General features: G+C 52.9%; 3 protein-coding genes and 1 pseudogene across 5 annotated transcripts; 1 reads left to right on the forward strand and 3 right to left on the reverse strand.

Moving 5' to 3' along the window:
- The first annotated feature begins 38,834 nt into the window (after positions 1–38,834).
- On the forward strand, positions 38,835–44,450 carry LOC131479459 (zinc finger protein 641-like). 2 transcript variants are annotated; one of them, XM_058659960.1, is made up of 5 exons: positions 38,835–39,018; positions 39,937–40,028; positions 41,002–41,131; positions 41,687–41,800; positions 43,705–44,450. In XM_058659960.1, the coding sequence occupies exons 1-5, from the start codon at positions 38,835–38,837 to the stop codon at positions 44,448–44,450; spliced, it is 1,266 nt and encodes a 421-aa protein (XP_058515943.1). The 2 variants fall into 2 exon arrangements, with proteins under 2 accessions (XP_058515943.1, XP_058515944.1); XM_058659961.1 differs by having other exon boundaries at positions 41,044–41,131.
- A 6,574-nt stretch (positions 44,451–51,024) lies between these two features.
- Positions 51,025–51,948, reverse strand: LOC101523086 (testis-specific H1 histone). The gene has a single exon (XM_004597870.4). The coding sequence runs from the start codon at positions 51,874–51,876 to the stop codon at positions 51,106–51,108; it is 771 nt and encodes a 256-aa protein (XP_004597927.2). The 5' UTR covers positions 51,877–51,948; the 3' UTR covers positions 51,025–51,105.
- An 860-nt stretch (positions 51,949–52,808) lies between these two features.
- On the reverse strand, positions 52,809–52,924 carry LOC131479460 (U2 spliceosomal RNA; annotated as a pseudogene).
- Positions 52,925–63,852: 10,928 nt separating this feature from the next.
- LOC131479458 (coiled-coil domain-containing protein 184-like) lies at positions 63,853–65,819 on the reverse strand. 2 transcript variants are annotated; one of them, XM_058659958.1, is made up of 2 exons: positions 64,560–65,819; positions 63,853–64,463 (listed from the first exon to the last, which is right to left on the reverse strand). In XM_058659958.1, the coding sequence occupies exon 1, from the start codon at positions 65,399–65,401 to the stop codon at positions 64,862–64,864; it is 540 nt and encodes a 179-aa protein (XP_058515941.1). In that variant the 5' UTR covers positions 65,402–65,819; the 3' UTR covers positions 63,853–64,463; positions 64,560–64,861. The 2 variants fall into 2 exon arrangements, with proteins under 2 accessions (XP_058515941.1, XP_058515940.1); XM_058659957.1 differs by having other exon boundaries at positions 64,546–65,819.
- Between the last annotated feature and the right edge of the window lie 4,276 nt (positions 65,820–70,095).

Raw genomic sequence — 70,095 nt, forward strand, 5'->3', positions numbered from 1 at the left:
ACAGGGGGACAGGGGAAAGTTGCACAGGGGTACAGGGGCACAGGGAGACAGCAGAGAGGTGACAGGGGGATGGGACAGCGGGACAGGGGACACATGGTTAGGGGGACAAGGGAGAGGGGACAGTGGACAGGGAAAAAGGGAACAGGGTCACAGGGGGACAGGAAACAGGGTGCAGGGGACAGGGGCACAGGGGGACTTGGGACAGGGAAAAGGGGGACTTGGGACAGGGGAAAGGGGGACTTGGGACAGGGGGACAGGAGAGAGGAGACATAGGGGGACAGGGGGACAGGAAACGGGGACAGGGGGACAGAAAACATGGGGACAGAGGACAGGAGATCAGGGTACAGGGTGTCAGGGGGACAAGGGCACAGGAGGACAGGGCACAGGGGACACAGGGCACAGGGGGAAAAGGGGGGAGGGGGAGAGGGGCCAGGGGGATGGAGGACAGGGGAAAGGGGACAGGGGCACAGGGTCACAGTGAGACAGGGGTCAGGGGCACAGTGGGACAGGGGACAGGGCACAGGGGCACATGGGAACAGGGAGACAGGTGGTGAGAGGGAGAGGGGGACAGAGGGATGGGGGACAGGGGACCGGGCACACGGTAACAGTGGGACAGGGAGACGTGGACAGTGAGACAGGGAGACGGGGACAGGGGACAGTGGACAAGGGGACCGGTCACAGGGGGACATGGGCACAGGGTTCAGGGCGAAAGGAGGTAAGAGGGACAGGGGGACAGAGTGACAGGAGGACAGGGACACAGGGGGACTGAAGACAGGGGACAGCGGGCAGGGGGACAGGGGGTCAGAGGGACAGGGGCACAGAGGGACAGTTAACAGAGAGTCAGGGGCACAGGAGCACAGGGGGACAGGGGCACAGCGGGTTAGAGGGACAGTGGGAAAGGTGACGGGGACAGGGGAACAGGGGCTCAGGGGGACGGGGGACTGGGGGACAGGGGCAGAGGGGGACAGGGGGTCTGGGGGACAGGGTACAGATGGACAGGGCACAGGGGCACATGGGAACAGGGAGACAGTTGGTCAGGGGGATGGGGGACAGGGGACCGGGCACAGGGTCACAGTGGGACAGGGAGATTGGGACATTGAGACAGGGAGACGGGGACAGTGGACAGGGGACAGAGCACAGGGTAACAAGAGACAGGGGCGCAGGGGGACGTGGGGATGTAGGTAAGAGGGACAAGGAGACAGGGTGACGGGGACGGGGGCATAGGGTGACAGAAGACAGGAGACAGCGAGACAGGGGGACAGGGGGACAGAGGGACAGGGGGTCAGGGGGTCAGAGGGACAGGGGACAGGGGCACAGGGGGACAGGAGGTGAGGGGGAGATGGCACAGGGGGACAGAGACACAGGGGAAAGGGGACAGGGGTACAGGGCGACAGGGTACTGGGGACAGGGGGACAGAAGGACAGTGGGAGAGAGGACAGGGGCACAGGGGGACAGGGGTACTGGGGGTCAGGAGGACAGGGGGACGGGGGATGGGGGACAGGGTATCAGGGCACAATGGCACAGGCGGACATGGGCACAGGGGCACAGGAAAATAGGGGGACAGGGAGACGGGGACAAGGGGACAGTGGACAAGGGGACCGGTCACAGGGGGACATGGGCACAGGGTTCAGAGGGAAAGGAGGTAAGAGGGACAGGGGGACAGAGTGACAGGAGGACAGGAATACGGGGGACTGAAGACAGGGGACAGCGGGCAGGGGGACAGGGGGTCAGAGGGACAGAGGCACAGAGGGAGAGTTTACAGAGAGTCAGGGGCACAGGAGCACAGGGGGACAGGGGCGCAGCGGGTCAGAGGGACAGTGGGACAGGGTGACGGGGACAGGGGAACAGGGGCTCAGGGGGACGGGGGACTGGAAGACAGGGGCAGAGGGGGACAGGGGGTCTGGGGGACAGGGTACAGATGGACAGGGGCACAGGGGCACAGGGGATGGGGACAGGGGACCAGGGCAATAGGGTGACAGGGCGATAGAGTGACGGGGTACAGGGGACGGGGGCAGGGGGACAGGGACAAGGGGACAGGGGACAGGGAGATAGGGGGACAGGGGCAAAGGGGGACAGGGGACAGGGGGACAGAGCACAGGGGGACAGAGTGACAGGGGGACATGAGCACAGGTTGACAGGGGGACAGGGCGATAGGGGACAGGCACAGGGGACAAGGCACGGGGCACAGGGAAATAGGGGGACAGGGGGACAGGGGGACAGGGTAAAGTTGCACAGGGGTACAGGGGCACAGGGAGACAGCAGAGAGGTGACAGGGGGATGGGACAGCGGGACAGGGGACACATGGTTAGGGGGACAAGGGAAAGGGAACAGTGGACAGGGAAAAAGCGAACAGGGTCACAGGGGGACAGGAAACAGGGTCACAGGGGGACAGAAAACAGGGAGACAGGGGACAGGGACACAGGGGGACAGGGGTACTGGGGGTCAGGAGGACAGGGGGACAGGGGGACAGGGGGACATGGGCACTGGGGCACAGTGGACAAGGGGACAGGGAGACGGGGACAAGGGGACAGTGGACAAGGGGACCGGTCACAGGGGGACATGGGCACAGGCTTCATGGGGAAAGGAGGTAAGAGGGACAGGGGGACCTTCCTCCAGATCTCCCACAGGGGCACAGGGGCACAGGCGCACAAGCCTCTAACCAAGACCAGAACCCCTAACCCTAACCAAGACCCTAAACAAGACCCAGACATATTACCAAGCTCTAAATCCTATACTAAAATTTAACCAATAAAATGCTTAGCTAAACCCTAACCCCTAAATAGCGCACACCCACCCGCCATCCCAGAACCCACTTACCTTGTCATGTGCCCGGGTCTCCAGCCATTTGCACCAGCGAGTCGGCCAATGTGGGGCTTGAACTTGCGGAGGTCCTTGCAGGCAGGGTGACTTCATGCTGACGTGGCAACGCCCCTGGGCGTGCCCAGCACAGACACACACAAACACTGACACCACCCGTGACCTGTCACACCGCCCTTTGCCCACATCCGGCCTGAGCCTCCCCCAATCACAGAGGACAGGGCCGACAGCAACGCCCCGAAGGGGGACGGGGTTTGCACAACACCCATCGAGCTCACACAGCTCTGGCTACAGGATTTTCATGTGATGCGTAAAAATCAACCAACACTGAGGACACAGCCCTGCACGAGACAGTCAAGACCATCTGGCCACAGTGCGATGTCAGGAACAGGCACCTGGGCCCGGCGCCATAGCCTAGCGGCTAAAGTCCTTGCCTTGAACGCACCAGGATCCCATATGGGCACCGGTTCTAATCCTGGCGGCTCCACTTCTCATCCAGCCCCCTGCTTGTGGCCTGGGAAAGCAGTAGAGGACGGCCCAAAGCTTTGGGACCCTGCACCCTCGTGGGAGACCTGGAAGAGGTTCCAGGTTCCCGGCTTTGGATCGGCACGCACCAGCCGTTGCGGCTCGGTTGGAAAGTGAATCATCGGATGGAAGATCTTCCTCTCTGTCTCTTCTCCTCTCTGTATATCTGACTTTGGAATAAAATAAATAAATCTGTTAAAAAAAAAAAAAAAAGGCAGCTTTGCGCGCCCTCTCGTGGCCACCAGCACTCACTGCAGGACGCTCATCCAAGGCTCTTTCAAAATCAAGGGAAGCAGCCCACCAGCTCAGAGAGGCATTCTCTCTCAAGGACACTCTTTTTAGAGCTTGCACATGAGACCCAGGACGGAAGCCCTACGCACGCCCTGGGGCTCTGCATTGACAGACAAAAGCAGTCTAGAGCCACAGCACAGCACACAGCACACAGCACACAGCAGGCTCCCTCGCAGGAGGCCGGCAGCTTTCCGTCTTTTCCTTCCTCCCTCCTGCCTCCCTCTGCCCTCTTTACTTGGAAGCACACAGGAACAGAGAGGGAGAGACAGCAAGCTTTCTGGCATCTGCTGGCTCACTTCCCCAAGGACCACCACCAGAGCCAGCCGAGGCTGGGTCAGGACAAGCCCAGGAACCAGGAGCTTCCTCCAGATCTCCCACAGGGCCACAGGGGCACAAGCCCTGGCAGCATCCTCCGCTGCTCTCCCAGGAGGATCGGCAGGGAGCTGGACTGCAGGGGAAGCAGCCAGGATTTCAAGCAGCACCCATACAGGCCATCCGCCTGGCAGGCTGAGGCTTGACCCACTGGGACAATACCCCTCACCAACACTCCACACCACACACCACAACAACGCCCCGATAGTGGGATGGGGTTTGAACAACACCCATCGAGCTCACACAGCTCCAGCTACGGGGTTTTCACGTGATGTGTAAAAATCAACCAACACTGAGGACACAGCCCTGCACGAGACAGTCAAGACCTTCTGGCCACAGTGCGATGTCAGGAACAGGCACCTGTGCCCGGTGCCGTAGCCTAGCGGCTAAAGTCCTTGCCTTGAATGCACCAGGATCCCATATGGGCACCGGTTCTAATCCCCGCGGGTCCACTTCCCATCCAGCTCCCTGCTTGTGGCCTGGGAAAGCAGTCGAGGACGGCCCAAAACCTTGGGACCCTGCACCCACGTGGGAGACCTGAAGGAGGTTCCTGGTTCTTGGCTTCGGATCAGCTCAGCTCCAGCCGTTGCGGCTCAGTTGGGGAGTGAATCATCGGATGGAAGTTCTTCCTCGCTGTCTCTCCTTGTCTCTGTATATCTGACTTTGTAATAAAAATAAATAAATCTTTAAAAAATAAAAGAAAAACAGGAACGTGGCATGAAGGTTCAGCCCAAGCCATAAGTCAATCACAAAACACAAGAAAATGAACTGGAAAAAGATGGCTGAGTCAGAAATGAGGAGGCCAAAAGCGGGACAAGGCGTAGGGGGACAGGAGGCTCCCCAACCCCCGTCACAGGCCCCGCAGGCTCCCCCGTCTCCCTCACAGGCCTAGAGGCTCCCCGGGGCCTGTGACAGGAGTTGGGGAGCCTCTAAGGCCTGTTCTCACCACCCTGGGCTAAAGGAGCCTCCCCCGCCCCTCATCTGGTGCCCCTCTGCCTGAGGAGGGGATGCAGGTTTGGGGTGCTGCAAAGAGGCCATCGCTGCTGTTTCCAACCCAGCTTTCTTGGGGAGCAAAATCCTTAAAGAAAGGGGGAAAAAACCAAGATGAATTCTACAGAGGGTCGTGGGAGAGGGCAGGAGGGAGCAAGCTAGCAATCTCAAAAGGTCGAGGGGAGAAAAAAAAACATAAAAAGCACACATAGAAACACAGTAACTGCAGCTCGGGCTGGGGCGTGGCATTCCAGGTCTGCTACTCACCTTGCAACTTCTCTCTAGGTTCTAAATGCTCTCCCAAGCCAAGAGCCTCAGCCCATGTGGCTGTGCACACGTGTAATTTGTTCAGGCACCCTTGAAAGGCCAGACACGGGATCCAGGAGGCGAGCCTTGCAAACCCAGGCCCTGAGCTGGGGTAAGCAGGTGAAGCAGAAGCAACAACGCACACAGGCCCGGACTCAGAGCAGCCAGGCAGAGTCTGCGGGGGTGAAGAGGACAACTGGAAGGCCAGGAGAGCAACCCTGACCTCCACAATCCCGCCAATTCAAGGGACCTGCGACCCCAGGCCTAGAGGCTCCCCGACCCCCATCACAGGCCTAGAGGCTCCCCGGCGCCCCCATCACAGGCCTAGAGGCTCCCCGACCCCCGTCACGGGCCTACAGGCTCCCCGACCCCCATCACGGGCCTCAGAGGCTCCCCAACCCCCGTCACGGGCCTCAGAGGCTCTCCGGCCCCCGTCACGGGCCGCAGAGGCTCCCCAAACCCCGTCACGGGCCTCAGAGGCTCCCCGACCCCCGTCAAGGGCCTCAGAGGCTCCCCGACCCCCGTCAAGGGCCTCAGAGGCTCCCCGACCCCCGTCACGGGCCTCAGAGGCTCCCCGACCCCCGTCACGGGCCTCAGAGGCTCCCCGAACCCCGTCACGGGCCTCAGAGGCTCCCCGGCCCCCGTCAAGTGCCTCAGAGGCTCCCCGGCCCCCGTCACGGGCCTCAGAGGCTCCCCAAACCCCGTCAAGGGCCTCAGAGGCTCCCCGGCCCCCGTCACGGGACTCAGAGGCTCCCCGGCCCCCGTCACGGGCCTCAGAGGCTCCCCGGCCCCCGTCACGGGCCTCAGAGGCTCCCCGACCCCCGTCAAGGGCCTCAGAGGCTCCCCAAACCCCGTCAAGGGCCTCAGAGGCTCCCCAAACCCCGTCACGGGCCTCAGAGGCTCCCCAAACCCCGTCACGGGCCTCAGAGGCTCCCCAACCCCCGTCACGGGCCTCAGAGGCTCCCCAAACCCCGTCAAGGGCCTCAGAGGCTCCCCCGCCCCCGTCACGGGCCTCAGAGGCTCCCCAAACCCCGTCACGGGCCTCAGAGGCTCCCCAACCCCCGTCACGGGCCTCAGAGGCTCCCCAAACCCCGTCACGGGCCTCAGAGGCTCCCCAACCCCCGTCACGGGCCTCAGAGGCTCCCCAAACCCCGTCAAGGGCCTCAGAGGCTCCCCAAACCCCGTCAAGGGCCTCAGAGGCTCCCCCGCCCCCGTCACGGGCCTCAGAGGCTCCCCGGCCCCCGTCACGGGCCTCAGAGGCTCCCCGGCCCCCGTCACGGGCCTCAGAGGCTCCCCGGCCCCTGTCACGGGCCTCAGAGGCTCCCCAAACCCCGTCACGGGCCTCAGAGGCTCCCCGGCGCCCGTCACGGGCCTCAGAGGCTCCCCAAACCCCGTCACGGGCCTCAGAGGCTCCCCCGCCCCCGTCACGGGCCTCAGAGGCTCCCCAAACCCCGTCAAGGGCCTCAGAGGCTCCCCAACCCCCGTCACGGGCCTCAGAGGCTCCCCAACCCCCGTCACAGGCCTCAGAGGCTCCCCCGCCCCCGTCACGGGCCTCAGAGGCTCCCCGGCCCCCGTCACGGGCCTCAGAGGCTCCCCAAACCCCGTCACGGGCCTCAGAGGCTCCCCCGCCCCCGTCACGGGCCTCAGAGGCTCCCCAACCCCCATCAAGGGCCTCAGAGGCTCCCCGGCCCCCGTCACAGACCTCAGAGGCTCCCCAGCCTCTGTCTTACCTGCTCATGACTTCTGCCTCCTGCAGTACAATGTCCCAAGTTCCCAAGTGTGCTCCAAAAGCCGGACCATCTCCTCGTACTGCAACACGGATATAGCACTGCCAGCCGGCTCAGCTGTGCCTGCTTATCTCTGCTTGTCTCTGCTCAGCTGTGCCTGCTTATCTCTGCTTGTCTCTGCTCAGCTGTGCTCGGCTGTACTCGTCTCTGCTCGGCTGTACTCGTCTCTGCTCGGCTGTACTCGTCTCTGCTCGGCCCTGCTGGGTCTCTGCTTGTCTCTGCTCGTCTCTGCTCGGCTGTACTAGTCTCTGCTCGGCACTGCCCGGTCTCTGCTTGTGTCTGCTTGTCTCTGCTCAGCTGTGCTTGTCTCTGCTCGTCTCTGCTCGGCCGTGCTCGGCAGTGCTCGGCCCTGCAGGTCTCTGCTCATCTCTGCTCGGCTCTCCTCGGCTGTGCGTACTTGCCCAGACGCCTCTCACGACGGCAGAGGAAGGCCGAGTGCTGTATCACCCTAACTGCCACCCCACACATGCAGAAATACATGGAGGCCTCTCCACTGGGTGAGCTGTTCCACTGGGTAAACAAAGCCCAGGCCCTGCCCCTCAGGTGCTCTGTGAGGAACGGGGGTAGTGGAAAGGTTTCCGGAGACCTCATCTGCAGAATATCAGTGCTAGTCATCCGGTGTGTAACTCCAGCTCCCAGAGGGCCTATGGGGATATTGACTTGGGACTTAAACTCCCAGGGTTCTTTCGGTTCCCTGACATTGTGCCCTGCTCTTAAAGGCACCCTGACAATTCCTATCACAGAAGCCCAGGCCGATGCTCGGTCCCAAGGGTCCTCCTTCCCTCCCGGGCCTTGGTATGCGGCCGTCCGGCCTTGGAGCCCTGATCTTCCAACCACACGTGTCCAGGATCACTGACAGGGACACCCCTTTGACGCTAGGACGGCTCAGGCTGGGCTGCCTCGAGCTCAAAGGCCTGAGCCATCAAAGGTGGCGCCGTCTTGTGGCCACCAGCACTCACTGCAGGACGCTCAACCAGACTCTTTCAAAATCAAGGGAAGCAGCCAGGCCCAGAGAGGCATTCTCTCTCAAGAACTCACTTTTTTGAGCTTGCACACGAGTCCCATTACGGAAACCCTACCCACGCCCTGGCGGTCTGCATGGGCAGACAAAGCAGTCCAGAGCCACAGCACAGCACACAGCACACAGCACGCTCCCTCGCAGGAGGCCGGCAGCTTTCTCTTTCTTTCTTTCTCATCCTACCTGCCTGCCTGTCTCTGTCCTATTTGCTTGGAAGCACAGAGGAACAGAGAGGGAGAGACAGCAATTTTTCTGGCATCTGCTGGCTCACTTCCCCAAGGACCACCACCAGAGCCAGCTGAGGCTGGGCCAGGACAAGCCTAGGAACCAGGACCTTCCTCCAGATCTCCCACAGGGGCACAGGGGCACAGGCGCACAAGCCTCTAACCAAGACCAGAACCCCTAACCCTAACCAAGACCCTAAACAAGACCCAGACATATTACCAAACTCTAAATCCTATACTAAAATTTAACCAATAAAATGCTTAGCTAAACCCTAACCCCTAAATAGCGCACACCCACCCGCCATCCCAGAACCCACTTACCTTGTCATGTGCCCGGGTCTCCAGCCATTTGCACCAGCGAGTCGGCCAATGTGGGGCTTGAACTTGCGGAGGTCCTTGCAGGCAGGGTGACTTCATGCTGACGTGGCAACGCCCCTGGGCGTGCCCAGCACAGACACACACAAACACTGACACCACCCGTGACCTGTCACACCGCCCTTTGCCCACATCCGGCCTGAGCCTCCCCCAATCACAGAGGACAGGGCCGACAGCAACGCCCCGAAGGGGGACGGGGTTTGCACAACACCCATCGAGCTCACACAGCTCTGGCTACAGGATTTTCATGTGATGCGTAAAAATCAACCAACACTGAGGACACAGCCCTGCACGAGACAGTCAAGACCATCTGGCCACAGTGCGATGTCAGGAACAGGCACCTGGGCCCGGCGCCATAGCCTAGCGGCTAAAGTCCTTGCCTTGAACGCACCAGGATCCCATATGGGCACCGGTTCTAATCCTGGCGGCTCCACTTCTCATCCAGCCCCCTGCTTGTGGCCTGGGAAAGCAGTAGAGGACGGCCCAAAGCTTTGGGACCCTGCACCCTCGTGGGAGACCTGGAAGAGGTTCCAGGTTCCCGGCTTTGGATCGGCACGCACCAGCCGTTGCGGCTCGGTTGGAAAGTGAATCATCGGATGGAAGATCTTCCTCTCTGTCTCTTCTCCTCTCTGTATATCTGACTTTGGAATAAAATAAATAAATCTGTTAAAAAAAAAAAAAAAAGGCAGCTTTGCGCGCCCTCTCGTGGCCACCGGCACTCACTGCAGAACGCTCATCCAAGGCTCTGCTGCCAAACCAAGGGAAGCAGCCCAGCTCAGAGAGGCATTCTCTCTCAAGGACACTCTTTTTAGAGCTTGCACACAAGACCCATGACGGAAGCCCTACGCACACCCTGGGGCTCTGCATTGACAGACAAAAGCAGTCTAGAGCCACAGCACAGCACACAGCACACAGCACACAGCATGCTCCCTCGCAGGAGGCCGGCAGCTTTCTGTCTTTTCCTTCCTCCCTCCTGCCTCCCTCTGCCCTCTTTACTTGGAAGCACACAGGAACAGAGAGGGAGAGACAGCAAGCTTTCTGGCATCTGCTGGCTCACTTCCCCAAGGACCACCACCAGAGCCAGCTGTGGCTGGGTCAGGACAAGCCCAGGAACCAGGAGCTTCCTCCAGATCTCCCACAGGGCCACAGGGGCACAAGCCCTGGCAGCATCCTCCGCTGCTCTCCCAGGAGGATCGGCAGGGAGCTGGACTGCAGGGGAAGCAGCCAGGATTCGAAGCAGCACCCATACAGGCCATCCACCTGGCAGGCTGAGTCTTGACCCACTCGGACAATACCCCGCACCAACACCACACCACACCACACCACACCACACCAACCCTCGCTGGACCCTTCAGCAGCTCCTTCACCAGGCTGCTGAAGGTGCCTGTCCCCCTGGCTTGCACAACTTATGACGTTGCATGCTGTGAGAGTGGCCGCTACAGACGAGGGATCCAGGCATGTTGCAACTCTACCTGTCCTGGGGAGAAGGACCTCTGTGAAAAACAGACGTCAGCTGTTGGGATGTCTTGTGGAAGGTGGCACATCAGCGGCAGCCGACGGTCCACAGCTGACCAGCAGGAGAAAGAGTCTTGAATCCAGAAGGATCCCTGGAGGAGGGTGAAGTACTCCCTGGTGAACAAGAGGGCAGCAGCATCTGGCTGGAGGCTGTGAGGCCAAATTCCTGCCTCCAAAGCACATGACAGGGATGGCTGACCCCTCAAGTGCTAGCTGCAGGTAGAAAGGGCAGCTTTGTGCACCCTGTCGTGTGCAGGCAGCACAGGCCCTGAAAGCCCTCCCTTGTGCGGGCCTTGGTGGCTCCGGGGCCATCATCAGATGTGCTGGGCAGCAGGGCTGCATGTTGCAGGGTGCTCTCCGCAGCAGCTGGGGCCTGGGACTTCCTATTGCAGATGGCTGCTGACCTCTGGTGCCTACTTCTCCATCCACCTGCTCCTGGCTTAGGAGCCCACATGCCCAGACACCACCCAGCTAGGCCGAGGAAGGCCAGTAGTGTATCACATCACCCTAACCGCCACCCCACACATGCAAAAATACATGGAGCCGGGGCCCATCAGCGTGGCCTAGCGGCTGTTCGGCCTTGGAGCCCTGATCTTCCAACAACACGTGCCCCGGAATACTGTCCGGGACCCCCACACGACGCTAGCATGGCTCGGGTTGGGCTGTCTAGAGCTCAGAAGGCCTGAACCGACCAAGGGTAGAAAGGGCAGCTTGGGGCCCGGCGCCATAGCCTAGCGGCTAAAGTCCTCGCCTTGAACGCGCCGGGATCCCATATGGGCACCGGTTCTAATCCCAGCGGCTCCACTTCCCATCCAGCTCCCTGCTTGTGGCCTGGGAAAGCAGTCGAGGATGGCCCAAAGCTTTGGGACCCTGCACCCTCGTGGCAGACCCAGAAGAAGTTCCAGGTTCCCGGCTTTGGATCGGCACGCACCGGCCGTTGCGGCTCCGTTGGGGAGTGAATCATCAGATGGAAGATCTTCCTCTCTGTCTCTTCTCCTCTCTGTATATCTGACTTTGTAATGAAATAAATAAATCTGCTAAAAAAAAATAAAATAAAAAAATAAAAAATTCAGCTTTGCGCGCCCTCTCGTGGCCACCAGCACTCACTGCAGGACGCTCATCCCAGGCTCTCCTGCCAAATCAAGGGAAGCAGCCCAGCTCCAGCTCAGAGTTGCATTCGCTCTCAAGGACACTCTTCTTAGAGCTTGCACACAAGACCCATGACCGGAAGCCCTACGCACGCCCTGGCGGTCTGCATTGACAGACAAAAGCAGTCTAGAGCCACAGCACAGCACACAGCACACAGCATGCTCCCTCGCAGGAGGCCGGCAGCTTTCTGTCTTTTCCTTCCTCCCTCCTGCCTCCCTCTGCCCCCTTTGCTTGGAAGCGCACAGGAACAGAGAGGGAGAGACAGCAAGCTTTCTGGCATCTGCTGGCTCACTTCCCCAAGGACCACCACCAGAGACAGCTGTGGCTGGGTCAGGACAAGCCCAGGAACCAGGAGCTTCCTCCAGATCTCCCACAGGGCCACAGGGCCACAGGGCCACAGGGGTACAGCGGCAAAGGGGCACAAGCCCTGGCAGCATCCTCCGCTGCTCTCCCAGGAGGATCGGCAGGGAGCTGGACTGCAGGGGAAGCACCCAGGATTCGAAGCAGTACCCATACGGGCCATCCGCCTGGCAGGCTGAGGCTTGACCCATTCGGACAATACCCCGCACCAACACTCCACACCACACCACACCACACCAACCCTTGCTGGACCCTTCAGCAGCTCCTTCACCAGGCTGCTGAAGGTGCCTGTCCCCCTGGCTTGCACAACTTATGCCGTTGCGTGCTGTGAGAGTGGCCGCTACAGATGAGGGATCCAGGCATGTTGCTACTCTACCTGTCCTGGGGAGAAGGGCCTCTGTGGAGAACAGATGTCAGCTGTTGGGATGTCTTGTGGAAGGTGGCACATCAGCGGCAGCCGACGGTCCACAGCTGACCAGCAGGAGAAAGAGTCTTGAATCCAGAAGGATCCCTGGAGGAGGGTGAAGCACTCCCTGGTGAACAAGAGGGCAGCAGCATCTGGCTGGAGGCTGTGAGGCCAAATTCCTGCCTCCAAAGCACATGACAGGGATGGCTGACCCCTCAAGTGCTAGCTGCAGGTAGAAAGGGCAGCTTTGTGCACCCTGTCGTGTGCAGGCAGCACAGGCCCTGAAAGCCCTCCCTTGTGCGGGCCTTGGTGGCTCCGGGGCCATCATCAGATGTGCTGGGCAGCAGGGCTGCATGTTGCAGGGTGCTCTCCGCAGCAGCTGGGGCCTGGGACTTCCTATTGCAGATGGCTGCTGACCTCTGGTGCCTACTTCTCCATCCACCTGCTCCTGGCTTAGGAGCCCACATGCCCAGACACCACCCAGCTAGGCCGAGGAAGGCCGAGTAGTGTATCACATCACCCTAACCGCCACCCCACACATGCAAAAATACATGGAGCCGGGGCCCATCAGCGTGGCCTAGCGGCTGTTCGGCCTTGGAGCCCTGATCTTCTAACAACACGTGCCCCGGAATACTGTCCGGGACCCCCACACGACGCTAGGATGGCTCAGGTTGGGCTGTCTAGAGCTCAGAAGGCCTGAGCCGACCAGGGGTAGAAAGGGCAGCTTGGGACCCGACGCCGTAGCCTAGCGGCTAAAGTCCTCACCTTGAACGCACTGGGATCCCATATGGGCACCGGTTCTAATCCCGGCGGCGGCTCCACTTCCCATCCAGCTCCCTGCTTGTGGCCTGGGAAAGCAGTCGAGGACGGCCCAAAGCTTTGGGACCCTGCACCCTCGTGGCAGACCCAGAAGAAGTTCCAGGTTCCCGGCTTTGGATCAGCACGCATCGGCCGTTGCAGCTCCGTTGCGGAGTGAATCATCAGATGGAAGATCTTCCTCTCTGTCTCTCCTCCTCTCTGTATATCTGACTTTGAAATAAAAAAAAAAATCCATGAAGCCCTCTTGGCAGCCCATCGGGGAGCTGCTCCACTTGCCAAAGAACTCCCGGAGCCTGCATCTCAGGGTGTTCTTCGAGGAATGGGGGTGGCGGTAAGGTTTCCCGGGACCTGATCTGGCAAAGTACAACCCCAGTCGGCTTGTGTAACACCAGCTCCCAGAGGGCCTCTGGGGACGCAGGCGTGGGACTCCAACTCCCAGAGGGCCTCTGGGTACGTTGACGTAGGACTCCAACTCCCAGAGGGCCTCTGGGGACGCTGACGTAGGACTCCAGCTCCCAGAGGGCCTGTGGGCACGCTGACGTGGTATTCCACCTCCCAGGCTTCTTTAAGTACCCTGCTATTAAAGGCACCCTGACACTTCCTATCTCACAGGCCCACACTGATGCTAGGCCCCAATCTACCTCCTCCCCTCCCAGGCCTTGGTATGTGGGCTGTTCAGCATTGGAGCCCTGATCTTCCAACTACACGTGCCCCGGAATACTGTCCGGGACCCCCACACGACGCTAGGATGGCTCGGGTTGGGCTGTCTAGAGCTCAGAAGGCCTGAGCCGACCAGGGGTAGAAAGGGCAGCTTGGGGCCCGGCACCGTAGCCTAGCGGCTAAAGTCCTCAACTTGAACGCGCCGGGATCCCATATGGGCACCGGTTCTAATCCCGGCGGCGGCTCCACTTCCCATCCAGCTCCCTGCTTGTGGCCTGGGAAAGCAGTCGAGGATGGCCCAAAGCTTTGGGACCCTGCACCCTCGTGGCAGACCCAGAAGAAGTTCCAGGTTCCCGGCTTTGGATCGGCACGCACCGGCCGTTGCGGCTCCGTTGGGGAGTGAATCATCAGATGGAAGATCTTCCTCTCTGTCTCTTCTCCTCTCTGTATATCTGACTTTGTAATGAAATAAATAAATCTGCTAAAAAAAAAAAAAAAAAAAAAAAGGCAGCTTTGTGCGCCCTCTCGTGGCCACCAGCACTCACTGCAGGACGCTCATCCCAGGCTCTCCTGCCAAATCAAGGGAAGCAGCCCAGCTCCAGCTCAGAGAGGCATTCGCTCTCAAGGACACTCTTTTTAGAGCTTGCACACAAGACCCATGACCGGAAGCCCTACGCACGCCCTGGCGGTCTGCATTGACAGACAAAAGCAGTCTAGAGCCACAGCACAGCACACAGCACACAGCACACAGCATGCTCCCTCACAGGAGGCCGGCAGCTTTCTGTCTTTTCCTTCCTCCCTCCTGCCTCCCTCTGCCCCCTTTGCTTGGAAGAGCACAGGAACAGAGAGGGAGAGACAGCAAGCTTTCTGGCATCTGCTGGCTCACTTCCCCAAGGACCACCACCAGAGACAGCTGTGGCTGGGTCAGGACAAGCCCAGGAACCAGGAGCTTCCTCCAGATCTCCCACAGGGCCACAGGGCCACAGGGGTACAGCGGCAAAGGGGCACAAGCCCTGGCAGCATCCTCCGCTGCTCTCCCAGGAGGATCGGCAGGGAGCTGGACTGCAGGGGAAGCACCCAGGATTCGAAGCAGTACCCATACGGGCCATCCGCCTCTCAGGCTGAGGCTTGACCCATTCGGACAATACCCCGCACCAACACACCACACCACACCACACCACACCACACCACACCAACCCTTGCTGGACCCTTCAGCAGCTCCTTCACCAGGCTGCTGAAGGTGCCTGTCCCCCTGGCTTGCACAACTTATGCCGTTGCGTGCTGTGAGAGCAGCCGCTACAGACGAGAGATCCAGGCATGTTGCTACTCTACCTGTCCTGGGGAGAAGGACCTCTGTGAAAAACAGACGTCAGCTGTTGGGATGTCTTGTGGAAGGTGGCACATCAGCGGCAGCCGACGGTCCACAGCTGACCAGCAGGAGAAAGAGTCTTGAATCCAGAAGGATCCCTGGAGGAGGGTGAAGTACTCCCTGGTGAACAAGAGGGCAGCAGCATCTGGCTGGAGGCTGTGAGGCCAAATTCCTGCCTCCAAAGCACATGACAGGGATGGCTGACCCCTCAAGTGCTAGCTGCAGGTAGAAAGGGCAGCTTTGTGCACCCTGTCGTGTGCAGGCAGCACAGGCCCTGAAAGCCCTCCCTTGTGCGGGCCTTGGTGGCTCGCCGGCCATCATCAGATGTGCTGGGCAGCAGGGCTGCATGTTGCAGGGTGCTCTCCGCAGCAGCTGGGGCCTGGGACTTCCTATTGCAGATGGCTGCTGACCTCTGGTGCCTACTTCTCCATCCACCTGCTCCTGGCTTAGGAGCCCACATGCCCAAACACCACCCAGCTAGGCCGAGGAAGGCCGAGTAGTGTATCACATCACCCTAACCGCCACCCCACACATGCAAAAATACATGGAGCCGGGGCCCATCAGCGTGGCCTAGCGGCTGTTCGGCCTTGGAGCCCTGATCTTCCAACAACACGTGCCCCGGAATACTGTCCGGGACCCCCACACGACGCTAGGATGGCTCGGGTTGGGCTGTCTAGAGCTCAGAAGGCCTGAGCCGACCAGGGGTAGAAAGGGCAGCTTGGGACCTGACGCCGTAGCCTAGCGGCTAAAGTCCTCACCTTGAATGCACTGGGATCCCATATGGGCACCGGTTCTAATCCCGGCGGCGGCTCCACTTCCCATCCAGCTCCCTGCTTGTGGCCTGGGAAAGCAGTCGAGGACGGCCCAAAGCTTTGGGACCCTGCACCCTCGTGGCAGACCCAGAAGAGGTTCCGGGTTCCCGGCTTTGGATCGGCGCGCACCGGCCTTTGCAGCTCCGTTGGGGAGTGAATCATCAGATGGAAGATCTTCCTCTCTGTCTCTCCTCCTCTCTGTATATCTGACTTTGAAATAAAAAAAAAAATCCATGAAGCCCTCTTGGCAGCCCATCGGGGAGCTGCTCCACTTGCCAAAGAACTCCCGGAGCCTGCATCTCAGGGTGTTCTTCGAGGAATGGGGGTGGCGGTAAGGTTTCCCGGGACCTGATCTGGCAAAGTACAACCCCAGTCGGCTTGTGTAACACAAGCTCCCAGAGGGCCTCTGGGGACGCAGGCGTGGGACTCCAACTCCCAGAGGGCCTCTGGGTACGTTGACGTAGGACTCCAACTCCCAGAGGGCCTCTGGGGACGCTGACGTAGGACTCCAACTCCCAGAGGGCCTCTGGGGCACGCTGACGTAGGAAGCCAGAGCCCAGAGGGCCTGTGGGCACGCTGACTTAGGACTCCAGCTCCCAGAGGGCCTGTGGGCATGCTGACGTGGTATTCCACCTCCCAGGCTTCTTTAAGTACCCTGCTATTAAAGGCACCCTGACACTTCCTATCTCACAGGCCCACGCTGATGCTAGGCCCCAATCTACCTCCTCCCCTCCCAGGCCTTGGTATGTGGGCTGTTCAGCATTGGAGCCCTGATCTTCCAACAACACGTGCCCCGGAATACTGTCCGGGACCCCCACACGACGCTAGGATGGCTCGGGTTGGGCTGTCTAGAGCTCAGAAGGCCTGAGCCGACCAGGGGTAGAAAGGGCAGCTTGGGGCCCGGCACCGTAGCCTAGCGGCTAAAGTCCTCACCTTGAACGCACTGGGATCCCATATGGGCACCAGTTCTAATCCCGGCGGCGGCTCCACTTCCCATCCAGCTCCCTGCTTGTGGCCTGGGAAAGCAGTCGAGGACGGCCCAAAGCTTTGGGACCCTGCACCCTCGTGGCAGACCCAGAAGAAGTTCCAGGTTCCCGGCTTTGGATCGGCACGCACCGGCCGTTGCAGCTCCGTTGGGGAGTGAATCATCAGATGGAAGATCTTCCTCTCTGTCTCTCCTCCTCTCTGTATATCTGACTTTGAAATAAAAAAAAAAATCCATGAAGCCCTCTTGGCAGCCCATCGGGGAGCTGCTCCACTTGCCAAAGAACTCCCGGAGCCTGCATCTCAGGGTGTTCTTCGAGGAATGGGGGTGGCGGTAAGGTTTCCCGGGACCTGATCTGGCAAAGTACAACCCCAGTCGGCTTGTGTAACACCAGCTCCCAGAGGGCCTCTGGGGACGCAGGCGTGGGACTCCAACTCCCAGAGGGCCTCTGGGTACGTTGACGTAGGACTCCAACTCCCAGAGGGCCTCTGGGGCACGCTGACGTAGGAAGCCAGAGCCCAGAGGGCCTGTGGGCACGCTGACTTAGGACTCCAGCTCCCAGAGGGCCTGTGGGCACGCTGACGTGGTATTCCACCTCCCAGGCTTCTTTAAGTACCCTGCTATTAAAGGCACCCTGACACTTCCTATCTCACAGGCCCACGCTGATGCTAGGCCCCAATCTACCTCCTCCCCTCCCAGGCCTTGGTATGTGGGCTGTTCAGCATTGGAGCCCTGATCTTCCAACAACACGTGCCCCGGAATACTGTCCGGGACCCCCACACGACGCTAGGATGGCTCGGGTTGGGCTGTCTAGAGCTCAGAAGGCCTGAGCCGACCAGGGGTAGAAAGGGCAGCTTGGGGCCCGGCAACGTAGCCTAGCGGCTAAAGTCCTCAACTTGAACGCACTGGGATCCCATATGGGCACCGGTTCTAATCCCGGCGGCGGCTCCACTTCCCATCCAGCTCCCTGCTTGTGGCCTGGGAAAGCAGTCGAGGACGGCCCAAAGCTTTGGGACCCTGCACCCTCGTGGGAGACCCAGAAGAAGTTCCAGGTTCCCGGCTTTGGATCGGCACGCACCGGCCGTTGCGGCTCCGTTGGGGAGTGAATCATCAGATGGAAGATCTTCCTCTCTGTCTCTTCTCCTCTCTGTATATCTGACTTTGTAATGAAATAAATAAATCTGCTAAAAACAAAAAAAAAAAAAAAAGGGCAGCTTTGTGCGCCCTCTCGTGGCCACCAGCACTCACTGCAGGACGCTCATCCCAGGCTCTCCTGCCAAATCAAGGGAAGCAGCCCAGCTCCAGCTCAGAGAGGCATTCGCTCTCAAGGACACTCTTTTTAGAGCTTGCACACAAGACCCATGACCGGAAGCCCTACGCACGCCCTGGCGGTCTGCATTGACAGACAAAAGCAGTCTAGAGCCACAGCACAGCACACAGCACACAGCACACAGCATGCTCCCTCGCAGGAGGCCGGCAGCTTTCTGTCTTTTCCTTCCTCCCTCCTGCCTCCCTCTGCCCTCTTTACTTGGAAGCACACAGGAACAGAGAGGGAGAGACAGCAAGCTTTCTGGCATCTGCTGGCTCACTTCCCCAAGGACCACCACCAGAGACAGCTGTGGCTGGGTCAGGACAAGCCCAGGAACCAGGAGCTTCCTCCAGATCTCCCACAGGGCCACAGGGCCACAGGGGTGCAGCGGCAAAGGGGCACAAGCCCTGGCAGCATCCTCCGCTGCTCTCCCAGGAGGATCGGCAGGGAGCTGGACTGCAGGGGAAGCACCCAGGATTCGAAGCAGTACCCATACGGGCCATCCGCCTCTCAGGCTGAGGCTTGACCCATTCGGACAATACCCCGCACCAACACACCACACAACACCACACCACACCACACCACACCACACCACACCAACCCTTGCTGGACCCTTCAGCAGCTCCTTCACCAGGCTGCTGAAGGTGCCTGTCCCCCTGGCTTGCACAACTTATGCCGTTGCGTGCTGTGAGAGCAGCCGCTACAGACGAGAGATCCAGGCATGTTGCTACTCTACCTGTCCTGGGGAGAAGGACCTCTGTGAAAAACAGACGTCAGCTGTTGGGATGTCTTGTGGAAGGTGGCACATCAGCGGCAGCCGATGGTCCACAGCTGACCAGCAGGAGAAAGAGTCTTGAATCCAGAAGGATCCCTGGAGGAGGGTGAAGTACTCCCTGGTGAACAAGAGGGCAGCAGCATCTGGCTGGAGGCTGTGAGGCCAAATTCCTGCCTCCAAAGCACATGACAGGGATGGCTGACCCCTCAAGTGCTAGCTGCAGGTAGAAAGGGCAGCTTTGTGCACCCTGTCGTGTGCAGGCAGCACAGGCCCTGAAAGCCCTCCCTTGTGCGGGCCTTGGTGGCTCGCCGGCCATCATCAGATGTGCTGGGCAGCAGGGCTGCATGTTGCAGGGTGCTCTCCGCAGCAGCTGGGGCCTGGGACTTCCTATTGCAGATGGCTGCTGACCTCTGGTGCCTACTTCTCCATCCACCTGCTCCTGGCTTAGGAGCCCACATGCCCAGACACCACCCAGCTAGGCCGAGGAAGGCCGAGTAGTGTATCACATCACCCTAACCGCCACCCCACACATGCAAAAATACATGGAGCCGGGGCCCATCAGCGTGGCCTAGCGGCTGTTCGGCCTTGGAGCCCTGATCTTCCAACAACACGTGCCCCGGAATACTGTCCGGGACCCCCACACGACGCTAGGATGGCTCGGGTTGGGCTGTCTAGAGCTCAGAAGGCCTGAGCCGACCAGGGGTAGAAAGGGCAGCTTGGGACCCGACGCCGTAGCCTAGCGGCTAAAGTCCTCACCTTGAACGCACTGGGATCCCATATGGGCACCAGTTCTAATCCCGGCGGCGGCTCCACTTCCCATCCAGCTCCCTGCTTGTGGCCTGGGAAAGCAGTCGAGGATGGCCCAAAGCTTTGGGACCCTGCACCCTCGTGGCAGACCCAGAAGAAGTTCCAGGTTCCCGGCTTTGGATCGTCACGCACCGGCCGATGCGGCTCCGTTGGGGAGTGAATCATCAGATGGAAGATCTTCCTCTCTGTCTCTCCTCCTCTCTGTATATCTGACTTTGAAATAAAAAAAAAAATTCATGAAGCCCTCTTGGCAGCCCATCGGGGAGCTGCTCCACTTGCCAAAGAACTCCCGGAGCCTGCATCTCAGGGTGTTCTTCGAGGAATGGGGGTGGCGGTAAGGTTTCCCGGGACCTGATCTGGCAAAGTACAACCCCAGTCGGCTTGTGTAACACCAGCTCCCAGAGGGCCTCTGGGGACGCAGGCGTGGGACTCCAACTCCCAGAGGGCCTCTGGGTACGTTGACGTAGGACTCCAACTCCCAGAGGGCCTCTGGGGACGTTGACGTAGGACTCCAACTCCCAGAGGGCCTCTGGGGACGCTGACGTAGGACTCCAACTCCCAGAGGGCCTCTGGGGCACGCTGACATAGGAAGCCAGAGCCCAGAGGGCCTGTGGGCACGCTGACTTAGGACTCCAGCTCCCAGAGGGCCTGTGGGCACGCTGACGTGGTATTCCACCTCCCAGGCTTCTTTAAGTACCCTGCTATTTAAGGCACCCTGACACTTCCTATCTCACAGGCCCGCGCTGATGCTAGGCCCCAATCTACCTCCTCCCCTCCCAGGCCTTGGTATGTGGGCTGTTCAGCATTGGAGCCCTGATCTTCCAACAACACGTGCCCCGGAATACTGTCCGGGACCCCCACACGACGCTAGGATGGCTCAGGTTGGGCTGTCTAGAGCTCAGAGGGCCTGAGCCGACCAGGGGTAGAAAGGGCAGCTTGGGGCCCGACGCCGTAGCCTAGCGGCTAAAGTCCTCAACTTGAACGCACTGGGATCCCATATGGGCACCGGTTCTAATCCCGGCGGCGGCTCCACTTCCCATCCAGCTCCCTGCTTGTGGCCTGGGAAAGCAGTCGAGGACGGCCCAAAGCTTTGGGACCCTGCACCCTCGTGGCAGACCCAGAAGAAGTTCCAGGTTCCCGGCTTTGGATCGGCACGCACCGGCCGTTGCGGCTCCGTTGGGGAGTGAATCATCAGATGGAAGATCTTCCTCTCTGTCTCTTCTCCTCTCTGTATATCTGACTTTGTAATGAAATAAATAAATCTGCTAAAAAAAAATAAAATAAAAAAATAAAAAATTCAGCTTTGCGCGCCCTCTCGTGGCCACCAGCACTCACTGCAGGACGCTCATCCCAGGCTCTCCTGCCAAATCAAGGGAAGCAGCCCAGCTCCAGCTCAGAGTTGCATTCGCTCTCAAGGACACTCTTTTTAGAGCTTGCACACAAGACCCATGACCGGAAGCCCTACGCACGCCCTGGCGGTCTGCATTGACAGACAAAAGCAGTCTAGAGCCACAGCACAGCACACAGCACACAGCACACAGCATGCTCCCTTGCAGGAGGCCGGCAGCTTTCTGTCTTTTCCTTCCTCCCTCCTGCCTCCCTCTGCCCCCTTTGCTTGGAAGCGCACAGGAACAGAGAGGGAGAGACAGCAAGCTTTCTGGCATCTGCTGGCTCACTTCCCCAAGGACCACCACCAGAGACAGCTGTGGCTGGGTCAGGACAAGCCCAGGAACCAGGAGCTTCCTCCAGATCTCCCACAGGGCCACAGGGCCACAGGGCCACAGGGGTACAGCGGCAAAGGGGCACAAGCCCTGGCAGCATCCTCCGCTGCTCTCCCAGGAGGATCGGCAGGGAGCTGGACTGCAGGGGAAGCACCTAGGATTCGAAGCAGTACCCATACGGGCCATCCGCCTCTCAGGCTGAGGCTTGACCCATTCGGACAATACCCCGCACCAACACTCCACACCACACCACACCACACCAACCCTTGCTGGACCCTTCAGCAGCTCCTTCACCAGGCTGCTGAAGGTGCCTGTCCCCCTGGCTTGCACAACTTATGCCGTTGCGTGCTGTGAGAGTGGCCGCTACAGATGAGGGATCCAGGCATGTTGCTACTCTACCTGTCCTGGGGAGAAGGGCCTCTGTGGAGAACAGATGTCAGCTGTTGGGATGTCTTGTGGAAGGTGGCACATCAGCGGCAGCCGACGGTCCACAGCTGACCAGCAGGAGAAAGAGTCTTGAATCCAGAAGGATCCCTGGAGGAGGGTGAAGCACTCCCTGGTGAACAAGAGGGCAGCAGCATCTGGCTGGAGGCTGTGAGGCAAAATTCCTGCCTCCAAAGCACATGACAGGGATGGCTGACCCCTCAAGTGCTAGCTGGAGGTAGAAAGGGCAGCTTTGTGCACCCTGTCGTGTGCAGGCAGCACAGGCCCTGAAAGCCCTCCCTTGTGCGGGCCTTGGTGGCTCGCCGGCCATCATCAGATGTGCTGGGCAGCAGGGCTGCATGTTGCAGGGTGCTCTCCGCAGCAGCTGGGGCCTGGGACTTCCTATTGCAGATGGCTGCTGACCTCTGGTGCCTACTTCTCCATCCACCTGCTCCTGGCTTAGGAGCCCACATGCCCAGACACCACCCAGCTAGGCCGAGGAAGGCCAAGTAGTGTATCACATCACCCTAACCGCCACCCCACACATGCAAAAATACATGGAGCCGGGGCCCATCAGCGTGGCCTAGCGGCTGTTCGGCCTTGGAGCCCTGATCTTCCAACAACACGTGCCCCGGAATACTGTCCGGGACCCCCACACGACGCTAGGATGGCTCAGGTTGGGCTGTCTAGAGCTCAGAAGGCCTGAGCCGACCAGGGGTAGAAAGGGCAGCTTGGGACCCGACGCCGTAGCCTAGCGGCTAAAGTCCTCACCTTGAACGCACTGGGATCCCATATGGGCACCGGTTCTAATCCCGGCGGCGGCTCCACTTCCCATCCAGCTCCCTGCTTGTGGCCTGGGAAAGCAGTCGAGGATGGCCCAAAGCTTTGGGACCCTGCACCCTCGTGGGAGACCTGGAAGAGGTTCCAGGTTCCCGGCTTTGGATCGGCACGCACCGGCCATTGCGGCTCGGTTGGGGAGTGAATCATCGGATGGAAAATCTTCCTCTCTGTCTCTTCTCCTCTCTGTATATCTGACTTTGTAATAAAATAAATAAATCTGTTAAAAAAAAAAAAAGGGCAGCTTTGTGCGCCCTCTCGTGGCCACCAGCACTCACTGCAGGACGCTCATCCAAGGCTCTCCTGCCAAATCAAGGGAAACAGCCCAGCTCCAGCTCAGAGAGGCATTCTCTCTCAAGGACACTCTTTTTAGAGCTTGCACACGAGACCCAGGACGGAAGCCCTACGCACGCCCTGGGGCTCTGCATTGACAGACAAAAGCAGTCTAGAGCCACAGCACAGCACACAGCACACAGCATGCTCCCTCGCAGGAGGCCGGCAGCTTTCTGTCTTTTCCTTCCTCCCTCCTGCCTCCCTCTGCCCTCTTTTCTTGGAAGCACACAGGAACAGAGAGGGAGAGACAGCAAGCTTTCTTGCATCTGCTGGCTCACTTCCCCAAGGACCACCACCAGAGCCAGCTGAGGCTGGGCCAAGACCAGCCCTGGAACCAGGAGCTTCCTCCAGATCTCCCACAGGGCCACAGGGCCACAGGGGCAAAAGCCCCTGCACCATGCTCTCCCAGGAGGATCGGCAGGGAGCTGGACTGCAGGGGAAGCAGCCAGGGTTTGAAACAGCACCCATACAGGCAAGCTGCAGCTTGATCCACAGGGACACCACCCCGCACCACCAAACACCACCTCATACCACACACTCAGAGCAGTTGTCAGGGCCTCTCGGAGGGGATGGGGTGCACGGCCAAGGCAGGGGCAGTCAGGGAAGTGGTGACGGGTACCTGAGCAGAGGGCAGGGATGCCGGGGAGCACCTCCCCAAAAGAACATTTCAGGGCAGAATGCAGGAAAGGCTGCGGGGAATCAGTCCAGGGATCCAGGCCTGTGCTGCCAGGAGCACAGGCCCTGAAAGCGTTCCCTTGTCCAGGCCCAGGTGGCTCCCCGGCCAACATCATACCTGCTCATGACTTCTGTCACCTACAGTACAAGTTCCCAAATGTGCTCCAAAAAGCCTGATCATCTCCTTGCACTGTAACACGGACACAGCACTGCATGCCTGCTAGGCTGTGCTCAGCTGTGCTCGGCTTGGCCTCGGCTTGGCCTCGGCTCAGCGGGAAAAGAGGTGCTGGGAATATACGTCCCACAATGCACATCGAGAGACCAGGGGATGGTGTCTCTTGTCCCAGGGCGCCCCTTCAAAGGCTACCAAGTGGAACATCTTTTCCTAAAATGCCTCACGACTCCAGTGGCTAGAGTACTTAGGTGCTCTGTGGTGGGACTGCAGCTCCCACAGTGCGCTTGCCCACGCTGAAGTGGGACTCCAACTCCCAGACACCCATGAGCACGCTGAAGTGGCACTGCAGCTCCCAGAACAACCGTGCACACGCTGATGTGGGACTGCAATCTCACAGTGCCATCGGGCACACTGACGTGGGACTCCAGCTCACAGAGCGCCCTTGGGCACGCTGATGTTGGACTTCAGCTCCCACAGTGCCTGTGGTCACAGTGACGTGGGACTCCAGCTCCTAGAGCGCCTGTGGGTACCCTGCCATGGGACTCTATCTCCCAGGGTTCTTTGGGTGCTGTGACATAGCACCTTGCTGGTCAAGGCACCGTGCCACTTTTACCAGGGAGGCCTGAGCTGATGCAAGGCTCCAAGCATCCTCCACCCCCTCCTGGGCCTTGGCATGCGAGCCGTTCGGCCTTGGACCCCTGATCTTCCAAGCACACGTGTCCGGGAACACTGTCCAGGACCCCCACCTGATGCTAGGGCGGCTCAGGCTGGGCTGTCTAGAGCTCAGAAGGCCTGAGCCCACCAGGGGTAGAAAGGGAAGCTCCGCTCGCCCTCTCGTGGCCAGCAGCACTCACTGCAGCACGCTCCTCCAGGCCATCCGGCCAGAGAGGCACTGTTTTTTTTTTTGCAGTTGCACAGGAGTGCCATGACAGAATTTCTACGCACGTCCTCGGGGTCTGCATTGGCAGACAAAAGCAGTCTTAGCCACAGCACAGCACACAGCACACAGCACACAGCACGCTCCCTCCCAGGAATCCAAGAGCTTTCTGTCTTCTCCTTCCTGCCTGCCTGCCTCCCTCTGCCCTCTTTTCTTGGAAGCACAGAGGAACAGAGAGGGAGAGACAGCAAGCTTTCTTGCATCTGCTGGCTCACTTCCCCAAGGACCACCACCAGAGCCAGCTGTGGCTGGGTCAGGACAAGCCCAGGAACCAGGAGCTTCCTCCAGATCACCCACAGAGGCACAGAGGCACAAGCCCCTGCACCATCCTCCACTGCTCTCGCAAGAGGATCGACAGGGAGCTGGACTGCAGGGGAAGCAGCCAGGATTTCAAGCAGCACCCATACAGGCCATGTGCCTGGCAGGCTGAGGTTTGACCCCGTCCCACCAAACACCACACCACACCACACCTTGCTGGTTTCATCAGCAGCACATTCACGATACCAGTGAAGGTGCCTGTCCCCCTGGCTTGCACAACTTATGCTGTTGGGTGCTGTGAGAGCGGCTGGTACAGACGAGGGATCCAGGCATGTTGCTACTCTACCTGTCCTGGTGAGAAGGACTTCTGTGGAGAACACAGGTCAGCTGTTAGGTGTCTTGTGGCAGGTGGCACATCAGCCATGGGTGGCCTGTAGGAGAAAGTGTCTTGAATTTAGGATGCCCCTGGAGGAGCATGAGGCATCCCTGGTGAACGAGAGGTCATTGGCACTTGTCCGGGTCTGTGGGGCCAAATACCTGCCTCAAATGCACATGACAGGGATGGCTGACCCCTCAAGTGTTTCCTAGGAGATCCTGACAAAGGGAAAGTGGTCCTCTTGAGCCCATGCCTGGAGATGGCATGGGAGGCTGTTGCTGTCCCGCATTTATCAATTGGTACAGGGAGCCTAGAATAACAAGGGTGGACTAATGACTGATGGTCAGTATCCTAAATTTATTAGCAGCACCAAACTTTTTTTTGTTTTTGTTGTTACAAAGTCAGATATGCAGAGAGGAGGAGAGATAGAGAGGCAGTGGAGCTGCCGGAATCAGAACCAGCAACCATATGGGATCCCAGCGCATTCAAGGCGAGGACCTTAACCACTAGACCACGCCACCGGGCTTTTTTTTGTTTTGTTTTATTTTGTTTTGTTTTGTTTTGTTTTGTTACAAAGTCAGATATACAGAGAGGAGGAGAGATAGACAGGAAGGCAGCACCAAACTTTTAAAGGAAGGTTGTCAGGTAGGTCTCCATGAAGATGGGGCTAGAGCCATTTGCATCTCAACAGCTAGGTATTGCTCCCCCAAACACAGCTAGTTCCTTTAGCAGGTTCTTTATCTAAATCTGTGAAACAGCAAGTACCCTGCTCATTCATCTCCTCATCAATTGCTCCTGGCTCCTTCAGGGGAGATTCAACTGGCTATTGTCTCCCACAATAGCAAAGATCCTGAATGTCCTTCTACAAATCCCACTTATGTGTTTTTTTTTTAATTAGGCCTGAATGATGTAGCTAGGGAGAACATGTCCTTTGAAGAGCTAAAAATATGGAGAAGCAATACTATATGTTATACAAAAATAACTTCACCAGGGACCACATGCCCTGTCTATTATTTCATCTAACTCCTTTACATCCTGTTTTCCCCACCGAATGGACCCTGGCTGCCTGTCAGGGATGATTGGCCAATGGTAGCTCTGGCTACTTCAAGCTGAGAAAGGAGTGGAGAGAGGAGGCCACAGCAGCCAGGTATTCTCCAGGGAATGCATGTAAGGGTCCTTGGTTGAAGATAGAAAAATAACAGCTATAATTTCTCCCGAGGTAACATGTTTTTGAGTTTAACTTAAATCAGAGTGGCACAAGAACAGTGAAAGGTTCAACATTAACGGGCCCGGCGCCGTAGCCTAGCAGCTAAAGTCCTCTCCTTGAACGCCCCGGGATCCCATATGTGCGTCAGTTCTAATCCCGGCAGCTCCACTTCCCATCCAGTTCCCTGCTTGTGGCCTGGGAAAGCAATGGAGGACAGCCCAAAGCTTTGGGACCCTGCACCCGCTTGGGAGACCTGAAAGAGGTTCCTGGTTCCCGGCAACGGATCGGCGCAGCACCGGCCCATTGGGACTCAGTTGGGGAGTGAATCATCGGAAGGAAGATCTTCCTCTCTATCTCTCCTCCTCTCTCTGTATAGCTGACTTTGTAATGAAAATAAATAAATCTTAAAAAAAAAGGTTCAACATTAACATCCATTATACATAGCAGCTGAGTATAAACTTAACATCAAAGTTTCTATGCAGTTACATCTTGTTTAGCATTAACACTTTTAAATTGGTAAAAGTTTTTCAGGGAGATTCTTAACCCAAAATTTAAACTTTGCAGTTTACAGTATTCCAAGCATGATTTTACAGAACTGTTACTGGGTGCGAGTGAGATCACACCAGACATGTTTAAAGTTTATTAAGGAGTTTTTATTAACCAAGCTTGGTGATAATAGAGCACAATAGCAAATCACAAGTCCATAGGGAAATCCAACCAATCATAATCCAACCAAACATAATCCAAAGGGGAACAAATAGTCATTACCCTTAAGTCCATCCATTAAGCTGAAGACCTATGTCCCAGCTTCCCCAACAATCTAAGTTATCCTTAAGAGACATGCAACGAATAACCTGGACACACTTACAAAGCTGCAAACTTTCACCTTTCCCTGGCTTCTCTGCCCACATTCCATCACTGCTAGGCCTGTTAGAGTCCGGGACAGAGCCCCCCCCTCCACCCCCCCCCCCGGACGTTAGCGTGCGAGCTAGTCAACCCCCAGAAAATGACAAAGAGCCTCGCTGGTAATGCAAAAAGCAAACAGAGTTTATTGTGCCAGCTGGGGTCAGATCGTACTTGGGGCACACAGGCCAGCCAAGCGGATCAGACCCCGACCTAACATAAGGCTGGAGATTATATACGCTGTTTTGGCTGTAACATATATCAAAGTCAACTCAAAAGTAACAAATTTAGACTTATGTGGCTCCTGGGTGCAAGCAGTCTATTCCGTTCTCACACTCATTATTTACATTCCCACACTTATTGTTTATGCTCCCACACTTATTGTTTACAGCTCATCCCATCCTGGCACCCTTATCTTTATGGCTCCTCCAGTCCCTGGGACCGGAGAACTGCATCCCTGCCTTCCTGCACCCAGGTTAGTTGATAGATAAAGTTACAAAGAAACAAAGGAGACAGATTTATCTCTAAAGTGGAGCTTTCCCACAGTTCAGGCACCTCCTGACCTAGCAAAGTAGTGGCTTCTCACCCCAAAGGGCCTAATATCGCCTAATGCTAATATTCTTAACATTTTAACATACTAACATTATACCAACACTCTAACAGGCCTCACCTCTCCTGGAACTCCTGACAGCACACAAACCAGAAACAACATTACTATATCCATTGCCCCATCTAAGCAGTATGCTGAGACCATGCTCAGGGGATTACCTGTCCTGGGTCAGCCAAGAGTCAGGTGCCAGAGTAACAGACGCGTCTGACCAGAAAGAGAGAAAGAGCCTCCCACCCATTTCAGGACCTTTAAAGGGGCTTGTGAGGGGAGTAGTTGCACAACAATGCAATACCCTCCCCTCTCAGTTGATAGGTGAGTCACAGGTGGGCAGGAGTGAATACCTAAGTGGTGGGCGGGGAGTGGCTGAGGATGGAATTTACATTCCATTACTGTTAGGACCCACCTTCAGGACAGAGGGCGGGGGACACAGCCACATTCCATTTGCCCACTGTCAATGGGTGCTATCACTGGCTGCACCCCATAACAGAACTGCATGCATTTGGGGATAATCAAAACAGTTTTATAATTCTATTTTTTTTTTATAATCTATTTTATTGTGTTGTTGACAATCTTTACATAGTTAATTACAGTTAAAGAAAGAAAAAGAAAAGAAAAAAAAAAGGTTCAGGGGGATAGGGAAGTTGGTAATACTATTATGTCCACATTGTTTCCATCTTGTATCTGAGGTAAAGGGGGATATTGAGGGGGAAGCCCCACCCGGTTTCCCGCCCACCCCGAGTCCCGGATGTGGGGCATGCTCTGAGATATGTGCTCGAGTGGTGTTAATAGTTCTCCGGTTATGAATCGCTGCCAGTTTCGCTCGATGAGGTCATCCACTGATTGATATGGTCCATCATAAAGTCTCCGTTTGCCCCATATATCGCTGCCAACATATAGCTGAGATGAATGATTGATCTGCTCTGTCTTCTGTCTTTTCTTGATTAGAGTTCTGAGTCCAGCAGTTCGATTAGGGAGATCTCCAAAGAAACTTTGAGGTATTCCCAGACCTGATTCTTGTATGCTCTAGCAAGCACAGGGCCTGGTACAGTCCATCACCACGATCAGCTGGTGGTTGCAATTGCTGGGTTGGTTCTGTTTTCAGTCCCGAGTTGCACTGGAACCAATGGGTGTTGCAGTCCAGTCTGGTTCTGCCCAGCACGTACTCGGCCCTCACACAAACCAGTGGGAGCTGCAGCCTAGTCGGGGCGACCCACAATAACCCCCACCAGGCCCGCCCCCTACCCTGGTTTGCCAGTATGTGTAGCAGAAGACCAGTCTGTCCCCCATCCCATTTGGCTCTTGTACGTGTTAATGGATATTAAAGCTTAGTTCTATCTAACCAACTCAACCATCCAGCCCTCACGGGTGTTGTTGAGTGCCTCTCTATCTAGCCATCCCAGCCCCCGTCCCAGTCTTCATGCCCTCCCTCGGGAATAGTGACCCAAGAAGGGGGAACCCACTTTTTCCCTCCCAGGTCTCTCTGTCCCGGTTTATGCACTCTTTAGGTGGTTCTGTGATTTGACTTGACAGAATTAGTCCCCAGTGCCAGCTTCTGCGGCTATGCCCAAACATCCCTCACCCACTCTAATTTATGCTTGCACCAGCAGGAATAATCAGCCCAGCCTGGCTTTTCCTTGATCTAGTCCACATGCAGCGCACAGGTGTTGTAGCCTTGCATAGTCTAGTCTGTCTCTATCCCAGCCCACGCTCTCCATTGGGAGTAGCTGTCCGGCGAGGGAACCAGCCCCTTAATCCCCCCACCAGTTCTGCCCCTCCCTTCCTTCCTGGATCTCATGTGTGCTGGTTGGGTGCTGCATTCATATCCAGTACAGGCAACCACGCCCTGGCATTCCATAATGTGTACTGGTTTTGTCGCGACCAAACCCGGCTCATCCCACACTCTGATCTGGTGATCGGATTTGCCAGTGGGTGATACGGACTGATTCAGCCTGGTCTGCTCCTGACCCATGCTGAATGTGTGCCAGTGGGAAACTTTCCATGGCCTATTCTGGACTGTTTCCTATCATGCTTCTTGCGCTTACCTGCAGGGACTGTGTCCTGCCAGAGGAGTTGCCCAGGCTCCTCCATCAGATCCCCTCCCAAAGGCAGGTTTTGCGCATGCCAGGGGGTCCTTGAGCCAACCCAACTCAGTTCACCTCCTGCCCTAGCAGGAACAGTGGCTTTTCCTGGCTGGCTTTCACCCCATTCTGGTTCTTGTTGTTGGATGTTTCAGCCCAGCCATGGCTCGTCCATACCCACATACAGCTCACGCATGGCTCAGTAGGGGGTAGAGACCCAGCCTAGTCAGTCCCACATCTACCCCCTGGTTCTCCATGCCACCAGATGGTGTTGGGGTCTGAACTGGCCTGGTGCATCCAATCCCAGCCCACACTAGTGCCTCGGGTGACTGCAACTGTTTCCTAGATAGAACGCAGCCCCAATTCCAGCACATACGCCCCTTGGTGGGAACCTCAACCTAGTTAGGGTGTCCCGTTACCTCCCCGATTGGGCTTGTTCCTAGCTGTAAATCATGCACCTGCCCGTGGTTGCTCTGGGGACCAGTAGGTGCAAGAGCCTAGCTCGGTATGACCTGTGTTCCATGCTGGTTTCTAGTTTTGCTTGTAAACAAAGGTTTGTTCAGTCCTGCCCAGTACATTACGGTCCATTACCAAGTTACACATTTTGGAGCTACTATGCCCTGCTAGTCTGAACCCCAGATTTGGACGGCATGTTCACCAGTGAGAGCTATGACTCGCCAGGGGAGCTTCCCAAGTACCTCCACTTGATCCACTCCCAAACCCAGTTTACATACATGCCATTGGTTTTTAGGCCAGTGCCCGGTGTACTCTGGCCTCCCATTTGGCCTTGTATGAGCTGGTGAATGTTGCAGCCCGGCCCACCCCACAGCCTATTCAGGATGCGCATTTGGGTGCTGCTGCCTTGCCCAGTCCAGTCTGTGATTGATGGCAGGCTCCTTGGTCACACCTAGCTTAGTCCATAACCACCTAAAATTTAGGTTTACCAGTGGGGCCAAACTTTCTACAGGGTGTGGCCCACACATCCTGCACAGAGTCCACCCCAGTATAAGGTTCTAGAGTGCTAGTTAAAATTATGGACCTGCCTAATGTGACCAGTCTCCTGAACCAACATCATGTCAGGCAAAAATATCCTGCTAGACAATCCGGGGTTTATCTTTTGCATTATAGGTGTTCAAAGCTCAGCATTATTGAGTGATTAGAAGTTCTCCAAAAGAAGAGTTACTGGCGTTGGGAATCTTTAGGATTGACTCAGAACCCAGAAACAATGGGGTCACCCTAGAGCTATCTAAGCAGCAATTCGGACATCCATTACCCCAGAGCTTCCCGGCCGGGAGGCCAGCAGGCAAAGCCTGGCACCACATGGTGCACTGGCCGCCCTGGATGAGGCCGAGGACTCGTTCACTGCCTTGCGGCAGTGTCTTTGGCGTGAGCCCCCAGCATTGGGTCCGACCCGGCAGGGGCACCCCCCACAGCCGCCACACTGTGAGGAGCGGCAGTTGCCCCCGAATCCCAAGGCCCGAACCCCTCCCAAACTCACCTAGCTGCCAGATATTAGCAGCTGGGTGGAGCTAGGAATTTTAAGCCAGTTCCCAAGTTCCCACGTGGTGCACTTACCCTGAGGAATGAGCTCTCTTGGGTCCTGGATGAGGCCGAGGACTCGTTCACTGCCTTGCGGCAGTGTCTTTGGCGTGAGCCCCCAGCATTGGGTCTGACCTGGCAGGGGCACCCCCCACAGCCGCCACACTGTGAGGAGCGGCAGTTGCCCCCGAATCCCAAGGCCCGAACCCCTCCCAAACTCACCTAGCTGCCAGATATTAGCAGCTGGGTGGAGCTAGAAATTTTAAGCCAGTTCCCAAGTTCCCACATGGTGCACTTACCCTGAGGAATGAGCTCTCTTGGGTCCTGGATGAGGCCGAGGACTCGTTCACTGCCTTGTGGCAGTGTCTTTGGCGTGAGCCCCCAGCATTGGGTCCGACCCGGCAGGGGCACCCCCCACAGCCGCCACACTGTGAGGAGCGGCAGTTGCCCCCGAATCCCAAGGCCCGAACCCCTCCCAAACTCTAATTCTATTTTTTTTAAGACTTATTTATTTTCATTACAAAGTCAGATATACAGAGACGAGGAGGGACAGAGAGGAAGATCTTCCGTCCGATGATTCACTCCCCAAGTGAACGCATTGGCTGGTACTGCGCCAGTCCGGGGCCAGGAGCCAGGAACTTCCTCCAGGTCTCCCACAAGGGCGCAAGGTCCCAAAGCACTGGGTCATCCTCGACTGCTTTCCCAGGCCACTAACAGGGAACTGGATGGGAAGTGAGGCCACCATTAACCCTAACCCTAACCCTAACCCTCGGGCCTCCACAGGCCAAAGAGCAGGTGGGTCACTGGGAAAGCTCATGTAGGAGACCTGGAAGAGGCCCCTGGCTCCCAGCTCCCAGCTTAAGATTAGCTCAGCTCTGTCCGTGGAGGCCATCTGGGGAGTAAACCAACAAATGGAAGACCTCTCTGTCTCTCCTTCTCTCTTTGCAAAATCTGGCTTCCAAACAAAAATAGGTAAATCTTTTTTTTTTTAAAGATTCATTTTCATTATAAAGTCAGCTATACAGAGAGAGGAGGAGAGATAGAGAGGAAGATCTTCTGTCCGATGATTCACTCCCCAACTGAGAGCCAACGGGCTGGTGCTGCGCCGATCCATTGCCAGGAACCAGGAACCTCTTCCAGGTCTCCCAAGCGGGTGCAGAGTCCCAAAGCTTTGGGCCGTCCTCCATTGCTTTCCCAGGCCACAAGCAGGGAACTGGATGGGAAGTGGAGCTGCCGGGATTAGAACTGACGCACATATGGGATCCCGGGGCGTTCAAGGAGAGGACTTTAGCTGCTAGGCCACGGTGCCGGGCCCAAAAATAGGTAAATCTTAAAAGATGATTCAAATAAACAAAAAGAGTGCCTGGTGTGATGGCCTAGTGGCTAAATCCTCTCCTTGCATGTGCCAGGATCCCATGTGGGCACTGGTTCCCATTCCAGCTGCCCCACTTCCCATTTAGCTCTTTGCTTGTGGCCTGGGAAAGCAGTTGAGGACAGGCCAAAGCCACATGGGAGGCCCAAAAGAAGCTCCTGGCTCCTGGCTTCAGATTAGCTCAACTCAGGCTACCTGGGGTATGAACCAGCAGAAGGAAGATTTTTCTCTCTGTCTCTCCTTCTCTCTGTAGATGTGACTTTCAATAAAAATAAATAAATCTTTAAAAACAAATAAATAAAATTTTAAAAATAAACTAAAAGAAGACATGGTTAAGACAAGCTGTATCAGAGTACCATGACTCAAACCCTCCAGATAGCAGCTTCCCAATAAGACAGACCCTGGGAGGCAGCAGTCATGGCTCAAGTACCTAGGTCCAATCCAAACAAATGGGAGGCCTTAACTGAGTTCCTTAGGGTTATGGACATGTGGGGAGTAAATCAGTGGATAAGAGCTATGTCTCTTTGTTTCTCTGCCTTCAAAAAATTATTTTTAAAAATCTTCTTCTACCAGGCACACATACTTTACTTTCCAGCTACCTTATAGGTACATAGGACCATGTCACCACACACATGAATTCTGCCACTTGCAGGATGGCTCCTAGTATCATATGAAAACCCACAATGCTCTCTTCCCTTTTCTAGGGCCCACAGAGTAAACTACTTCATAACCACAGAGGATGGTGGAACTATTCAATGGAAGAAGTTTGATTCTTCTATGAGTGCTAAGAGCAAATATTTCATCCACTGGTCCCAGTCAGCCCACCACAGGCCTCGTAAACCTTTATGCTAAGCCTCTGAGGTGCTGATCAACACATACCTTTAGCACCAGAGGCCGACTAAGTGAAAAGATGCCCTGTGGTTCCAGGATCTGCAGTACAAATCTGAACTACTGCCTCCTCACCCTGGAATGTGCCTTCCTCAATGCCTCACTAGTTACTCCTCAGCTCCCTAACCCAGAGCCTCCCTGACTTTCCTATCACACACAGCAACTTCTGCTCGTAGAGCAGAACACATTGCTCTATATCAGTACTGACATGTATGCCCACAAGCCAAGGCTTATCTTGAGTACCAGAATCTAATGACTGGACCTGGCACATGGCAGAAATAATGTATGCATTAAAGCAAGGATGGCCATATATGATCTTAAATGAGTCATTTATTTGTTGGATAAAATTTTTTTACAGATTTGTTTTAATGATATAATACATGTGAATGTGATTAGTAAGTTACAGATTCTTTTTTGTTTATTTAGTTATTATTTGTAATAATGATTACATGGTTGATGAGGGTGGGAAGGATCGGAGTTTAGGGAAAATTGGGTGAATTCACTGCTTCCAAATTTACTGTTTCTTCCTGTTGTTCCCGGGGGAAGGGGAGGAACAAAGAGGAAAACCACTTACGACTTTCCACACAGGGATGAGAAACTGCCTCATCATACAACCCAGAGTCTCAAAGTGGACATATTCTGAGGCTTCTGTCCAGGTGGTTTGGATAGTTTTAAAATGCTGCCGATTTCACCAATCCGAGGATGATGTCACCCTCCCGATGTCCATTGGTTCCATTCACTGAAATTTTTTGCTGCCATCATTTGTTTGGGGGTAGTTGTCTGGTTAGTTCTGTTTTTCTGCTACAGCACCAAATGTGCTGCCATATTCTCCTTTTACAACAGGGCCTGTGTTCACTACTCCACCTTTTCATTAAGTAGGACATGTTCTTACAGGCAAGTCCAAGTACCTGGGTCAGGTGTCCCAAGCATCGCCGGATCCCCCATCCCTGGGGATCTGGAACCTGACATCCACCTAGTCCCCCATCCCTGGGACTCATGTACCAGGCCCCCGTTAGGGCCAGACTGGCATGACTCGCCTCACCTCAGTGTCTGCAGGCCTATTGTGCAGCCTGGCCTAATCTAGTCTGCCCCCTGTTTCAGCTCCTGTTGGTGGGTGCTGCAGCCTATCCCAGCCCAGCCTGATTGCTGTCCTGGTCCTAATGTGAACTGACTGGTGTTGTGGCCCGGTCTGGCTTCTCCTGCTTGCTGCACTGGTTCTCAGATCTGTTAGTGGGTATTATGTGCTAGCCCAGACTGGTCTGTCCCCAGACCTGTCCCACATGTATGCCAGTGGGTACTGTAACCTGGCGTTGTCTGGGCTGCTCCTTGCCTTGCTTCTTGCGCTCACCTGCAGGGGCTGCATCCCAGTGAAGCAGTTCCCCAAGCTCCTCCATTAAGTCTCCTCCCAGGGACAGTGCTCACACACACAAGTGGGTCATTGGTCCAGGATGACTTTGTCCACCTCTTGTCCTGACAAGAATAGTGGCCTTGCTCACTGGCCACACCCATTCTGGTTCTTGTTGGTTCTTGCAGCCCAGCGATACCTGGTCCACGCCCAGACACAGCTTTCACGTAGTTCAGCAAGAGTCAAGACCTAGCCTGACCTGTTCTACACCCAAATTGGTTCTCAGTAGTGCCAATGGGGGCTGGAGGCAAGCCCAATCTGTTGCTCCACCATCCCAGCGCACATTTATGCCGGTGCAGGATTACAGATTTTAACAGCAATGCGTTGATTCTATGTTTTGTAAGCCATTCTAACCCCTTTTTCAGTCAAACCCATCTTAACACTTCAAAGCAATACTATCCAACATAAACACAATGCAGGTCACATTTGTAATTTAAAATTATTAGTAGACATAGTAAAAAAAAAAGTGGGGGGAAGAAGTAGAATGTAAAAGTGGGTAAACATTAATTTCAATTTTAATTTATATTATGATAGCATGTTTTATGCAGAATATCAACAATATTAACCTTTATCTAGCATGTTACATTTTTAAATTAAGTCTCCGGCATGCAGGTTGCACACACTCATCTGCACTCCCGCCAGCTCCCTCAGCTCTCAGGAAATCCCTCCATCCCCACTCCGCAGATACCAAGGGGGGCGTTCCCAGGTAGCCTGCTGCGCCTTGCAGCTGCGCTCCCCAGAGCAGGAGCAGGTGGCTGTGAAGCCCAGGTCAATGGTGGCCCTGGGTGGGAAGAGCCCGGAGCGCGGGGTGCAAGGCCGTACGCTGATCAGCCAAGAAGCCGAGGCACGCAACCCACGTCCACTCAGGGGCGCAGGAGCCTGACCAGCGCCAGACCTCCTGCCTCGCACCACCACTGCAGCCATCGCGGCCGCTGAGCCCCGGAAGCAGGCGGAGATTTCCTGTGGCCGCCCCGCCCGTGGCTGGCTCCGCCGACCACCCACCCGTTCCAGCGCCAGCCGCCAGCGGAGGACGGAGGGCGCAGAGGGCGCCCAGGAGGGAGGCACCGGGCCGACGGCCAGGCCGACCCCGGGGTGAGTGGGGCCGGGCCTAGAGAGGGACGGTAGTCGCGATGGGAGGGTGCTCAGGTCCCTCTGGGGCCCAAGCAGGTGGACGCGGCCTTCCCAAGGATGGCCCGCCCCGCCCCTTGCCCGGTCTCGGTCCACATCGCCCACATCGCGGGCCCACCAGCTCCCTCAGAAGTCACCGCGCACGACGCCCCACGGTGCCCCCTCCTTTCCCTTAAACCTGCCTTCTGGCCTCGCTCAGCCTTGTCCAAAGATCCGCAGTCCGACTCCTCCCGGGTTCTGAGAATGGGCAGGGGGAAGTCTTTACCCTTGAGTAGACTACTAACGCCAATAACCCACCTGCACCGAGGCAGGATTCTCAGCGCACCTGCAGAGTGTTGTAGTCTGTGTGCTCTTGGGTTCCTCATTTTGATGCAACAGCCCTTTATCTGTCCTAGAGCACTCTCTGCAAAAACGTCCTGCTGCAGGACCGATGGTTGAGGGAAAGGGGGAAAACCATAGTCCCAGAACCCACTGAATAGGCACACGACCATCCTGGACCAAAAGCAAGGTTGAGGCTGCAAGTGTCACCAAGTATCCAGGAAGTGCAAGTAGAGTCCCTTTACTTCCAGGGGGTCTATCACACTGGTCCTAACATGTTCACGGCCAGCTCAGTGGGCTCTGTGCACAGAGGCTTCCTGTGGAGGCCTCAGCTAGCTCTGGTGGGACGACAAGTGAAGAGGCAGATGTCCAGACGTATAACTAAAGGGAATGCCCTGTGGAGGGCAAAGCTGTCCAAAAGAACAAGGAAGTCTTAGGGTGGAGAGCAGGCAATTGATGCCCTTTGTGTTAAAAGTGAAGACAATACAGGGATTGAAATTCAGAGACAAGAAATACAATGAAAGTTTCCCTTATTTTTCATTCACATGATGATTGTGTGAAAAGCTGGAATCGGCCCAAGAAGCAACTGTAAGAACCTAAGCTATCTCTGAACTTGTGAGAGGAAAGGAGCCTTCTTTCTTTCTGTGCACTGACTTCAATTATCACCTACCTCCTGTGTCAAATAGGCAAAAAGATTAACAGTTTGTCATCTGTCATTACCTACCCTGGCTCTCGGGGTTCTTGCAAACATAGTGAAGGTGAGTGAGCAGAGCTAATTACCAGGGTGTTGGGAAGTCTTTCACTAGCCCAGAGTGCTTGAATGTGGATTGACAATCACAATATGTAGCCAACAGACTTCTGCCACGGAGCAGCAAGGCCCCTGTTGGAGCACTAATGGGGTCTGTCCTGCTCTCAAGATGTACAAACAACCTGATCTGGCATACAGCAGGAGTATCAAGAAATAATCTCATCTCATTGTGTCAAAAGTCGTTTCTTCTGTGTGTTCTACATTAAGATAGAAAATACCTCCCTTTACTGTTTGGCAATACTCAATAGTGTTCTGTAACCAAGAGAAAGCTAAGATCACTATTTTCCATTGACTGTTGTTCCAATCCCTCTCTTGGTTGTCATTTCTTCTGATAGACACACTGGCTTCTTCATACCCTTCCTGAAAACTGACTGTATTTCTCTAATGAGAGCTGACTGGTTCCTGCTGTACACAAGTCTCCATTCCCAAACCACAGGGCTGTTGGTCTGCCCCAGGGTCATGTTAGCAGCACAGCAGCCCCTCTTCCTACCTGCAGCCCAGACCCTTTCTTCTCTTTAGTACTTTGTGTCAATTAGACATCAGCTCCTCACTCACCAATTGTTTCTTGTATTTATTATGGCTGCTTTGAAGCCTTATACCCATTTTCCAAGTTATTGGTATTTTTACCATATTTATCACTAGTTTCATTTTATACATGATAGTGACAGATCCTTCTCAATGCTTGTTCTAAGACACCATTTAGTTCAGCCTCTGGAGAGCCATGACATCAGTGTATCCCTGGCTGCAGTAATCATCTCATATATGGACTCACCCCATCGGATGCACTTCTGTGCCACCCCTCCTGCGGGTCTCCAGGTGGCCCATTTTCCTGTACTTTCAGTGGTTGGGACTAAAACTTTTGAATTTCCAAGATTGCTCAGTCACCAGGGATAGTGTGTTTCTACCAGGAGGTCCCCCCAGGTAGTAATTAATGACTTTTCCTTATAGTACCAGACAATTCTTCATTCTTCCAAGAAGCTTTCCTCATACTCAGTTACTGAAACACATCAAAATTTTAAAGTTCATTTTCCATAAAGCTCCTCCTATCCAGTTTCAACTTATGCCTGGGACTGTTCACCATAATTTCCTTAGGAGTATTACCACTCTTCCATTTTTTATGGGCATAACTGATACAACTTTGTTCCAGGTCGCAGTTTAGGCTTATGGTCATGATGCTTTCAGAACAGACTGCAGCACTCGGGACAGGATGGGAGTCAACAAATGTACAGCTGGATAGAGCACGGCCCCCTGCAGAAAGGGGAAGCCAGGAAGAGGGGCCACGGAGGACAGCAGCAGGGCCACTGGAGCACTTGTACTGTGGACTGGAAGAGGAACCACAGTCTCTCCAAGAGAAGGGTGAGAGCCCAGGGATCACGTGGGTTCATCTTTCTGCAAAACACAGAGCTGAAACCCCTGAATAGCCATGGGCCAAACAATGTTGCCAACACCAGGACCAGTCCATTAGTCCTGAGCTCTAGGTCCAAGTACATGTAACTGTGCTCCTTCTGTGTCTTGCATAAATACTCCTGCCACGTGGCAATATTTAATTAGTGGCACTGAGTGTGGTAGATGATGGAGTGATACCAACATCGTTCACTGCTGAAGAACACAACATGTAAGGTGCACTTTGAAGAATAAAAATGCAAACCACAGCTAGTCTAAAATCTACCTTTAAAAAAGACCTTTTGGGCCCGGGGCAGCGGTCTAGCGGCTAAAGTCCTTGCCTTGAACGCGCTGGGATCCCATATGGGTGCCTGTTCTAATCCCGGCAGCCCTACTTTCCATCCAGCTCCCTGCTTGTGGCCTGGGAAAGCAGTCGAGGACGGCCCAAAGCCTTAGGACTCTGCACCCACATGGGAGACCTGGAAGAGCTCTTGGCTCCTGGCTTCAGATCAGCACAGCTCTGGTCGTTGTGGTCACTTGGGGAGTGAATCATTGGACTGAAAATCTTCCTCTCGGTCTCTCCTCTCTCTCGCCCCCCCTACATATATATATTACATATATATATATATATATAATATATATATGTATATGACTTTGCAATAAAAAAATAAATAAATCTAAATAAATAAATCTTCCAAAGGACAAAACAGTCATCAGTCTTATATTTAAAAAAAGACAATTTAAGTGAAGTCTATGCATTGAGTTTTACCAATGAGCATAAGTATAGAAGATAATACCCTTAAGCCCCACTAAAAGGGGCCCAGGGTCTTCTTGGAAAAGCATCAATAATCACGACTCATCTCTAATGGTTCCTCTCTCCCCTCCCACCAGCTCAGTCTGCTCCCTGGGTTCCTGCAAGTACCCAGGAAGGGAGCGCCGGAGACTGGGAGATGGCCACTGCACTTCTTGCAGCTGGATCACAGGTGGGCTGTAGTTCCCCTCAGCCTCTGCCCAGGCCTCATCCCTGTTGCTTCTACAGCTTTCACATCATTCCATTGATTTATTTGTCACAGTAACACCAGTGGTGTGATCCTCTTATGACTGAACAGATTCTGTCCCTTCTCAATTAAATGAAGATGTAACAAGAAGAGGGAATGCCTTGAAGTTAGTAGATTTTGATAGACATCTAAGCTATCCATAGACAGAGACAAATTATCGTCTTGAAGAAGTAAATCTACAAAGATTAGGAGAAAGGAGTCTGAAGAAAGTGTAGAGCATAAACAGGAAATGATTAGACAGATAACAGAATTATAAAAAAAGGAGAAGGCCGGTATGAAGAGGTTCAAGGCCAGCTAAGACAGTCCAAGAACACAGCAGTGGTAACAGTGTTGTAACTCTGCTCTCACAGCACTCCTGTGTGATCAGCCATCCCATTTTACAGAGTAAAAATTGAGGCAGAGAGAGATTAAAGCATTTATATAAGGTCATATTGCTAGTAATGGACACAGTTAAGAGGCATGCGGCTCCAGGATCTGGAATTCTAAGCACAGATGACATCAAAGATGAGGAAAGAACATGTGCTGGCAGGAAAGGTCAGGTGAAACATGGAGGCAATAGTCTGGTATGGAATTCCTACAGAGAAGATGGGGCCACTGAGGAGACACAGTAGACAGCAGTGGCTGAAAAAGGAGGGCAGGGTTTGTGGTGCTTCTGGCTTCTCGTGGCCCCACTTGGAACACTCTTCTGGCAACAGAGACCTCTCTCAGTCCTTGGCCATGTGCCTTCATTCCTCTCTTCACCTTACCAAAATAACGTGTCTGACCTAGGGACCCAGGGACCCAGGGACCCTGGGAAATTCTTTTCCTAACCACCCCCCAAACCTTGCCATTTCATCTCACTGAGGTCACATGTTTTAAGAAACAGATACTGACAGAGTATGTTATATTTTTGTTTCAGGGACTGGTAACCATCAAGGATGTGTCTCTGTGCTTTTCTCAGGAGGAGTGGCGGAGCCTGGACCCCTCTCAGACAGAATTCTATGGAGAATACATTATGCAGGAAAACTGTGGGATAGTGGTCTCCCTGCGTAAGCATGCCATTCCCCAGCCACAGATGATTCAGCCACTCAGAACAGAGCCACCTGATTCAGAGTTCTTGGACCTTATCTATCCAGGGATCTGTCTAGGAATTCACCCAAGAAAGAAAAGTAGAGTTAAGCCCCAGAGAACAAAATGAGGTGTTATTTTAAAAACAAACAGCAAGTAATACTGATTTGTGAAGTAAAAAATTTGAGACTCTGCTTGGTTGGGAATTGGAAAGTTCTTACAAAGCATAAACAGGAGCATCTGAAACTGAGTTCTTGGAAATCTGGAACCATCTGGAAGATGGGAAACAGAACATTGATCACTTGTAGTAGAAGTAATGTGCAGAAGGCCCGGGAAGGACAGCTGACCTGCAAGAATCTGAGTGGAAGAGAATAAACATGAGGAAGGCAGCTGTGAACATCTAGGACCAAGAGGGACTGAGCAGAAATAGGGCAGATGAAGAAGCTAGAGTTCCAAGGAATAATCTAGGAAATGGCTTTTTTAGACATATAAATTTCTCAGCTAATTAACATCTCAATTTTCTTTCCCATGAACAGAATTTCCAATTCCCAAACTGGACATGCTTTCTCCAGTAGGAGGAGGGGGACAACCAGGGTTCCCTGACCCCCAGGACACAGAGGAGAGAGACATTGTGAGGGTCACATACACAGGTAAGGACCCAGAACAGACTTGGAGTCACTGCCTTCACCTCTCTTAAGCTGTCATCATTATACGCTGCTCTAATTCCTCCTCTGCTTAGGGAGGTAGAGTCCAAAGGACCAGAAATAGTTTTCTTCAAAAGCAAGGTAGTGGCACAGAATGGTTTGGAGGGAAGGTACTGCAACCTTTGTGCGCCTGACTTCTGAAACATACCCATGGCACCTTGAAAAAGTAATTAACTCTTTTCGGTTTCCTCTTCTTTGAATTATTGTGTGGATTAAATATGTTAACAGATGAGAACAGCAAAACAGGGCTCAGCACCTGCCAAGGTCTCAGTCAGTGTTAGCTGTCGTTTGATCAGTGATGTTGCGGTGGTGGTTCAAACTCCCAGCCATCAGAGACTGCCTTCCACAATGGCTCCGGTATTGCTGATATGGGGGTGGAGGGGCACTCACCAGTGATGACTTAGGCAGGAAGATGATGATTAATAGTAATACATAATAAGTAATGGCAATCAGTGAATATTGATATTAGCACATGCCATTTACCAAGTGCTTACTGTGTGTAAGAATTCTGCTAGCCGTCTCATAGAAATGTTGAAAGAGGGGTGCTGTCACTCCTGTTTATGGCAGTGAAGGCTTAACAAAGCTAAATGGGAAAGCAGGAACCCAAACTGGGGCAATTTTTCTCCTAAGCCTCAATATCTACTGCACTGCTTTTTTTTTTTTTAAGATTTATTTTTATTGGAAAGTCAGATATACAGAGAGGAGGAGAGACAGAGAGGAAGATCTTCTGTCTGATGATTCACTCCCCAAGTGAGCGCAATGGCCAGTGCTGTGCCAATCTGAAGCCAGGAGCCAGGAACCTCCTCCAGGTCTCCCACATGGGTGTAGGGTCCCAAAGCACTGGGCCATCCTCGACTGCTTCCCCAGGCCACAAGCAGGGAGCTGGAGGGGAAGTGGAGCTGCCGGGATTAGAACCGGCGTCCATATGGGATCCCAGCGCGTTCAAGGGGAGGACTTTAGCCGCTAGGCCACGCCGCCGGGCCCAGCACTGCTTTTTTTTTTTTTTACCAGTTCTCCATTTTATTGATTTTTGGGGTATCTTCTTTTGGTTTCATTTTTTTTTATTAATTATTTTGCATTATGTGACAGTTTCATAGGCTCTGGGAATCCCCCCACCCCTCCCCACACCCGGTGGATTCCTCCACCTTGATGCAGTATTACAGTTCAAATTCAATCACGATTCTTTCCTTGCAAACGTATACCAAGCATAGAGTCCAGCTACTTATTGTCCAGATGGGTTGAACAGTTTCTTGGGGAGACCATTTCTGGTCCGAAGTTAGAGCTGGTAGAATATCATCCCAGTCAATTAAGAATCCCAATATAACATCAACAGCAATTTGCAACATTATGGAATTGACATGGTTTTGAGTAACCAGTATGTTAAAAAAAAAAAAAAAAAAAAGCAAGTTCTTAACCACAACTTATGATTAGCTCATTGACATTTCTATTTTAGTTTATATACAGGACCGGCTGCTATATACCTTAAAATGGCTATAAGGTACCATTCAGCTGTCTCGTGTCTATTTCATTTTAGTATTTAGCCATTTGTTGTGTTGAAGTATAATTTTACTGATCTTGGCAGATTTTAGGACAATCTAGACTGGCTTGCAACTCTAACAAGACATTTGTCGACAATTAAGGTGCAGAACATTTTTTTGGAGGGGTGCAGGAAAATCCTCAACACCATGGTGAGGAGTGTGCACTGCTTTTTATGACAGCAAAGAATGTTCTCTTGGCTCCTATGGTAGAGGCCTGTGCCCTGAAAGGCATCACACAACCTCAGCTGTGACTTGGGTCCTGGGGTCCTCTTAGGTCTCCCATTCAGATTTGGTGTTTTCCCTTTTCCACAGGAGATGCAAGTGAACATGAGGCAGATACAGAAGCAGATCCTCCCAGAACGTTCTCCAGTGTATCCGAAGATACTATTCTTTGGAGCCCAAAACAGGATGACAGCTGGGACTCCACTCATAGGAGCTCCAGAAGAATGCTCCTGGGCCCACCTTTCCTTCAGGAAGATAGCTTCTCAAACCTACTGTGTAGCACAGGGGTAGATTCCCTGTTAAGACTTCATACATGCCCCCAGTATGGGAAACAGTTTGTGTGGGGCTCCCATCTTGCTAGGCACCAGCAGACTCACACTGGAGAAAGGCCCTACAGCTGTCTCAAGTGTGAGAAGAGCTTCAGGAGAAGACACCACCTAATAAGGCACCAGAAAACCCACCTCCACGACAAGCCAAGCAGGTACTCTGAGTGTGGCAAGAATTTCAGATGCAATTCCCATCTGGCCAGTCACCAGAGAGTACACACAGAAGGAAACTACTGCAAGGACCAGGAAGCCAGTGAGAGTCCTGGGGCTAGGAAACAGCAGCGCGCTCCACTGGTGCCAAAATGCCATGTGTGCACCGAATGTGGGAAGAGCTTTGGCCGAAGGCACCACCTAGTGAGACACTGGCTCACCCACACTGGGGAGAAGCCCTTCCAGTGTCCACGCTGTGAGAAAAGCTTTGGCCGCAAGCATCACCGGGACAGACACCTACTGACCCACCAGGGACAAGGTCCTAGGAGCTGTTGGGACAGAAGGACATCTGCCTTTTGAAATGTGTTTCTGTTGCAGTTATGGCAAATCTGTGAGCTGGTGCTACTAGGAGTCACTGCCAAGCTTGTCCCTCTGCACCCCAACAGCCAAAACACGAGCCCTGGCAATATCTCTAGAAAGATGAGATTTTAGCATTTGCCACAGAATTTCTCACCTGTTCTGAGATACCACATAAAGAATGCTGGAGAACTTCTGGGAGACAATGCATACTACACAACTGGTTTTCGATCTGAGCTCATTCTCAAAGATACAGGGAGCACCGGTTATGGCTGATTGGATGAAGTCTGTGCCGTAACAGTTGTTAAATATTTTGAGTTTCACCCTTGTATACTAACTATATTCTCTCCATATAGAAAAAAACTACATATCAAAAGCTTGGAGAACTTTTGCAATACAGCAAATGGTTAAGCATCTATTAATGTGCTATTTCCTAAATTTATTGTGCCTCAGTATTCTACTTCACCTCCCACAGAACTGGTGACTGCATGCAACACATGCTGTGGAAGACTGGGTTAGCAAGTAACATGGAAACAGGAGAAAGTGATCAAGTACCCAGAGCCCCCTTTTAACCAGCAGAACCCGTGGTCCAGGACTCCTTCCTGTGTGGCTTCGTCATTCTTACCCTGTCATCCACACACACACCTGCACCTCTCACTTCCATCTGCCAAAATCAGAATAACGTTTGTGCTTATATTCCTCCCCCTCACCCTTTGCATACGCACACACAGAGCTAAGAGATTGTTACAGTGCTATGAGATGCACCGCATATCCCCAAGAAATCTCCCTGAACAGACCCTCTCCTCTTGACTTTTTTTTGTGTTTGTCTACATGTGTGCATGGTCTCTGAAGACAGTATGTTACCCAAAAACTGTACAAGGTAGCTTTTTGTAGGGGCTGTATTCTGGGGATGAAGGTAGAGGGAATTGTGTGGGTGTTCTTTACTTGTTTTCTGTAAAGATTAGAGCCCTGGTACAAAGGGCTAACTGATGTCATGGGAGCTGAGTACTTTCCCAGCATCACTGGGTGAATGTGCAGCTGTGGATGTATCCATCTAGGTCCAGATCACTGGGTCATAGGTGCAGACAACTACACACGCATGTGTCCAGGTCTGAATCACCAGGACACAGACTGCTTCCCCCAGAGAATCGCCTCCTCAGTGGGTCGTTGTTGGCTTCAGGCAAGGTGCATCCAAAAGCTTTGTGCTGAGTGGGGGTTTTGTGCTGTTTTGGCTTGAGTGCTGGGAAATTAGGACAGAATCACACTGTTTGTAAGTTGTTGCTATTACTCCTGTTTGATTTTGATTGCTTCATCAACAGGGAAATTATTCTTGAGGATCTCACTCCCCAAGAACTTCCTGAGGAAACCGCTATGGTTGAACTCTTTAGCTGGCTTAGGTTTTCCCCCAGTGCAGGAAGGTATCCATACTAATAGGCTTAACCTCAGGTGTCCAGACTAGGATTCTAAATATTGTGACATCTCATAGTCAATGGATTGCTGTTTTCATTGGAGATTATATTAATACCAATTTTAAAGATCTGTTTATTGATTTGAGAGGTAGTCAGAGAGAGAGGGGGAGATATAAAGACAGAGAGATCTTTTATCCACTCGTTCAGTCCCCAAATGACTATAACAGGTGAAGCCGGGCCAGGCCAAACTCAGGAGGCAGAGGCTTTTTCCAGGTCTCCCATGGGGAGAGAAGGTACAAGCAGTCATGCTTTCTGCTGCTTTCCCAGGCAAGGAGCACATCAAGAGTGAAGCAACCCAGACTTGAATTGGCACCCATATGAAATGCCTACTATACCACAATGCCAGCTCCAATATTAATCTTACAATTTTACCTTAAATGGGGCCCAGCAAAGTGACATACCAGGCTAATCCTCTTCCTGCAGTGCTGGTTTATGTCCCAGTTGCTCCACTTCTGATGCAGTTTCCTACTTATGGTCTGGAAAAAGAGCAGAGGATGGCTTAAGTCCTTGGGCCCTGTACCCACATGGGAAGCCTGGAAGCAGCTTTGGATAACCCACCTCCAGCCATTGCAGCCATTTGAGGAATGAACCAGCAGATGGAAGATTTCCCTCTCTGTCTCTCCTTCTCTCTGTGTAACTCTACCTTGTAAAAAAAATAAGTCCTTTTTATAAAAAAGTATCTTATATGTTAAGAAAGAGGAACTGAACTGAAACAATTTAATGATTCAATTTTTTAAGGAAAAGCTGAGCAAATAACAGCTCCTCAGAGTTCTGGACCCAAATGGAGTCGAAAACAGGGGCATTTTGCTGACTGGGCTTCTGAAGTATATGTGACTTCCCCCACCCCACCCCATCTGCCTGCAGCCACTCAGAGCATCATTCTTCCTCCGCCTGAAATGCATGTCTCTTGTTTGTAATCCAATAAAGAAAGCAAAGTAGCTTGCTGCTTATAAGGCAAGCCTCACCCCCCAGAGGTCCTCGAAGACAGGATCTGCATCAGGAGATGCCCCAGGGAGTAACAAAGTATTAGGTTCCAGTGGTACAATGCCAATTCTTTATTCTCTCACTTTAATACATATCAGTTCTAAATAAGCTATGATTTAGAACCCATTTTGGATCACAGATCCATCTAATGGAAAACATCCACTTTTGAGAAAAGTTATTTGCAATTTATTCACTTTTATACACATCAGAGCCCACCCATAGAATCAGTAAAATGGGCTCTAACACATTCATTATATGTTTGTGTCAAGAATCACGAGGCAAGGATCACCAAAACATCTTCAGTGCTCAAATACCAGGGCATCAGGGTGTTAGAACAGGATCTGGCCTTCAGGGACTAGAAAGATGATGCTTACATTCTACATTTCAATCAGCCCCTCCTCAAGCCTTGTTGGAAGGACTTGTGGGAAGTGTTCTTCCACACTACCAGATGGCACTTCTAAATGACACATATTAACTGCCAGTCTTTTATCTATTTTAGCAGTCAGAAAGACAGTCCCCAAAGTACTGGGCCCCTTGGGTCTTTCTGGTTTACCACTCTCTACCTTGATCCAACACCAGCTCCCTTGAGCAAAAATAAAAAAGCAACAGCCATCAGATGATTGAACAGAATTCAGTGGTTTGGTTTTTGTGGGTTTTATTTTTTGTTTGCTTTTTTCTACAGTGAATCAGCCTCAAACTTCTAGCCAGCTTCTTTCTGTCACCTGTCCCCGCCCCCGAACACACATACACACACACACACATTCCCTTTTGAGCAGCATATAAAACAGGAAAGCCCATCTTCAGAAGCCTGTCACTTTTGCGCATCTGCAGGTCACCACCCTGTTCCAAGTAGATTCCCCCTTTCCGTTTCAATAGAATTTCTTACACAAGAGTGTTTCCCAAGGCTACATTTTAAGCCTTAGCTCTAATTGTGGGAGAGAAAGTTATTCCCTTGCTAAAGTAGTTATGTCTTTATGGAGAAAGGGGGCTCATTTGGGATTAAATCCTTTCCCTCCAACACTCCTACCATTAAGTCACATTTCTTTTTTTTTTTAAGATTTATTTCTTTTTATTGGAAAGTCAGATATACAGAGAGGAGGAGAGACGGAAAGGAAGATCTTCCTTCTGATGATTCACTCCCCAAGTGGCCGCAATGGCTGGAGCTGCACCAAAGCCAGGAGCCTGGAGCTTTTTCCGGGTCTCCCACATGGGTGCAGTCCCAAGGCTTTAGGTTCACCCACCCTCATGTAATGTCTCTGCTGGAAAGAACCTTCCTTTTAGTCCTCACAGTCTGAGTTATAGGGCTTGCTTTACCCTTGACAGAAATGTGACTTTAGAGCCTGCCACGGTAGCCCAGCAGTTACAGTCCTTGCCTTACATGTGTCAGGATCCCATATGGGTGCCAGTTCAAATCCCGGCAGCTCCACTTCCCCTCCAGCTCCCTGCTTGTGGCCTGGGGAAGCAGTCGAGGATGGCCCAATGCTTTGGGACCCTGCACCCACGTGGGAGACCCGGAGGAGGTTCCAGGTTCCCAGCTTCGGATCGACGCAGCACTGGCCATTGCGGCTCACTTGGGGAGTGAATCAGCAGAGGGAAGATCTTCCTCTCTGTCTCTCCTCCTCTCTGTATATCCAACTTTGTAATAAAAATAAATAAATCTTTAAAAAAAAAAAAAAAACAGGACACTCTATCAGGACTATGGTTCTCAAAGTACAATCTTAAGATCAGCAGTAGTGGGCCCGGTGCTATAGCCCAGCGGCTAAAGTCCTCACCTTGCACATGCCAGGACTCCATATGAGGGCCAGTTCTAATCCCGGTGGCCCCGTTTCCCATCCAGCTCCCTGCTTGTGGCCTTAGAAAGCAGTCGAGGATGGCCCAAAGATTTGGGACCCTGCACCCGCGCGGGAGACCCAGAAGAGGCTCTGGACTCCTGGCTTTGGATCAGTTCGGCTCTAGCTGTTGAAGCCACTTGGGAAGTGATCTCTCTGCCTCTTCTCTCTGTGTATCTGAATTTACAGTAAAAATAAATAAAATAAATAAATCTTAACAAATAAATAACAGCAGAAGCAATGTTACATCAGAACTTGTTAGATATGCACAGCCGCTGGCCCCACTCCATACCTACTAAATCAGAAACTGCACGTGAAGGCGGACAAGCAGGTCCCCAGGATATACAGTGTGCCTGAAGCTTGAGAACCTCTGTGGGAGATCCAAATTCCAATTCAGGCAGTGGTTTTCTGCACCCTCCCACCCCCACACCAGTCCTACTCCCACAGTAAGTTGGATCTTCAAACTCATACTGTCAGGTTTACACCCTCATCTCATTAGGCTTGCCTCAAGTTCTGCTCTTTTGTTCCCAGCTCTTCACTCATCTTTAACCCAATTTTCACCAAGTTCAGAGACTTTGATGAGGCAATGACTAAGTTCCCACTGTTAATTTGGGTTGGGGCTTCCAATACAGTCACTGGAGAATCCCTTCGCTCCCCAGCCAGCCAGAAACTGACAACCTGAAGACTCCAGACTGAGGACATGTGATTAACTCTGTGTTCAGACAGTGTTCTATTTTTTCATTGTTTCTTTTCATCTGCTCCCTATTCTGTTTGATTCACTGTGCCATTCGCAGACATCCAAGCGCCTAACTAAACTACAGCAAAGTGAATTTCAAAATTTAGATCATCTCAGATGAGGCACGTTGCTAGCATTTTCCTACTAGTTGGGTTTGCATAGGATTAAAGCAGTGATGCTCAATTAAGGGTGAGGACAAATATTAATATCACTTAAATTTGTTTTAAATACGCATACTTTCTTCTCCACTATGGAAGACATTAGACCGTTCCAGAGGAAAGCTTGGTCAAGTATGCAACCAGAAAGAGCTTCCAAGCAGTTCTAATACCTGTTCATTTCTACCTTTACCCCTTTGCCGGAGTCTAGCTCCAGAAGAGTGCGTGGAGAAGGCGCAGAAAAGAAATGGAGCACTACAATTTCAGGTGGTCGTAGAGACATCCACCAGGCCTTGCCATGCAGCGGCAAATTCCTTGTGGTCTTGTCTGCAATGAAACAGTTCTCTTCACACCTTCATATCCTCCACACCCACCGTGTGGACCCCAGCACCCCTTCCCAAGAATCTAAAGAACTTTTTGGCTATTCCAGTTTCCTTCATTCCTGTGAATTTGGCTGAAATATCTGGCCCTTTCCAAGTCAGCTACTCAGATGTTCACTTTCCTTGGAACCGCTGCTGTGTCCTACCACAGCCTTGGCATGACAACTACTCCCACACAGTTCTTAACTTCTGCCTTTAGAACTAAACCATTCATATTTGCTCCATACACAATGCCCAACATTCATTGTTGAGAAAAGCAAAGACCTGGACATTTATTATCTGGCCTTTCCCATCTCCTTATATTTTATACGCTCTCTGTAGCCCTAATAGTTTCCTCTTCCCGGTTAATAATGCCATCATTGTTGAATTTTTTCAAGCAATTCGTATGCCATATTTTAGGCCCCTCATCATTTTACCAACACGTAAAGTCAGCTAAAATCATACAAGCCCAGTCCCAACACTGTGAATGTTTAACTTGGTATACGGTCAGTGCAGCAGAACTCTCACTCAAAAATGGTTTCACTAGGTACTGATGCTGTGTGTTTTTCTGCCTCAGCAACTTTTCACACCAGGGTGACTATTAATAGAAATACTTAAGTCTATGCTGGATGTTTTTACACATTAATTTAACTGGGGATTAACATAAAAGGCACAGGCTTTCTAGGTAAAACATATACATTCATTAAAATGAATCCTAAGTGCAGGGACACCGTCCTAAAAGAAGTTTTAGTAAAGAACCCTCTAGATAAGTGGAACACCTCTACATAAAGGGTGGTTGCTCTTCTCCTAACATACCCTCCTCTGTAGAATTCAGTTCGTATTGGCCAATGTTTAACATTCATTCAACACTGCTTTCTAAGCCTGAAAGGCTGTGGTTGTCCTCCACCTGCTTTCTTTCCTCCCAAAATGGCAAGAGAAAAAGAATCTAGGCTTCTCTCCTCACCCTACCTCCCAGGACAGGCTCACAGTAACAACCAGCCTCCTTTCCCCTTCAGGTGCAATAAAGAGCAGACAGACACAAGACGGTGGGAAGGTCTTGCAAATACTTTTCCATTTCAACGAGCATGAGCGCTGAGCATTTGCAGAAGGGTAGTGTACTCCCACACTACGGACTCCCCACCACCTGCCGAGGCCCATCACACTTCAGGGAAGCCTTGGTGCTGGCCTTCCCCTGCCCCCCAGAAACCCGGTCCGTTTTCAACGGGGATGGCTTCTGCGAGGTGCATTTCACCGCCTTCTTCTTGTCCTTCTCTTCATTTTGCCTCACGCTGGACCTCGTTTCCTCCCGTGACCCGAGCCTGGTGTCTTCCTTCGAGGCCCGTCCTCTCCCCTCGTCCATCTTCCTGGCTCTCACGTTTTCCTTGGCTTTTGGCCTCATCCTCCTTGTCCTTCCGTTTACCTTCGTGCTTTGTCTCCATACTGCCCTGGCCTTCTTGGCAGCTTTGCGATTCGTGTGGCGCCTCCGAATGCTTCTGGATCCAGTGGGGGCCCTCCTCGGAGGCAAGCGGCCAGCCTCCTCCAGTCTCGGGCGTCCTGGCTTTCTCTTTGGCTTGGGAATCTTCCAGACCCTGAAGTAGCCGGCGGCTTCGCTGCCACTGACCCGCAGGAGCGTGCCCTTCACCTCGGGCCTGGAAACTTCGCCAGAGTGACGGCGGTTCTTCCTGCGCACCTCGTAGCCTGCGTTTCCGAGCTCCCTCTTGAGAGCAGCCAGGGTCAGCCCTTTGTGGGCAGCAATGGCTCGCAGCAGCAGCTGGGACACTTTCAGCACGGATCGCGGGCTCCGCCTGGATGAGCCCCCGAGCGCTCTCTCTTCAGGCTGCGGGCTTTTTACCTCTGCGCCTTGGGATTCCCCACTGGGCTCAGCCGCTTCAGCCATGGCCCCGCTCCGCCTCCGCGGGGCCACTGGCTTTGGGCCTCTCCAACCAAGCAAGGCCCACGCTGGACCAGCGAGGCCACGTCACAAACGCCGCGCACACAAGGCTGGCAGCCCCACCCAAGTAGGCCTCTGCTTCCAACAACCAACCAGACGCAACCTCCTGCTAGGTCTGAGCCAATCCAAATGTTTAAAGCAGAGAGGCTTGGGATGTGTCTGAGTAAATAAAAAGGACAGCTACTTGAGCTGTTGATGGAGGGCACCAAGTGACTGTGTCCATGTCTCTTTTTCTCACCAAATCCATACACCCTTCCACAGGGGTGGAGGTGGGAGGACAGTAGCAGGAAATGAGATTCAGAAAGGCAGGTTGCAGCCAGGCTGTGAAGGAGAGATACCAACATAATGACACAGTGTTAAATGATCACACACCAGGGGGTGGCATGGTCTAGAATGAAACCTACAGCTACTTAATTCTAAGTCGCAAGTATTCACTACTACAGATATCCTTTTTGCTTAAGGCTGATTCTCTTCCTCTTTTATACTGCTGCTACAGAAGAGACGTTTAATCTCTATAATAAAGTTCAGAGTCACTCAGATTCAAGATCCTTACAAGTACCCACTGTGCCTTTTTCCAGTCTTTAAATTGGGACCAAGTCGATCTAAAGGCAGGAGGCAGGAGCTTCCTCCAGGTTTTCCATGTGGGTACAGGGGCCCAAGGACTTGGGTCATCCTCTACTGCTTCCCAGGCCATTATCAGGGAACTGGATTGGAAGTGGAGTAACCAGAACACAAACTGGTGCCCACATGGAATGCCAGAGCTTTGAAGGTGGAGGATTAGCATTGTTGAGCCACAGCACCAGGCCCATGGCATGGTATTCTTGCTGGGAGAGTCCTGAGGCGGCACAAAGCATCATCTGGCAAGAGCACAGGTGGAAAAGGGATCACATGGGAAGCCAGGAAGCACAAAAAGCAACTTGGCCTGAGTCAGCTTTTATTAAACTGATAAGAACAGATACTACACTTGATCTTAGCCAAAAGACCGAGAAGCGATGAGTCAGCTTTTGTAAACAACCCTTTGGTAAGAATACTTTCTGAGGGTACATCCAATAGCTTAAGGACCTTCCATTAGGTCTGTTTTTTTTTTTTTTTAAACTATTTTCTGTGGAACTTTCTTTGTTAATGTTTACTTGTTTATATTCATTTGCTTAAACAGTAGAAAGAGGATGGGGATGAAGAGAGATCTTTCCTCTGCTGGTTTACTACAAAAATGCCAACAACAGAGAGGGCTAGGCCAGGTTAAAGCCAGGAGGCTAAAACTCTACTCAGGTATTCTACTGAGTGCCAAGTGTCCGAGCACTTGAGCCATCGCCTGCTGCACTCAGGGCGTACATTAGCAGGAAGCTGACTTGGAAGTAGAGTAGCCAGGACTCAAACCAGCACCTTAGTATGGGATTCACTTAATCCACTATGCCACAGAATTCTCCCTATAGCGCCCCCTTTTCAAAGATTTATTTTTTGTTTTTGTTGGAAAGTCAGATTTACAGAGAAAAGGAGAGACAGAGAGAAAGATCCTCCATCTGCTGAAAGTCAGGTTTAGTCAAAGGGAGAGAGAGAGAGAGAGAGAGAGGTCTTCATCTGTTAGTTTACTCTCCAAATGACCATGGCACCCAGAATCGGACCAGACCAAAACCAAGAGCCAGGAGCTTCTTGCAGGTGCCCCGCTTGGGTGGCAGGGTCTCAAACATTTGGGCCATCTTTCACTACATTTACTAGGCTATTGGGTGAGAGCTGGGTGGGAAGCCCATGTTGGTTGCCAATGTAGGAGGCAGTGGCCTCAAGGATGACTTATGAGTCACATCTCTCCAATACGGAGCATAGTGCTCATTCTAGGGTCTTTGTTAATCATGGTGCCTTGACCTTTCTATTTGTAGCCCCTGCTTTCTGCAGGAGTCCTCTTCTCTCAGTTTACTGCCACTTTCTGGAGTGATCTAACCTCTAGTATCTTGTTGGAGGTGAGTGGTTAGGAGAACCAGCATGTCTAAATATGTCCATGATGTAAGTAACTCATCAGAGACACATTCCTGCCATCACACTAATGTTCCATGTTTTATCTCTTGTGAAGGAACTGAATTACTTTCCATCTTCATTACTAAAAATATCCTGTGGTACTGGGCATAATGAGATGAAAGTGTCTGTTTTACAAGGGGATTTGATCCTTCCATGGGTGGTTGAGAGAGGCATGCTAATAAGCTGATCCTGAGTTCAGGACTAATTTCTGACACACGCAAAGTGACTGCCCAGGGCAGGCCAGGGGACAGAGGATCGTGCTCAGGCCACCCTGAAGTCCCACAACAGGTGGAGTTGGCACCAGAGTCACCATCTTCCTTGGGGTGCTTGAGTAAGATCTGCAGAGGCATTTCCTGGACATCAGTTCTTTACTTCCTACTTTAATGAATCCCAGTTACTCCTGATGTCTGGCTTGTCACTTGAGAGCCCCTAAAGGCTGCTTCTTAATTAAGCTTCTGAAACACACTTACAAGCCAAGTCTTAATTGAGCCAAAGCAAAGCTGCCTGTGGAGGATTCTGCTTGGAACCTGTGGGAGTATCTAAGCAGCAATGCTAAGGAGGCCCTGAGGCTACCTTCCATCCCCTCAGTCTGCTCCACAGACATCAGGGAAGGGGAAGTGCAGGTTTGCACTGAGCAGAGACTGGCCCCAAATGCCACAGGAAGTGTGCATGCTCTCACTAGTTCCCTGTTTCACTGGGGAGTAAGTGTGGAAGTTACTGCTGGCCACTGACTTGTACCAGGCAATGCCCTGCATTATAATTTTCTGTGGGAGTAGCAGTTATGGTTGAGACTATTAAACCTGGAAAAAGTTAATCTGTGGTTTATATCTTCCTTTGGTTTACTTTAGGAAATGAAAATATTGCAAGGTCATGTTCTTAGAGTAAGCAGAACCTTTGCAAGGATCTGGCAGATGACTGGCAAGCAGGCTGGGCCCTCCCCAAAAGCTCATGGAAAATGCCCTCTCACCCTGCAACTAGAAGAATATTCAGTTCACTCAGCCTGCCATGTGCCAACCAGGGATCAGTGTCACAGGAGACAGATGAGCAAATCATGCCTTTGCCTTCAGGTAGGTAAAAATCTGGCAGAACCAAGAAGAGATTTTAAAAATCACTGGAAGTTTGTGCATATGAAGTACCACTAATGAGACACAAGCAGAAACCAGATTGCATTTAGGGAAACTGTTGGGTATAATGGCTAAGGTGTTGTTGGAGACCCCTTATGCCAACCATATCGGAGTGTTCAGGCTTGAATCCTGAACCTCATCCAGCCCCTGCTGTTACAGGAATTTGGGGAGTGAACCAGCAGATGGGAGTGTTCGCTCGCTGTCTTCCTTCCATGTCCAGGAAGCCTTGCTGGATCAGCACAGTGTCTTCCTTGTTGACTTAGGGCAGATCCGCTGTGGTCTTCTCCAACCAGTGCGTGGTTCATTTTCTAACCATAGTGCAATAGAAGCTGCTGTGACGCTCTTTCCTCAAGAGATCCCAAGCACAATCTTGCTCATATTAATTCAGTAATTAGGGAAGGTATGGTAGAGTGGGGGGAGCTGTCTTCACTCCCATGTTTTTCTCCTTGTTAATGGACAACTTCATAACATGCTTAATGTGTGTTTTTTTTCATTTATGTGATTTCTAAATACAGTTATTATTTTGTAGGCACGTCTTTTTTCTTTTATCTGTTGCATCCCCTAGTTTGCTACTCAAACACCTGTAACAGCTAGTGGTGAAATAAGCCAAAGCCAGAAGCCAGGAATTCAAGCCAGGTCCCTGAGGGCCTTTTTTTAAAACTACACTCCAAGTTATGCGCCTCATTCTGTGTCTTATTTTATTCACTGAGCACTATTTGTCACCTCTGTCTACCTTGCCTCATGTTAGCACATTTTTCTTGACTTTGGTGCCTGGCTGCTCATAGTATGTAACTGCTACCATGTCCCTGGGCACTCTTCCCAAGGCAGCTCCAACTCGATGGCATACAAATAGCCCTGCACTGAGCAGCCTGTGAACTCCTCTGGACTTGTCAAGAGTTTGTTTTATGTTACTTAGGAGAGGAATTGTTGGGCTACTCGCTATGAACCTGTCTAATGTGTTCAAGAAATGTCAGCTAACTTTCAAAGAGTGGTGGAACCAATCTTGAAGAAGTGGAATGTTCTCTGATGCCATGTGCCAGGAAACACTTTCTAGAGTTCCGAGTTTTGCTGTTTTGATAGGTATAAAGTGCTGTTGTTGTTGGCTTAGTTTGTACTTGGTCACTAGTTGTTTTGATCAGAGTCTCACATACCTGTTAGCTTTTTCCTCCAGTGGATTACCTGGGCACATTCTTTGCTTCTTTGTTCAAGTAGGGTTTCAGCCTTTTGCAAGAGTTTCTTATATAGTCTGGAGTGAGATGACATCCTTGTCAGTCACTTTTAAACAAAGCAAATACTTTCTCCATTCTTCTATCTGCATGTTAATTTCTTCCATGATGCCCTGTATGGTACAGGTTTCGCTTTATGGCTTGTGCCCTTGACAGTGTTGAAACACAGGTGCCCCTCTTAGTGGTGCTGGCTCTGTACCTGACATCTCCAAACTAGAGTTCACCGCAAAGGTCCCTCCACTCCTCTTCATGGATCTCCAAATAATGGTACTGATAGAATGTAAAGCTAATGGATTTGAGCTTTTGGCGCCTGGAAGTCTCAGCTGTAGGTGTCCTGTCTTTTTCTTCCCACACCCCTCGCTGCACGCGTCTTTCCTTTTACATCCTTGACTATGGGGAACTCTGCAAGCCAGTCACCTGCGGATTTTGCAGACTCATATGTGTTTAACAGCGCCAGCACTGCAATAAGAACTGTGTCCAGAAGAGTAGTCTTTGCCAGGTCACCCCTCTGAGGGACAGCATTTACATTCATCAACATCCCCTTGGAACTTGGCTTTGTATCAGCTTATTTGTTCCCGATAACTATAATCCAGTTTTTCTGCTTTAGTGGCCTCTGATACCTTCTTAGAGTGACACAATTCCTTCCTCTCCGTATCTTCTTCCAAAGGACTCCTTTATTTCTCCACTATCAGGATACAGGCGCCATACAAGACTGTCTGGATGACATCAAGCACTTCTCATTTGCCTTCTGTCACTTTGCTTTTTCATTTTATGTTATGTCTCCTTGCTTTCTCTCCTTCCTATGCTCTTTCTTCAGCCGGTCCTTCTGAATTCCACAAATGCTGGGCTGACTTTGTGGGCCCTGCTCCTGTGCACAAAGGCCAGCACTCCTTCTCCAGCTGCGTCAAAACTTCGTTCCTGGTCAGCTCTGGGGCAGAGTGGCTTAGGCTGCCACTTGCTAAATCAGCATCTCAGATGATACCCCAGCCAGGGCCTGCTGTTCACATACATCCCATGTGGGACTGATATCATACCACTTGTGATGCCATAGTTCATAATGGGTGCAGATTTGAGGCCCGACTGCTCCGCTTCTGACCCAGCTTCCCAGCAATATGCTTGGGAAGCAGCCCCTTTCCTCTCCAAACTACCAAGAAGAGGAAAAGCCAAACAAGCAGAATCTCCCAGGTCACACCCCCCAATGCTCAGTATGCAGCACTGTGAGACACTACCATGGCACCATTGCCAGCGTCACCCAAACCGTGGGGTGATCAAGGGGAAGTGTGCCACGGCCGAGCATGCTGGAGAGGGCCCATGGCCAGACTCTCCTGACAGTCCCCTTCACTTGCACTCACATAGTCCTTGTTTACCACTCTGAACTGGTGCTGCCTGGGCTTCATGGCACCTGACTCATCTGTAAAGTCAGGCAACTGGGAGGTGGCTGGTGGGTGAGCCCAACCACACCTTTGCCTCCACCACCAATTGCTGGGATGTCTGCTCTTCAGCTGCAGCTTCCTTCAGAAGCTGGATGTTAATCTTAATGTTGCCTCCAGCCTACAGACAATATTCCAAGTCATTTCACATTCACTGAAGAATAGTGAGGGAAGTGGGGGTATTTGGTGCAACAGTTAGGACACAGCTAGGAGGCCTGTGTCCCACATCACAATGCTTAGTTGGCATCTCAGCTTCCTGCTAATGCAGCAGTTGATGGCTCAAGTAGCTGGTCTCCACAACCCATTTACAAGATACGGGTTTTGTTCCTGGCTCCTGGTTTTGGCTCAGTCTAACCCCAGCTACTGCATGTGTGGAGGAGTCAACCAGTGGATGAGAATATGCTCTGACTCACTTGCAGTCTCCAAGTAAAATGGTGAAAATTTTAAATATTTTTTTCTTTGAAAAGCAGAGAGAGGAAAAAACTTAAAAAAAAAAAAAAGCGGAGAGAAAGACAGAGAATCTTCCATTCATTCTCCAAATAGCCAGAATGGCTAGAGCAGGGCTAGACCACAGTCAAGAGCCAGGAACTCTGTCCTTGATTCCCACATTTTTTTAAAGATTTATTTATTTTTTTATTACAAAGCCAGATATACGGAGCTGAGAGGAGCAGAGACAGAGAGGAAGATCTTCCATCCAATGATTCACTCCCCAAGTGAGAGCAATGGCTGGTACTGCGCCAATCTGAAGCCAGGAGCCAGGAACTTTCTCCTCTGTATCTCCCACACCGGTGCAGGGTCCCAAGGCTTTAGACCATCCTCGACTGCTTTCTCAGCCCACAAGCAGAGAGCTGGATGGGAAGTGGAGCTGTCAGGATTAGAACTGGCGCCCATATGGGATCCCAGTGCGTTGAGGGTGAGGACTTCAGCTGCTAGGCCATGCTGCTGGGCCCGATTCCCACACCTTGACAAGTACTTGGCCCATCTTCTGCTGCTTTTCCCAGGTGCATCTGCAAGGAACTGGATCAGAGGAACAGCCCAGACTCAAACTGGCGTTCTGATATGGGATGCTGGCATCCCAAGTGGCAGTTTAGCTCACTGTGCCATAACATGGTCCCTAAAACAAACAAACAAACAAAAAATTCAGAGAGCATCTAGTTGTGCCCATGTGCTCTGTTGGCCTTCCCTTGGTCCCCACACCTTCACATAGCCGTTTACATTCACATACCTGCCTGTTAATGGGCCCAATGAAGTGCACAAGTTCACAAAAATAAAGGATCAGCACTAAAACTTGCAAACCAAGTACTGTGACCTTCAAGAAATTTTCAGAGATCAGTGGAGGACTCTTCTTTTTTTCTAGGGAAGGCTGCTTCAGTAACACTCAAAATGGCTCACAGAATACGAACACACAGAAAGATGCAAACCTGGGTCAAGAATTAATTCACAGGCATTAGACTCGGTGTGAAGAAATTATAGTACAATGATTAGTTATAGTTGTGTGCACAGTTGTGTTACCAAGAAAGTTGCAATTCTAAGTAAGTCTAAAGGTATTCTTTAAATACCGATGACACTTAAAAGTGTGAATGATGGGGCCAGCATCTTGGTATAGTAGGCTAAGCCTCCACCTACAGCACCAGCATCCCATGTGGGCACCGGTCTGTGTTCCAGCTGCTTCACTTCTGATCCAGCTCCCTGCTTGTGGCCTGGGAAATCAGCAGAGAATGGCTCAAGTCCTTGGGCTTCTGCACACAAGCAGGAGACCTGGAGGAAACTCCTGACTCTTGCTTCAGATCAGCTCAGTTGTGGCCATCTGGGGAATGAACCCAAGTATGGAAGATTTTTCTCTTTCTGTCTCTCATTCTCTCTGCCTTTCAAATAAAAAAATGGAATAAAATATAAATGATAAGAAAGCTCTGGATCATCTAGAGGGCCATATGCTCCCTTTCTTCAGGGATGTGCCATAGACCCAAAGGCCCTGGGAAGGCAATGAGCTGGGTACACACTGTTGAGCCACAGACTCATTGATTCAGCCAGGAAGCATCCCAAAGGCACAGAAAGAATCACAAAAATAATGCCAAGCGGGAAGCAGCATCCCCAGGAACATGCCACGGGGACAGCAGTGAGGGAGGAGCCTAAAGAGCTGGTGGTGATCTCTTAACTGGGAGGCACACGAAAAAGCAGGAAGACCAAGAGGAGCCCCAGGACCTGGTTCCAGACCGTGCCATCACCTCCCGGGACTGGTGAGCAATGAGTTCTGAAGCCAAGCTCTGCCTCCCCTTTCAGCTTTAATGACACCTTTATGAATTTAACAAAAATTACCAACTATTTCCCTAGAAGTAAAAGCCCATATTTGGAATCAAGAAGATTTTCCTTTTACAGGTAGCCTAAGAGAAGAAAAGAGGACCAGAGGATATGAAGGGAAAGCAGTTTCAGAGCTGATAGCCTCGGCTGTAGCCCCTTCTCAGGAAACAGGTATGATGCCAGGAGCACTCAGGATGAATGACCAAGAGAAGAGGACACAGGGCCAGGCAACTCATCCAGGGTGAAGCAGCTGAAACATTATTGGTAATAATGCTGGCCTTGACCTTGGTGAGATAGTATGTCTGGAACATGTAGCTGGGAGGAGCTGGTGTTGTGGTGCAATAAGCTAAGCTGCCACCTGCGATGCCAGCATCCTATATGGGAGCACTGATGCTGGCCCCTTCTGATCCAGCTCCCTGTTAGTGTGCATGGGAAAGCAGCAGAGGATGGCTCAGTGGCTTGGGTCCCTATTTCAGGTTCTCCTGTCCTCAGCCTGGCCCAGGCCTGGCCAGTGCAGACATTTGGGGAGTAAATGATTCCGTCCCTCCCCCAAATTCAAATGAACACAATTCCTTAGGGGAAAAAAAAGGAAGCATGGGAGAGAGGGAGAGAGAGAGAGCGAAAGAGAAGGAAGAAAGAAGGAAGGGAGGAAGGAAAGAAGAAAGCAGGTGAGTGAAAGAAAGAAATGGAGGGAGGGAGAGAGAGAAAGAGAAAGAAGAAAGGAAGGAAGGAAGGAAGGAAGGAAGGAAGGAAGGAAGGAAGGAAGGAAGGAAGGAAGGAAAAGAAAGAAAGAGAGAGAGAGAAAGAAAGAAAGAAAGAAAGAGAAAGAAAGAGAGAGAGAGAGAAAGAAAGAAAGAAAGAAAGAAAGAAAGAAAGAAAGAAAGAAAGAAAGAAAGAAAGAGAGAGAGAAAGAAAGAGAAAAGAGAGAGACAGAAAGAGTACGTATAGTTGAGAAATGATCTATAGGGGCAAGTTGGCCAGCACCTTCCTAGGCAGGACCTAGACCCCCATGTTCCCATGAAGTTTTGAGGAAGCACTGGAGAGACAGACAAGCATCTCTGAGTGTGCACTCTGAGCTATGGTGGGAGAAGAACTACCCTCGCAGTAGAAGGATGCAAGAGAGGCTGTGGAGGCTGGTTAGTTTACCACAGCTTACCTTCAGATTCTTCAGATACATTCTGTCTCCTTAGCTTCTGCCACCCACCTCCTGGCACAGGGCCAGGCCTCCGGTGGGCACTTGGTGGCGCTTGCCAAAGCTCGGCAAGAGTGTCACATTGTTATTCTCCAACAGATGGCACCATTACAGCATTCCCGACAGAGCAGGGGTCCTGCATTAAGCACTGTGCCGCCAAGAGGACTCTGCCTCCAGGACAACCCAGAAGCGATAGGAAAATGTGGCAAATGGAGTGAAAGACTCAGGAACACACTGCTGGCACTGCGACATTGCTGCTTACCGCAGTGGGGATTCTGGCATGTCCCTGTGGGATGAAAATGTGTCTTTTCTAGTCGCAGGGAGAATAGATGAAAGTATCCAGGGAAAGAATTGTTCCTCAATTTATGAAAAGCTTCCAAACGAACTGCTTTACTTCACACATTGAGGCAATAGCCTAGGGTGCTTCTAAAGTCACAAGGTGATGTTGGCTGCAAGGGAGCGCAGGGGAAGTCACCACATACCTAGCAGCAGTTTAGCTGTACTGTGCAGACACTGTGGCACACACGTGTCTTCATTCTGACAGGTGAAAGAACCCCTTAAGACAGCCTACCTGGACCAGGGAGGGGGCCGTGCTCCTCACCTCTCACACTTGAGCAGTGCTTGGAACCCAGGGCGCAGGCAGGCTCAGCAACAGCCCAGGACAATTTTTAGCACACAGTGTGTGTCAACATAGACAGTCTTGACTGGACAGGTGGCGAGCAGTGAGGGAAGCTTCTGCTGTGAGAAATACTCCGCAGACCTGGGGGCAAGGGCACTGGCAGCACTAGGCCTGGGCAGAGACACCTGGCTCACACCCTCAGTGCCCTTAGGCTTGCTGCTCCTCTTTTTTCCTCACTTTTTGAGAATCAGGTTTAAACATGGAACTGTATAGTTCTGCACTTGGTTCCAAGGTGTGTCATCCCCTGGAGTCCCACGGTGCCAGGACCAATGAGAGCCTGGTGGGAATCCCAGCCGATACTCCTGTGACAAGAAGGGCTGAGCAGGACAGGAGGCTGCAGAACCGTATTTGCTGATGGAAAACTGTTTGTATCTGAACCCGGAGAACCAGATAGGAGAATGGACTGAGGGCACAGGACAGGAGGCATAAAAGGAGAGCTGAAAGTGGTGGGGGTTGAAGGACCAGACCGGACACACCCAGACATCAGTGAGTGAGCTAAGCTGCCCTGGGCACTCCTAGCAGACTCTGCAGGCTGAGTTCCAGAGAACAGAGCAGTGTGGGACGCCGAGACCCCAGCTCCTTCCTCCCCAAGAGCTGGTCCTCTGGCATGTCATCTTCGGGTTGCTCCCTGCCTCAAATCCAAACTGCCCTGACCAAAATGCAGAGTAACAGAAACTGAGCCAATTCCCTTTCCAGTCAGGGACTCAGAACAGCAACTGGCAGACTGGTTCCCACTTAGGGTGCTGTGAGTCAGACACCCAGGTTCAAGTCTTGGCCTGTGACCTTGAGCGAGTCCTAGAGTCTGTGTCTAAAAATAGCCACAGTGCTACTTGGGAGGGTGTGCTCAACAAGTGCCTCCAGACCTGAGTGCTGGAGCTGTGAGGGGGGCCTCGACCGCTTCTTGCACGCATCCTGTTCTTTTAAGCCACTGCCCACCACCGTGCACCTACACCCACCAAGAACCTGGAAAGGCCTGTGCCAGCTCAAGGATGTCACTATCCCTTTCCTTAATTCTCTCCTGAAGGGTACAGTTTCTTTAAATAAGAAAAGATCCAACATTACAGTTTCTGGAAGCTTCCCTAAGTAGTCTTACTTTCTCAGGGGGGCTAGTTATCACCATTACCCCCATCCCAGGGAATTATAAGGAAATTCACATTTGCACAAGACTTCCTATAGGTCTTATTCATTTTTCTCTCCCAACAACCAAATCCTCATTTTATATACATGCAGAAACTAACGAATCATACCATGTTAGAACTGAGATGCTGGCAGATTTGTGCCACCAGGACTCTCCCCGCTTACCCCACCTCCACTCCACCCCCGCAACCCAGAAGCAGCCAGCAGCAAGACACACACAGGCATGGACACACCCAGGACCCTGGCTCATCCCTTCTCCAAGCTTGCTCCAGGGAAGTCTTGGAAAATCTCTGTGGCTCAAGGCTGTAGATGAGCTGATGTCAGTGCAAGCATTCTGGGGAACACCTTACCGGCATCCTCCACTAGAGACCTGAGCAGTTATGGTGCTTTCCTTTGTGATGTGTCACTCCACACTTAGAGATCCAGGGCAATCCCTCCAGAACAATCCCTCCCACTCCACCCCCTCTCCCAACTGCCACAGAACAGGTGTCCAACCTGCCATTCCAGAACCCAGGCTTGCAGACCATCTCCCTGGGGGCAAGACATTGCACTGAAAAGAGGTCTTTTGCACAAGTGCAACTCCAGCTACTGCAAACCCTCCTGAACAAGGCCAGGGGAGTCTTCAACATATCCTACTGCTCACCTAGCCAGAGGTCAAGGGCCAGCACAAAAGGGAAAGCAGGCAGAGATGGCCGAGCCTGCCCCGACTAGGGCAAGGATAGTCAATTCCTTGGAACTGGAGACAAGGACAGAAGCAGGAAGCCCTGGTCCACGCAGGGCGCCCAGAAGCCCCTTCCCTCACCCCTTAGTATCAGTCAGCAAGGAGGAAAGATGATGCCTTTTTATTGAGGTTAACACAAGGACAGCGCCGAGGAGAGGTACACAGAGGAAGGGCACGTGGTCATCACTCAGGAGGAGGGAGGCACATCGGTTCAGGGACCTCAGGACAGCAACATGCTCCATGCCCTGGGTGGGTTGGGGGGAGGAAGGGAAGCGCCACGACACTTGGGGGCTCACGGGAGGGTCTGAAGCTTCCTGAACTAACACCACAGCCACAGCCCTGTCCCTCGGGGCTCACACACTACTGTACAGTGGACACGGACACGATGGAGGCGACACGGAGAGGCAGTGGGCAGGGGCACACTGACAGCAAAGGGAACTGCAGCTAAGCAGGTGTGGCCAGGAGAGACAGTTCGGCTGCAGCTCCGAGAGTGCCTCAAACGTCCCCCTTGGTCTCTGCTGCCTGCGAGAGAGTGGGAGCCTTTATTCTCTAACCCCAGAGAGAGGAAAAGCGATCCCGTGCACAATCCAGAGGCTGACCTATTACTGTGTCTTCATGCATATTCGCGGCCAGCTCCTCCCGGAGCGCCCTGGGAACCCCATTCCGCTTTACCAATCACAGCGCAGACTCGGGGAGCCGGGGCGGGGTGGCGACTTCTGCAGAGCACACAGTGTCTGGTATTTAGCACAGGGGCACCTTCCTATTGCCAGAACAGAATCTGCCCCTCGCTCCACTCACCCAAACCCCCGGACCTCCTTAATTTCTATGTAAATGGTTGGAGACTGTCGGCTGTAGTCCCAGAGGAGTCCTTGTTTGGAATAGAAAAGGCAGGGTTCTATGTACATAGGCCAGGGGTCCTCCGGCCGTCCTCTCGCGGAAGCTCACCTTTGCACAACCCGCCAGGGTCTCGTGGCGGGTAGCGAGAGCTGCGGTCTGAGCTCCCACGAGCCAGCGCCCTGCAGACCCCAGCCGCCAAGGCGTCCCTCGGCCCTGCCCGTGAGCAGCCGTCGGAGGGCGGTGTCCGACCCACTACGGCCGGGAAGCCCCCGGGAGCTCACAGCGAGGCCTCACCCCCGAGCCGCAGCAGGGCGTCAGGCGGGTCCCGCGGCTCCAGCGGCAGCGCAGCCTTGCTGCCTGCGCCAGAGCTCTCTGGGCGCTCCCGGCCACCGGTGGGAGCGGCGGGGCGGGGCCGCTCCTTCTCCTCCGCGTCCCCGTCCTCCGGGTCCTCGCTGGCGACTGCCTCCGGCACAGGGCACTCGGGCTCCCGGGGGTTGCCAGCGCAACGCCCCTGGCCGCCCTGGCGTGGTGCCGTGGTCATGATCCGGCACATGGACACGATGGCTCGCTGGTTCGCGCACACGTCGTCCGAGAGCACCTGGATGTGCGAGGCCTGCTCGTCCAGGGCGCCCCGCATGGCCCGCACGTCCTCGAACAGGGCCTGCAGCTGCGCCTTCAGGTGCTCCATCAGCTCCTTCATGCCGCCGTTGTACTCGCCCGAGAGCACGTCGCCCACGGCCGGCACGCTGGACACCTCCAGGGGCGCCGGCACGTCGCCGCTGTCCTTGGTCATGAGCTCCAGCGGGCCGTCCTCCATGGGGTCGGGGGCGCGTCCAGCTCCGATGCGTGGGGCAGCGGCTGCGGGGGTCCCGGGGCCGGCGCCTACCGCGCGCGCCCTGCCCACCTCGCCTCGGGGCTGTTCCCGAGTCGGCGCACCCCGTGCAGCGCGCGCCCGCCGGTGCCGTCCAGGCTGAGGCCGCGGTCCGGGGCTCGGGACACCCCCCTCCCCAGCCAGGCACGGGCGGCGCCCGCGAGTGCGGCGGGGGCGCGGCTCCGGCCGCGCGCCCAGCTGCTGTTTCCAAGGCGACGCACGGTACGTAGGTGACGTGTCTCTGTGGAAACCGGGACGTGGGGCGGGCGAAGCGGAGCGGTGAGGCGCCGCAGTGGGCGGGCCGGGGCGCGCGCCTGGCGTCAGGCTTCGTCAGGCAGCCTGCTCCGTGTCCTGCGAGTCCGTGTGGCACCTGGTGCGGCCGTGGCGGGCGCGCGTGGCTCCGGAGAATGTGGTGTTGTGCGAACGGCATCGTGCACGTGGCCACTTTAGAAGTCCTTGGACTAGATCCTTTACGCCGTACTTCCAGCAGCCCTGGCCACTCCCTTTCTGGAGCTGTGCTGGGACCTTCTGTGTCTGAGGGCGGGGGCGTGGGAGAGAAGCAGAAAGCATCTGCACTTCGAAATGGAGTTCTCACGGGCGGACGAGCCTGGAACCTTGGAGCCGGGCCGGAGACCCAGAGGCGGCTCAGACCTGCGCTGCAGCGATTGAGGTACAGGAGGTTGCAGAAATGCTCGGTAGGCTGATAGTATCAGGCGGGGCAGCTCTTGGAAATTTGGTTTCCCCAGTAAACACACTAAAGATGTGAAATCCTAGGATTGCATGTTCGGAAACCAGCAACTCAGGCCTGCCTGCTGTTGATGCCTTCTTTGCTTCCTCGGGTTTCTGCATCCACCGAGGTGCTGCACCAGCTGAGGGGCTGTCACCCTAGCACACCCGCCCCTGGTGCGGGTGAGAACACTGGGGGATTGCTTGTGCCTTGCTCCAGAGGCACTCCCACCTCGGAAAGTTGGCAACAGGGCCCCTGGAAGACAGCAAAGCCAGCTCAGTCACTGACCGGGCCCTGAGCCTGAGTAGCCAGCGGCCCGCTGTTACACGTGTGTGTTGGGGGGGGGGGGGGGGAGTGCCGCTGTTGCCAAGCTCTTCACCTAGGGGAATCTCATCTTCAGCTGCACCCAGGCTGCATTCTTGTGTCTTCACAGTCTCATAAACTTACCCTATGAGCCAAATTATACTCTGCTGCCCAAGGGCCCTAGCTGGGAGTTCCCTGAGTGCAGGTATGGGCACTCAGAGCCAGGGAGGGGTATCAAAGGCTGATGCAAGTGCCGGGAGGCAGGGGTACCACTGACCTGGTGTTTGTGAACTGAGGCTGGATGGAAGCTGAGGGAGTGGCCAGTGATGGGACCACCTGGTGCCTTGTATTCAGATGGTGGCAGAAATTCTGTGTGAAAAAGAAGGGGCTGGTCTTGGTCAAGCAAAGAAGGGGACACATTTCATACTGTTCTGTGGACAGGGGAAATTGTCGGCCAGACCCTCACCTGCCAGACCTGCTCTCTAGCCTGGCCCCTAGCTTTCGCCACACCGCTCCCTTCCTTCTTGGCTGTGTGAGTATTGTCCCCTGCGGCAAGAAGCTCCACTCCTGCTGTATAGCAGTCAAAGCCTCCTCAGTCCATTTCCTCTCCTAACCCTAACACAGCCAGTGGGTTGCAGTCATGGGACCCCCTCAGGGATTGGAGGCACCAAGATGCTGAAAAGCCATGTGCTGTGGTTTGGTCTCACAGGCCCAGCACAGCTCCTCTGTACCTGTCCAGAGAGGCAGCTACAGATCACCTATCTGAAGTGCTGGGCACATGGCCTGGTGCTGTCGACACCTACTGGGTGCTTGCTGAGGGCTGGATCCTACTAGGGTACTCTGTGTGTTGCAATGTGTGCGTGTACCCGCCAAGTGTCTGAAGTGCTGCACAGGGCCTGGTGCTCTGACACCTTCTGGTTGCGAGCTGAGCAGTGACTGAAGTCACAGAAGTCTGCCTGAAGGACTCCAAGTCAGCCTCAATTTCCTGAGCTTTAGCCTGTGAGGCCACAGAAGCTGTCTGAGTGCTTAGGCTGTTTGCTACCCACCTGGGGGACCCAGATGGTATTGTGTGGTCCACTTTCTGTCTGAGCAGGCTATGCAGCCATTTACAAAAATGGACCAGCAAATGGAAGACCCTCTCTGTGTCTTCCCCAACCCCAGTCACTTGTTATTTCCAATAAATAAAACTTTAAAAGAAAAACAAGGTTGATAAAGTGCCCACCTGCTCTAGTCCCCTTGCCTATCACCAGACCCACCATTAAACTTGCACTGGTGCTGAGGCCCAGATTATCAGCACGCCAGCTCAATGCAATCCCTCCCATCCACCAATCCCCGGTCACACTTGTTCAAAAACGGCATGCTCTCTATACTTTATCTTCAGGAAAGAACTCCTGATTTACATGCCTGTTCTGCTGCAGTAGGTCTCAGAAGTACCCTGTGACCATAAGGTTGGTAGCTACCCAAGAAAGGGGGTTCCAAGTGTGAAGGTTGCTGTGCTTTGAAACTGGTGTTTCTCTTTCCTGAGTTCCTGAATGGGCATATGGTAGGAATTTAGGGCAATTTTCACACTGTGTTTACTTGTTTTTCCCTGTAAAACATGCAAAATAGTTGCATGCTCATCTCTCTTATTTCCATATTTGTGGATTCAACCAACCACAGATCAGAACTATTCAAACATTAGCTTCTGTGCTGAGTTTATTATTCCTTAAGCTAAATAAAGCACAACACCCACCTATAGGGTGTTTACATTGTATTTGGCATTAGAAGTGGTCTAGAGGTGATTTCAGGTGTGCAGGAGGTTGCCCTTATGTGAAGACAGCCACGGTGGGGAAGGTGGCAGGTTTCTGGACATTCGTTCATACAGTGTGTAAGGAGGGCAGTGCCATGTTCCAATGTCATTGAAAAAAAAATCTTTCTTCTAGGTTTTGTAGCCAAGCTCATATATACCTAGAGTTACTTATCCCACTTATTTCCAGGTTTGGGGATTGCTATTTTTGCCTCTTTTTGATTGACTTGATGCATACATGAGATGATTGCCTGATTGCAAAGCCAAAACTACATGTAAAGCTTAAAGACTGATTTGTTTATTTTGAAAGCGTTACAGAGAGAAAGCTCTTCTATCACAAATGGCTACAGCAGTCAGCTCTGGGCCAGGCCAGAGCCAGGAACTTTACCCAGGTCTCCCCCTGTGAGTGACAGGGTCCAAATACTTGGACCATCATCTGCTGTTTTTCCCAGGTCATTAGCAGGAAATTGCCAAGACAGAAATGTATGTCCATATGGGAAGCAGGTGGCTGCTTGACCGACTACAACTGCAGGACAATGCCAGCCCCTAGATGCTATTATTACTCAATTTTTGATTGTCCTCCCACTGCTTCATTTTGCAGAAAGAGAAGGTACCATAATAGATTATGGTAGTGATTCTAAAGGAAACATCAGAATACTCCTCGTCATGTTGATAGCTTCATAATGTTCCACCTTGTGCCTCCCCATTGATGGATATCTGGGGTGTTTCTGTGTCTTTTCCCTCACAGTGCTGACGCAAGAGTGAGCTCACAGGCTTTTGAATTCCTGTCAGCACAGTTAGGAATGCTAATTCCATGTGATGTAGATTGCCTTTCTGTTTTGAGGTAAGCATGTTTTAAGGGTTCCTTGCATGGATTTTTGTTAAAACTCTCTGCTTCTGTCTTAGGCTTGTTTTTGTATCTTAAAGATTTTTTTCGGGCCCGGCGGCGTGGCCTAGCAGCAAAAGTCCTTGCCTTGAACGCGCCGGGATCCCATATGGGTGCCGGTTTTAATCCCGGTAGCTCCACTTCCCATCCAGCTCCTTGCTTGTGGCCTGAGAAAGCAGTCGGGGACAGCCCAAAGCCTTGGGACCCTGCACCTGTGTGGGAGACCTGGAAGAAGTTCCTGGCTCCTGGCTTCGGATCAGCATAGCACTGGCCATTGCGCTCACTTGGGGAGTGAATCATCAGATGGAAGGTCTTTCTGTCTCCCCTTCTCTCTGTATATCTGACTTTCCAATAAAAATAAAATAAATCTAAAAAAAAAAAAAAAAGATCTTTTTCAAAGGTATTTACAGAGAGAAAAGAAGAAAGAGAGAGACATCTTCTATCTTCTGGTTCCCTCCCTCAAATGGCTGTAATGTCTGGAGCTGAGATGATCTGGCCTCTTTCCTCTCACCTTCCCACCTTCTCGGCCTCACTCTACGCTGGTCCACACCTTTGCTGAGGTCATGTCTGCCACTCCCAGGCCCATGTTCAGGGAGTCTGAAGGAGGCCTGCTGCAGCCTGTGTCATTTACCATCCATGCCACTTGCTGAGTCCTTCCAGCTGCAGGAACAGAATGCCTGTGATAGATGACAAACATGGCTCCCATCCCCCTGAGGACATTCTTGCAATCCCTCCCTTCAGTGACTGCACATGGCCCAGGGCGAGGTAAGTCACCTCCGCCTCATCCTGCTGACCCGGATGGTCCTCTCCTGGCAGAGGTCCTCTCCTGGCACCGTGCCTTGACGGTTGGACATCCATGTGATTGCAGAGGCTGCTTTTGCAGTCATCGCCCTTGTGAGCATTTGGCACTTTGGTGACCATTTATATCACGCTCCTTC

Source organism: Ochotona princeps, unplaced genomic scaffold, assembly GCF_030435755.1.
Source record: "Ochotona princeps isolate mOchPri1 unplaced genomic scaffold, mOchPri1.hap1 HAP1_SCAFFOLD_465, whole genome shotgun sequence".
Lineage (NCBI taxonomy): Eukaryota > Metazoa > Chordata > Mammalia > Lagomorpha > Ochotonidae > Ochotona > Ochotona princeps.

Bases quoted from the DNA above. Each gene is read 5' to 3' on its own strand.
- LOC101523086 (XM_004597870.4), bottom strand. From the start codon at position 51,876: ATGGCTGAAGCGGCTGAGCCCAGTGGGGAATCCCAAGGCGCAGAGGTA.
- LOC131479459 (XM_058659960.1), top strand. From the start codon at position 38,835: ATGCTTTCAGAACAGACTGCAGCACTCGGGACAGGATGGGAGTCAACA. The intron at 39,019-39,936 runs GTGAGAGCCCAG...CCCTCCCACCAG, and splicing joins ACAGTCTCTCCAAGAGAAGG to CTCAGTCTGCTCCCTGGGTT. The intron at 41,801-43,704 runs GTAAGGACCCAG...CCTTTTCCACAG, and splicing joins TGTGAGGGTCACATACACAG to GAGATGCAAGTGAACATGAG.
- LOC131479458 (XM_058659958.1), bottom strand. From the start codon at position 65,401: ATGGAGGACGGCCCGCTGGAGCTCATGACCAAGGACAGCGGCGACGTG.